Source organism: Diplotaxodon limnothrissa, linkage group LG7 (genome assembly GCF_057381915.1).
Source record: "Diplotaxodon limnothrissa isolate DT_005_m linkage group LG7, D_limnothrissa_male_GT1.1, whole genome shotgun sequence".
NCBI classification, from domain to species: domain Eukaryota; kingdom Metazoa; phylum Chordata; class Actinopteri; order Cichliformes; family Cichlidae; genus Diplotaxodon; species Diplotaxodon limnothrissa.
In genome coordinates this window covers 19,142,952-19,213,687 of record NC_140602.1, presented here as the reverse complement: position 1 = coordinate 19,213,687, position 70,736 = coordinate 19,142,952, and the positions used below count along the sequence as shown (strand labels likewise).

The following is a 70,736-nucleotide window of genomic DNA, read 5'->3' as shown; positions in this document are numbered from 1 at the left end:
CCGTTACTTTCCCCCTTCTCCGCTCTCTCTCTTCACACACACACCAGGCAGTCCCGCTACACACATCCCGAATACATTTCCCATCAGGCTTCATCCTTAAAGGGCCATGCCTGTAACACAGGTCTTGCAAAATCGCTAGCCCGACGTCCCGGGGCTAGCGATTTTTCCAGTCGGGCTACCAAAATCTATCTCTGCCCTGCCCGTCGGGCTATTGTAGGAAGGAAAAATATATGTCAATGCTTTTGCATTCTTTCGGAAATGTAGCTGGGTAATTATGTCACTGGCATCAGTGAGCCACTGTCAATATGTGACATATTAAAATCGCGTTTGAATTTGCGCTTGTTTTTTGCTTTCACTTTGCAAATGTCCAGGTGCCTTCTTTTGGCGCACCGGCCGGTCACGACCGGCGGGGGAAAAGTCACTCGGGTCAGAACATGGGGTGCCACTATCATCCCACTTCTGACACCAATGTGGCGAGCTCAGACAACGAGGAGACGGAGGTGTCGTTTGGTCTTGCTAGCCAGGGAGCACAGCCTTTTATTGACATCTGCAGAAGAACACTGCCGCTAGCTAACTGCTCAGCGCAGCAACCGCACAGCAACAACAACAACACCAACACACAGGGCGCCCTCTGACCCCGGAAGGACACACCGTCGCAGCGAGAGGGCGTCACCCGTCACTATGGCAACATAAACAAAACATAACTGTACAAACAGAACCCCGAACAGCCCTGACCCGCTACAATATGCTGCTGAGAATATAGCCCAGAAGAAGCGTATAGTATAGCTTTTATTTTGGAAAGAGCCATTTCTCTGTAATAAACTCTCTTTTCCAAAGATGAGTGATTCCTCAATCAGATACAGGGCTTGCAAAATCGCTAGCCCGAGGTCCCGGGGCTAGCGATTTTTCCAGTCGGGCTACCAAAATCTATCTCTGCCCTGCCCATCGGGCTATTGTAGGAAGGAAAAATATATGTCAATGCTTTTGCATTCTTTCGGAAATGTAGCTGGGTAATTATGTCATTGGCATCGGTGAGCCACTGTCAATATGTGACATATTGAAATCGCGTTTGAATTTGCGCTTGTTTTTTTGCTTTCACTTTGCAATCGCGCGAACTGTGTATAGAGAGCGACAGCACTGATTGGTGAGTGACAATAATTTGCGCACCAATTCCTCTGACATCATCTTATCAATCGTTAGCTTACTATGCAAACATGACAAGTGAAATCTCCCGCAGCAAGCTTAAACATGTGAGAGGTTGATCACGCAGAGAATTGCTGACCGTTATGTGTGTAAAAGCAGCAGGATATATATTTTAGTTCTGCTGAGCCAAATAAGACAGGTCAGGGTGAAGAAGTGACAGCCAAAGAAAAGCTTACCACAAAACGGAAAAGTTATGACAAATCAGACTATAAGGCAAAAAGAAAGTGCAGCTTTATGGTTTCTTGGACAAAAGAATTTCTGTGGCTGCAATATGACGAGCTATATAACCGGGGCTGCACATAAGTGGTCCGCAGGTGCGCATTCGCTGTCAAAAAAACAAAAAAAACAAACAAAAAAAAAAAAAAACGCGCACAAGATATGAAGTTGCAACGCGTGCTTGCATACATAAGATTTTCTGGAGGAGGACAGACATTTGTTTAAAACTCTTAAAGATGTCGAAGAAGCTCCTTTAAGCAATTACTTTAGTGTTCCTCTACCTCCAAAGAAATGTCAGAAGGAGTCCGAACCACAAAAGAAGCGCGTATTCTCGGAAAAGTGGTTGCAGGAGGTGAGCTGGTTTCAAACAAATGATGAAAGCACAGAGATGTGGTGCGGAATGTGCCGTGAAAATCCCACTCTAGCGGACAAAAACAGTGCTTTTTATATGGACGCAAACGCGCGTTGCAACTTCTTATCTGGTGCGCGTCTTTTATTTTGACAGCGAATGCGCACATGCGGACCACTTATGTGCACCCGTGTAAATAACATAATGTTCTGCCGGGTGTGTTGTTGGTTTTCTCTCGATTTCTGAGTCGACAAGCGCCTTTGTTACTGGGACCAGTCATTTTAAGAAAGGCCCCCATTAGAAATGCAAGAAATGCATTATTGCTCAGTCTGCAATATCTTTCCCAGAACAAACACCAATTGCAAATAACATACTAAAAATAAACCTGAAAAATCTGTTTAGAACAGCGTACTATGTTGCAAAGAGTGAACTACCACTGGCAAAATTTAGCAGTCTTTGCAAACTTCAAAAAGCAAATGGCCTCGATCTTGGTTCCACATGCCTCTTACCCGTGACTTCAGTGGAAATTTCAAATTCAGGATCTGACACAGACTGATTCATGTCCTACACAGTTCTTACAAGTTCATAGAAATTTCTGTTCAATTAGAACCAAGTATTTGAGTTGATGATTGTAATTTTTATACAATGTTGTAATTTGTTTTTCAACAATTTTTTGATTAATGTTTTGTTTCCTTTACAATATTATACTTTAATGTATAATATTGTAAAGGAAACAAAACAGGAAACAAAACATCAATCAAAAAATTGCTCTCTTTTTTATTCGGGCCACTTACATTTATTTTGGGCTACCAAAAACCGAAGAGTCCCTGCCCGAAGGGCTACCAGGGATTTTGAAATTTTGAGAGCCCTGAGATATATTTATTTTTTAAATTACTTTTGTTTCAGCAACATTAAATTTAAAAACTGTACTTTTGAGTTAAAATATATATTTATAATTTTAATAAATGACAAATTAAAAAGGCATGAACATTTTTTTGTATCGAAAAAATATCGAACCGTGACACCAAAGTATCGAACCGAACCGAACCGTGAATTTTGTGTATCGTTGTACCCCTAATAAATTCATTTGTTTTCTTGTAACTCGTACTTGTTATTTCAAAGTTTGTGTTAAGCGCAGGAGCTTCATTGATGATTCTGTTATTTTCAAGTTTTCTTCTTTTTTAAATTTTTCTAATTCTTCTGATAATAATGTTGAGCTCCTTGCTGCCACCATTAATGAACACTACCTTGCCATTCTCAGTCAGGTCACTCCTTACAAAACTGGTAATAACTCTGAACTTGTGGCCTTGGACATTCCTTTTAAAAAGCAGAGTAGCTGTGGAAGTCCATGGGTTGGGTGGTCCATGGTAAATATTTCAGAGAATTTCTTCACTTTTATAATAAGGCAATAAAAAAGCTAGATCCTCTTATTTTAATAATAAACTGTAATAGAATAATCCAAGGGTATTATTTGAAACCGTCAACAGCACCTTTGCATGTTCTGTTACTTTCTGATTGTGATTGTTTTTTCAGTCATTTTGTAAATAAGATGATGGTCCTGAACTTCAAAATCTCCTCGGGTTCCTCCGCCTGTAACAATGGTGCTCGGTGTCCTGAATCATTTACTTCTTGACTACATGACTTGACTGCAGTAAAAGGCAAGATGAAACCCTCATCATGCTCATGGTGACCATACAGTTAGTTCCTCCTTCTGTCCTGTCTGGGACTCTCACAAGCATTGGTCCATCATTGCTTCATTAATAGCTCATTGAGGTAATCCTACTTTAAACATGCTGTTGTAACTTCTTTACAGAATAAGTCCAATTTTGATGCCAGCTCTATTGGTAATTTTGAATGATTAAAATGATTTTAGAAAGCCAGTTCAAATCTTTACTATGCAAATGACAGATTTTTGACCCTTTTCAGTCTGGCTTTCAAAAGCAGCACACCACTGGACCCCTATCTTTATCCATAAAGGTCTTTCAGTGGATTCTGCTGCAGGGATTTGTTCTGTAATCATTTTACTTCATCTGAGAGCAACCTTTGATACCATTGACCATAACATTTTACTTAATAGGTTCTAGGTTTTGGGTTATATTTCTGGTGCTGTGTTGGTTTTCCTCCTTCTTATCAGACAGGATTTTCTCTATTAGGATGAGCAGGTTCATGTGTGGGGTTCCACAGGGTTCAGTCCAGGTCCACAGGGTTCATATTATATTATTTCCTTTCTTTGGCATCGTCCAATCTTTTACTGACATTTCTTATCATGTCTATGCAGATGACAGTCAGCTGTATGTGCTTTTTAGGTCTCATCATTTAGACAGGGTGTCCACCCTACACAACTATTGAACCTGGATTTGCCATTTAAGAGAACAAACTGGAAACACTGGAGAAGTCTGATTTTGTAATCTTTAGACCATCACTGACATAGTTAACAACTAAAACTCTTGTTTTAGTTTAGTAGATAAGGCAACAGTTAAAAAACTGCAGTCAGTTGTTTTTGTTTGTTCACATTCAGGTTCAACTGTTTAATTATTTGTTTGACTAAGCAGCTATGAGTGTAGCGTGATTTCTTCAGACAGTTTCTCTGCTTCTGTCCCTGTAGGGATTTTCTTTTATGAATGTCAATGTCTGGAGTTTAACAGAAACCATGTGATAAACAGTTCTGAGGGAAAATGCAGAGCTGATGAAATGGTCATCATTCATAGCACGCCTCCAACAGGAAGGTCATGACCAAACAACCAGCAGCTCCAACTAAGATGTGAAAGAGTGAAATAACACAATGCAAACTCTGCCCAGATTTTAGGCAAATGAGGAACAACCTGCTGCACAAACACGCAGGACAACTAACAGCAGGAGCACAGAGGCATTTAGCACCAAGAGTGGATGATTTAAGGGAGAAACACTTCCATCTGGTCTCATAAATCCTATTTTATGTCTCATCATGCAGATGGTGGGGCAAGATTTTGTCATAAATGTGGCTCCATCCTGCCAGGTGTCAACAGTTCTGGCCAGCGGCTGTGGGGCAATGATGTGGCCGTTTTCTCTTTTATAGACCATTTGTATGAAGTGAGCACTTTTTAAACACAGCTGTTATTGAAGTACAGTTTGCTTGACTTGACCTAAAGTTCATTCAATGTTTTTCACAGTGCTCAGTCCATTTAACACCTGAGGTAGAAGGATGAGGGAGTGCCTGAAGCATGAATAGACCACCAGAAGAAGTTGTGTGTGACACTATCAAATCACTGACATATACAGTACTTACAGGGAGTGCAGAATTATTAGGCAAATGAGTATTTTGTCCACATCATCCTCTTCATGCATGTTGTCTTACTCCAAGCTGTATAGGCTCGAAAGCCTACTACCAATTAAGCATATTAGGTGATGTGCATCTCTGTAATGAGAAGGGGTGTGGTCTAATGACATCAACACCCTATATCAGGTGTGCATAATTATTAGGCAACGTCCTTTCCTTTGGCAAAATGGGTCAAAAGAAGGACTTGACGGGCTCAGAAAAGTCAAAAATAGTGAGATATCTTGCAGAGGGATGCAGCAGTCACAAAATTGCAAAGCTTCTGAAGCGTGATCATCGAACAATCAAGCGTTTCATTCAAAATAGTCAACAGGGTCGCAAGAAGTGTGTGGAAAAACCAAGGCGCAAAATAACTGCCCATGAACTGAGAAAAGTCAAGCGTGCAGCTGCCAAGATGCCACTTGCCACCAGTTTGGCCATATTTCAGAGCTGCAACATCACTGGAGTGCCCAAAAGCACAAGGTGTGCAATACTCAGAGACATGGCCAAGGTAAGAAAGGCTGAAAGACGACCACCACTGAACAAGACACAAGCTGAAACGTCAAGACTGGGCCAAGAAATATCTCAAGACTGATTTTTCTAAGGTTTTATGGACTGATGTAATGAGAGTGAGTCTTGATGGGCCAGATGGATGGGCCCGTGGCTGGATTGGTAAAGGGTAGAGAGCTCCAGTCCAACTCAGACGCCAGCAAGGTGGAGGTGGAGTACTGGTTTGGGCTGGTATCATCAAAGATGAGCTTGTGGGGCCTTTTCGGGTTGAGGATGGAGTCAAGCTCAACTCCCAGTCCTACTGCCAGTTCCTGGAAGACACCTTCTTCAAGCAGTGGTACAGGAAGAAGTCTGCATCCTTCAAGAAAAACATGATTTTCATGCAGGACAATGCTCCATCACACGCGTCCAAGTACTCCACAGCGTGGCTGGCAAGAAAGGGTATAAAAGAAGAAAAACTAATGACATGGCCACCTTGTTCACCTGATCTGAACCCCATTGAGAACCTGTGGTCCATCATCAAATGTGAGATTTACAAGGAGGGAAAACAGTACACCTCTCTGAACAGTGTCTGGGAGGCTGTGGTTGCTGCTGCACGTAATGTTGATGGTGAACAGATCAAAACACTGACAGAATCCATGGATGGCAGGCTTTTGAGTGTCCTTGCAAAGAAAGGTGGCTATATTGGTCGCTGATTTGTTTTTGTTTTGTTTTTGAATGTCAGAAATGTATATTTGTGAATGTGGAGATGTTATATTGGTTTCACTGGTAAAAATAAATAATTGACATGGGTATATATTTGTTTTTTGTTAAGTTGCCTAATAATTATGCACAGTAATAGTCACCTGCACACACAGATATCCCCCTAAAATAGCTAAAACTAAAAACAAACTAAAAACTACTTCCAAAAACATTCAGCTTTGATATTAATGAGTTTTTTAGGTTCATTGAGAACATGGTTGTTGTTCAATAATAACATTATTCCTCAAAAATACAACTTGCCTAATAATTCTGCACTCCCTGTACAGTGCTTTGATGAACACATGTATCTCAAAGGATGTGTGCAACATTAGGGCAAAAAAAAAGAGAAGACCCTCTCAATCAGCAGCCATGTGCAAGTGCTTGAGTGCCATTCAGTGGTGTAGTAGCAGCAGAAAGCAAATAAGTTCAGTACATTTATTTAAGTGCAGAACTTAAGTAAAATTTCCATGTACTTGTATTTTACTAAAGTGTTTCAATATTCTGCTGTTATACCTCACTATATTTTACATGCAAATATTATAGCTTTAATTTCACTTTAATCTGCGCCTTATGTTCCTATCCAGAAAATAACTTAAATATATTCAAATGATATGCTTAAAAACCAAAACATCATTAAAAGGCTGATTGGCCCACTCTTTATTTAGACTGACCCTGGCTTGAACGGTTATAAAAAGTTTACTGAACAATCAATCTGTAACGTGACTTTTTTACATTGTTGTCTTGCACATTTGTGAAAAGAAAAGGAAAAAAAGTGAATACTTCTACTACTGACATTTCCCTCTGGAAACTGTGACTGTCTCTAAATCAAACTGTGTCTGGAGACTCAGATCAATACAGTTGTAGAATGAGCTAATTAAAACCTGTAGTCAGGTTATCCTGAGCAAAAGGAAAGTATTCCTAACACAGTTAAGTATACAACATTTAAAAAGAGACTTGATAAAACCTGTCCATATGCCATTTGAATGGCCTCCAGGTGGGTTACATTTCCTGTGCATAGTGCACAACTGCATGTGGGCAACTTTACCTTTTGGAGACGGAGTATTTTTCTGGCTCATGAATGCAGGGCTTCCCAGCCACCGTGATGCTTTTAATGTCTCCCTGATCGATGCCGAGGTTGGAACCGCTGATGGTGATGGAGATGCCTCCCAGCACGGGGCCGAAAAGAGGGCTGATCTGGATGTGGAGATGCAATAGGAGGGTGTTTATAGGAAGAAGGGATTGGAAATGGATTTAACCAGATTATTTGTGCAATAAGAACATACAAGAGATTTACACAGTCTGTTTAACCACTATTGAGCTGACTTAAGTATTTAACATTCAAGGCCAAGTGGAGAATTACATCAATACTGTATGAGTCACATCTGTATGCATGTCTGCATGTATTTGAACATGACCCATATTGTATCCACAAACAGAAAGAGAGTGTTTCTTTCCCTGGAACTCAGATGCATGTTGGAGGTGGAGTGGGGCCAGTTTACCTGGTAATGTTTCAGATTTATGCCTTCAAAGCTGATTCGAGTCTTGTAGCCCACAGGGATGAGCACAGGATCTGGATTCTCGAACCGAGGACAGTTTGCGCTCTGAAACAGAATGAAAACAAATTAGATACTTTAATAATTTACATTTTAAACATGCTAACCACTTAATGGACGCCCTCATCTGTGGCGACAGATAACTATATCGCTGAAACATCCGCTGATGTGGAATCTGATATCCTCCACCCTGCAACGTTTGTCATGCAAGATGGTGGCAGCACAGTGGGGAGTAGACTTCATCACAGTAGATGTCTTTCTGAAAGCTGTAACTAAGTTTAAGAATATACAGTGGGGCAAAAAAGTATTTAGTCAGCCACCGATTGTGCAAGTTCCCCCACTTAAAATGATGACAGAGGTCAGTAATTTGCACCAGAGGTACACTTCAACTGTGAGAGACAGAATGTGAAAAAAAAATCCATGAATCCACATGGTAGGATTTGTAAAGAATTTATTCGTAAATCAGGGTGGAAAATAAGTATTTGGTCAATAACAAAAATATAACTCAATACTTTGTAACATAACCTTTGTTGGCAATAACAGAGGTCAAACGTTTACTATAGGTCTTTACCAGGTTTGCACACACAGTAGCTGGTATTTTGGCCCATTCCTCCATGCAGATCTTCTCGAGAGCAGTGATGTTTTGGGGCTGTCGCCGAGCAACACGGACTTTCAACTCCCGCCACAGATTTTCTATGGGGTTGAGGTCTGGAGACTGGCTAGGCCACTCCAGGACTTTCAAATGCTTCTTACGGAGCCACTCCTTTGTTGCCCGGGCGGTGTGTTTTGGATCATTGTCATGTTGGAAGACCCAGCCTCATTTCATCTTCAAAGTTCTCACTGATGGAAGGAGGTTTTGGCTCAAAATCTCACGATACATGGCCCCATTCATTCTGTCCTTAACACGGATCAGTCGTCCTGTCTCCTTGGCAGAAAAACAGCCCCATAGCATGATGTTTCCACCCCCATGCTTCACAGTAGGTATGGTGTTCTTGGGATGCAACTCAGTATTCTTCTTCCTCCAAACACGACGAGTTGAGTTTATACCAAAAAGTTCTACTTTGGTTTCATCTGACCACATGACATTCTCCCAATCCTCTGCTGTATCATCCATGTGCTCTCTGGCAAACTTCAGACGGGCCTGGACATGCACTGGCTTCAGCAGCGGAACACGTCTGGCACTGCGGGATTTGATTCCCTGCCGTTGTAGTGTGTTACTGATGGTGACCTTTGTTACTTTGGTCCCAGCTCTCTGCAGGTCATTCACCAGGTCCCCCCGTGTGGTTCTGGGATCTTTGCTCACCGTTCTCATGATCATTTTGACCCCACGGGATGAGATATTGCGTGGAGCCCCAGATCGAGGGAGATTATCAGTGGTCTTGTATGTCTTCCATTTTCTGATGATTGCTCCCACAGTTGATTTTTTCACACCAAGCTGCTTGCCTATTGTAGATTCACTCTTCCCAGTCTGGTGCAGGTCTACAATACTTTTCCTGGTGTCCTTCGAAAGCTCTTTGGTCTTGGCCATGGCGGAGTTTGGAGTCTGACTGTTTGAGGCTGTGGACAGGTGTCTTTTATACAGATGATGAGTTCAAACAGGTGCCATTCATACAGGTAACGAGTGGGGGACAGAAAAGCTTCTTACAGAAGACGTTACAGGTCTGTGAGAGCCAGAGATTTTCCTTGTTTGAGGTGACCAAATACTTATTTTCCACCCTAATTTACGAATAAATTCTTTACAAATCCTACCATGTGAATTCATGGATTTCTTTTTCACATTCTGTCTCTCACAGTTGAAGTGTACCTCTGGTGCAAATTACTGACCTCTGTCATCATTTTAAGTGGGGGAACTTGCACAATCGGTGGCTGACTAAATACTTTTTTGCCCCACTGTAATTCACCCACTGTTATCATGTTCAAGGCCCTGCACCAACACAGAGCAGAGCAACGCTACTCCAACAGAGGTTGATTATCTTGTTAATAACTTTGCCTCCTCACTACATATGACTCTGGATACTGTAGCTCCTGTAAGGTCTCAAATCAGAAGTACCTGACTCCGTGGTATAATTCCCAAACATGTAGCCTAAAGCAGATGACTCGTAAGCTGGAGAGGAAATGGTGTGTCACATAATTTAGAGGATCATCATTTAGCCTGGAGAAATAATTTGCTGCTTTATAAGAAAGCCCTCCACAAAGCCAGAACATCTTACTATTCATCACTGATTGAAAAAAATAAGAACAACCCCAGGTTTCTCTTCAGCACTGTAGCCAGGCTGACAAAAACTCAGAGCACTGTTGAGCCAACAATTCCTTCAACCCTAACTAGTAATGACTTCATGAACTTCTTTACAATTAAAATTTTAACCATTGGAGAAAAAATTACTCAAAATCATTTCACAGATGTAACATTATTTACAGCTACTTTCAGTACCATTGATATTCATTTAGACTCTTTTTCTCCAATTGATCTTTCTGAGTTAACTTCAGTAATTACTTCCTTCAAACCATCAACTTGTCTTTTAGACCCCATTCCCACAAAACTGCTCTAAGAAGTCCTACAAAGAATTAATGCTTCAATCTTAAATATGATTAACCTATCTCTAATAATTGGCTATGTGCCATAGGCCTTAAAGCTGGCTGTAGTTAAACTGTTACTTAAAAAAAACAAACATCTTTTGCTGTTTTAATTAATTATAGGCCAATCTCCAATCTTCCTTTCATATCAAAAATCCTTGAAAGAGTAGTTGTCACACAGCTAACAGATCATCTGCAGAGGAATGGTTTATTTGAAGAGTTTCAGTCAGGTTTCAGAGCTCATCACAGCACAGAAACAGCTTTAGTGAAGGTTACAAATGATCTTCTTATGGCCTCTGACAGTGGACTCATCTCTGTGCTTGTCCTGCTAGACCTTAGTGCAGCGTTCGATACTGTCGACCATAATATCTGATTAGAGCACGCTGTAGGTATTACAGGTACTGCACTGCAGTGGTTTGAATCATATCTATCCAACAGATTCCACTTTGTTCATGTAAAAGAGTTCCACAGGGTTCAGTGCTAGGACCAATTCTGTTTACATTATACATGCTTCCCTCCATCAGAAGGCATAGCATACATTTTCAGTGCTATGCAGATGAAACCTATCTTTCTATGACGCCAGATCACTTCCACAGCATGTCTTTTTTCTGTCTTCTTCCCTTCACCCCAACTGGTGGTGGCATATGGCTGCCCCTCCCTGAGCCTGGTTCTGTGGGAGGTTTCTTCCTGTTAAAAGGGATGTTTTCCTTCTTACTGTCACCAAAGTGTTTGCTCATAGGGGGTCATATGATTGTTGGGTTCTTCTCTGTATGTGTTATTGTAGGGTTTACCTTACAACATAAAGCACCTTGAAGTGACTCTTGTTGTGATTTGGTGCTGTATAAATAAAATAAAATTGAATTGAATACACAATCATTACAACTGTATTTAGTTAGACTATCTACACTACTTCTTCTTAGTTTCATTCTCCTTTTGGGAATAGCAAAAGTGATTCAATTTGCAGCATAATATTGGGTCCATACGTTTTTAGACAATGCCATGATTTTTGATCATTTTGCCTCTATGCTCCATCACAGTCTATTTTAAATCAATCAATATGTGATTGAAATTCAGACTTTCAACTTCAATCCAAGGGATTTTAGAATAAAACATGTCTGTTTAATTAATTTATTATGGATTACAGTCATTTTTATGTATATAGTTTCATAAATTTTCAGGGTTCAGAATGGATTGGACAAATGTGGACATTACTGTAAAGTAACAGACACAGCTGAACATGACCTTGTTTCTCTCTTTTCACTCCCCCAAAAGTGAAAATAGTGAAGCTTGAGATCACACTGATAGGGTCTCCCTCTTCTGGTCACATCAGCAAGTTATTCTTTGACTCATATGGGCTCTTTATCAATCTGCTGCTGGTCACAGCATCCACAGTTGAGATGACCACCTGCTGTCATATGCCAACTGCCAGGATCTGCCCGAAATATCATTCATTCAGTCTCATTCACTGATATAATTCATGGAGTTAATATCGGCTTGTCTGTTTTATGTTATAATACTGTATCATGTGTGACCTCCTGTGTGAAAAAACGAGTAAAGAGACCAGACGCTGAATAAAATGAATAGACAGTCACAAAAAAATAGAGTAGCAGACAGAAAGAGGATTTTATTTTTATATTCTAATTAAATGGCCATAATGTTGTTTCTTTTGTGTGTAGTTCACATTTAATGGTACAGTTTGAAATCCAAATGTCAGAGCAATTAGCAGCGAGTACTTTTCCCAAAATCTAGAAATGCTCTTCTAAGGCTGTAGAACTAGTGCAAACTGAGGTGCAGAGAACTGCTGTAGTTAAGGTGTACGAGAAAATGTAAAACAGCTGGTCTAATCTCTGTCCTGAACAAAAGGCCTACAGAGGCAGGTGTAGTTTTAATTTATAAGGAGCATGGGTTTGCCAGAGATAATGTGAAGATGAACAAACATTTTGATTGTTTTACACACTAATGGAAATGTAATTAATTTTTTAAGACAAATGTGGTGCACCATTAGGAGGCAGGCAGTTGTCATAGAATATCTGGAAAGAGCTGTCAACATAAGTTACTCTCTTCAGGAAATCCTCCAGCTGCTGCACCGTCATCTCTATAACTTTATTATTTTCTCTGTCGTTGAGCCCACGAGATGCAAACGCAGGGAACTTGGAGCGCTCGGAGTACGGAGCATTGTGGTCATAATCAGGGCAACAGTAGGCTGACCACAGGTAGGTAGGGATGCCCACACGGTTGATGTTGTGACGGCGGATTGTGTGGCCTGACGTGGTGACCCCGGTGACCACATAGGCGGTGCCCCTGCAGTAGTTGTTGAGCCTCCTGCGGATAGTGTTCTCGTGTTGTTTCCATGGACCAATGTTGAACTCACGAGCCTGAGGAACCACATTTGTCAACGTGTAGGTGGCTGCTTTGTCGTCAGGGTCGGCCTGGTGCTCGTCTGGATTGAGCTGACCGCGTTCGTAGATCACAGTGTCGGAGTAGTCCTCAAGCACAGCCTGAGCATCCTCAAAACTCCCATGCACATTTTCTGAAGGCAGCTGCTGCATGTCTCTGGGGCCGGACACTGAGGAGAGCTATTAACATGGTCATGTTAAAATTGTAAAATAAACAGGATATTTAGATTTCTTATATATTTATATTATTTATTACCAGCAACAACACTAAATGTGTCATCTTCATTTTATTTAAAGGGTGTGCATTCTGAAAATGGGCTTCACTGATCATTTACAAAAAGATTATTAAAAGGCTGAGATGCTGCTAGTAAAAAGTGTTAGTTCAACTATGTTTATTTTAATATATTTTAACATACATAACCTATACATTTGCACTGATCACAGTGAATTAGCAAAAACAGAACATTCAGGTTGTAATTTTTTGCAGCAACAGCATTTTACTTGATAAAAAAGAACTTTTGACCTTCTGGTAACCTCACAGCAGTGGTAGTAGTGCATTTATTGATAAAACTGGAGTTTCAATTTTCAAACTTTGTGACAAGCACCTAGTGGCAAAAAGTGAAATGATTAGTTGTATTTAAACTGTGGTGAATTACTATTCGTCCATAAGCTCTCATATATATCTGTATCTCAACATATTTGTCATGAATGATATCACGTCATATTGAGAGAAAAAAATGGCATTGGATTGATTATATTGTACAACGGGCATAAAGAGACTTGCAATACAGGTCATTATTTTATATATAACCCTGTTCTGTTGACTACAGCCTATTTACCAGTGCATGAGAATATCAGCAGATATTAGACACACACACACAGACACACACAGAAACAAAATACAGAAACACCACCATTTTTTGGCAGATGGTCAGAACACATTTGAAGGCTCAGACAGCAAAGCTAGCAACCCTGCCTACCTGCGGCTCATACATCCAAGGCACGTCCACTTTCTTGGAGCCGTCTGAGCGCTTGAAGGTGTAGGCAGAATAAATAGGGATGTGGTTGAAGGTGTCGTAGAGGGTTACAAATCGTGGCTTACCCCCATAGAACTGGCAAATCTTTTTAAACGACTGCTCTTGAAGCCCTCGAAGCAGCGTCCCCATATACAAAAATTGCTTACACTCGGATGAAAGGCTTTCCTGCACCTCGCCTCCTACCATCACGACAATCAGAAGACAGATGAAAGCTTGATCTGTTCTGTAGACAGACATGATGAAACATCTATTTCTCCACAGTGCATTTAATCCCCATGAAAGACTCTACCGCTGTGTGCTTTTTGCCTGTCTTGTGGCTCTTTCCATATCAGGCATATTATGCAAATCCTTATCTTGTTCTCCTTTCAGCAGGCAAACGATCCACTACCATGTTTAAAAAGGTACCAATTAACAGGCACAGCAAAGCCGAAAGAACATTTTTCAAGTGGAAGACTTGTAGGCATCCTAAACATATGGTTAGATTTACAAGGATTCTCTATGAAATAAAAGGAGAAATATAGTTTTAAGAAATTGATGACAGTGGTCTGAAATTCAGGCTCATATGCAGCTCTATGCATGAATTTAGGTGAAATGTGAAAAGTGGCATTGCACTTTATTGCACACTTACACGCCTTTTGTAGACTAATGAGTAACTGTTGTAAAAAAAAAAAAACAGTGAAAAAATGGAAAAACAAGTATTTACACTCTGTATCTGGGTAAAATTCTACTTAATCCTACTAAAGTAAAAAAAAACATTTTTATCATCAATATCTAATAATACTCTTTATGTGGGGTCATAATTGTTATATTATTGATTAATTAGAGTCTTTATTGCTTTAATTTTGCAGCTGAAGATGATTGTGTTTATATACTGCTGGACAGCTTGATGACAATGCAACATATTTCAGTTATTAGTTTTATTTTTTATGCTGTATTGCATTGAGGGGCATGATAAAATACAAGAATTATACTGACATTTTAGCAAAAATACAAGTAGGTAGACTGAATAAAATCTGAAAACAGATGCAAACTGACCTCTGAGATCAGCACACAACAGCCTACAGTTTTCTTTTCTTTTTACTTGTATTTACTCTGCCTTTCCTTTCTTCTCAGCAGTAAAGTTTTGTGTGCATGTGTGTGTGTTTGCTTGTGTCTGTGTGCATGTGTGTGCTTGTGTGTGTGTGTGTTATAAGAGAAAAGACTGACTGGAATGTTTTTTTGGTTTTTTTTTAGAAACATCTGTTCCCATAGCTACAGGTTAGTGGCAGAATGACCTCTGTGGAAACACGCACTTCCTGTTTATTATCCTAACATCTTCACTATTTACACTGTAATTCCACGCTGACCCCATTCGTCATTATCCCTCCCTCCTTACAATATGTAGGTTTAGACAGGACATTTCCAACTACCTCTTAAAGATAGTCTTTTATCATCTTATAAATTGGAATGATTTTATTATTAAGTCCTAATCATTTATTATTGCATTTCGTAAGCATAACAACTAACAGTGTGAGTCATTGTTTACCATATTCATTATTAGGAAGAAAGTCCAAAAGAGAAAATGCACTTTAAGGATGAGCAGAATGAAGATAAATAAGTCCATAAAACGAATACATTTCTTGGACTAAACTGACTTTGTTACTTCGATCAAAGTGTCTTACTCCTTTGAATATAACTGATAATGCTGTTTGTACAGCTGAAATTGAGAAAGGATCTCAGAATCCATGCTGAGCATGATTTTAATGGACTTTTTAGCAGCTTCCATAAGACATGAGACAACACAGCTGTGGGTTTGGATGTACTTTCACATGGAAATTCTTATTTCTGTCCCAGTTTACACTGGGTAGGGATCAATGGCTTGAAGGCCTTTTCATTGTATTCATGAAGGCTGCCTCTATTCTGATATTGTAGTCTGACTATGAATGTGAGGGCTGTTATTTGCTCTCAGTGTGGGTAGCCGCATTTGACCACTGAGAGCAAATGTGAGACCCCCGACAACAAAGAGGGTGCTTGTGTTTGCACGTATTTGTGTACTATAGGTGCATTTGGATCTGTTTGTGTCTTTGCATGGAGAATACGAGCAGTATAGGAGACAGAGGACTCTGTTTGTGTATCTCGAGTTTGTGGGGGGAAGGATGAGTGGAGTTATTGTGTCTCTTGGGAGGTGAGTATGTTTGTGTTGGGGGGGTTGATGCTTGCAGGTCTTGTTACTTTCTGCTGGGGTGGTCTAGTTTGGAGAATGGGAGAAAGGAGGGTTCTGGGTTTTAGTTTACTTGTGTGTGTGTTTAGGCGACACTGGTGTATATTTAGACTTAAGAGAAACACTCACCTTCTTCAGTTGTTACAGAAGCTGAGATAGAGAGAGAGACAGAAGAAAACCCAGACTGGAAGTTCAGCAGGAGAAGATGGGATGATGCTGATTTCTGTATAACAATCAGAATCAGAATCAGAATCAGAATACTTTATTGATCCCTGGGGGAAATTATTTTTTGTTACAGTGCTCCATTTTAAACAACTATCGTACCATGGTTGTAAGCACCTGTGAATTGGTTTTATCCAAGGTAATAAAGCAAGTATAAGGTAAGCGTCTTCATCAAAATCCTCTCTTATTTCACATAGTCAAGATAAAAAATGTATTTATAAAACACGCCAGTTGGAGAGAGCTTTATGCAGATTTTCAGAATTCACTTTCAGAATTGAACGTGAAAGCAGAAAGCTATAAATGTTTACTCAGTTAAATCATGTTTTGTCATCACAGTGAAAGTGCTCATGGTCCTAGAAATTCCTTACTTAAGGTTTTAGTGTGCACTGTTGCAGTCTTGATTCTGTTTGTTGTCTTGTATGAGTTTTAAATTATGTTAAAATTGCCTAAAATTGTTTGTCTAAGTGTTTAAATTGCTGTATAGAAAAAAGTGAGGTCCTCATGATCCTTAATATATTTTCGGGAGAAGCATGAGCATGGAAAAAACATAAATTTACATAATCCCAAAAATGAGTGTAGCTAAAGTTTTTAAAATCTATTTGTATCTTTCACTGAATTTCCAGACCATCAAAATCAACAGATGTGAACTGGAGGCTTATCCACTCCTGGAATTTGGACCTCTTCACCTAAAACCATTCCTCCAGTGCAGGAATCTTGTCTCTTCACATCTAGATATTATGCTGTTTTGGCTACAGTATTTCAAAACTCCAGTGGATTTTAATGCCAAAACCTTTTCGATAAAAAACCAAGTATATACAGAGTGATGTCAGAACCAGCTTATCTCGCCTCCCCTGCTCCTACCAACCCCCCTCTCTGTGACTACAGTGACTGGTCTCCCTCGTTTTTCATCATCCCATCTGTCTACCTGCTAGCATTTCTGGTTGGTTGTCCTGGCAACAGCCTGGTGCTTTGGGCCTACCTGGACCGAGTGAAGGGGAGGAGGAGAAGGGACCGAAAGCCAGCAGAAGATGGCCAGTTCTGCTGCAGCAACATTTTTAGAAGCAGTCAGCAGCACATTAACAACACTGGCAAATTTCAAAGTTCAAACTGTGGATTTTCCTCCAGGCGAAGCTACAGAACATCCTCCCATTCCTCCACCTCATCCTCTTGCTCTCCCTCCATCTCCCGTCCCTCTTGCTCGCTGACTGACTCTCTGATTGCCAGTTTAGCTTTAGCTGACCTTTGTTTCCTTGTGACTCTTCCTCTTTGGGCCGTCTACACAGCGATGGGCTACCACTGGCCTTTTGGGCAACCTCTCTGCCAGATTAGCAGCTTCCTCACAGCTCTGAACATGTATGCCAGCGTGTTCAGCCTGAGCATGCTAAGTGTGGAGCGCTACTGGGTTCTGACTAGGCACCGGCACTCCAGCCACCATGCACCAAGGAGCTGCCCCAGCAAGGCTTTGTGGATACTTGGAGGGATGTGGGTGCTGGCGGGAATACTGGCACTTCCCGGTTTGCTGCTGCGCTCTGTCCGGGAGGTGGAGCTTGACCCTGAATATGAGGACGACTGGCAGCTGGAACCCGCTGATTCCAGGTCTGTCTTCCTTTCTTGCCAGATGGATTACTCCATGCTGACTGGAGCAGAGCTGGAGGAGGAAGAAAAAAACAGGACAGAGATGTGGTGGGCTGCTGCATTAAGTATTAAATCAACTCTTATTGGCTTCCTGCTTCCTTTTGTCATCTTATTGGTCTGCTACTGCTCACTGGTCCAACTACTCAGCAGACATTTCGGACGGGGCCCTCGTCCTGACCGTAGACGGCAGCGCAGACTCCTCAGGGTCATTGTCACGTTAGTGATGGCATTCTTCCTGTGCTGGCTGCCTCTCCATGTCAATAAAACTGTGTCCCTGCTGCTTGAGTTTGGATTTGTCCCATACTCCTGCTCTTTAGATCAGATATTATTGGCTGCTCATCCATATGTCACCTGTTTAGCCTACCTCAACTCCTGCCTGAACCCTCTCCTCTACGCTGCCTGTGACCCATCATTTAGGAAGAGATGCAAAGGAGCTTTCCTCGTGTTGTGCAGGATGAAAAGAAAAGGAGCAAAGGGAAAGGAAGAGCACGAAGCTGAAGGAGTTGAAGAGAAAGGGGAGCAGAGCTCAGCTTTTCCCATGAGGACACAGGAAGAAACAGCAGACAGGACAGAGGAGGAACAGGAGGGGGGAGTTAGGGAGATGGGTGTTGCCACACCTGAAGAACTCAAGAAGTCAAGATATCAGGGTGCAATGTTTTCTGACAATTAAGTAACGCTAACCCTATGTAATGAACAGTGAAAATAAAATGGAATGCATGACATTGTGTACGTATGTCAGTATTTTCAAAATAAATATTATCATCAGAAGAAGGCATGCAATATATATTCTGGTTTCTGATGCTTTGTTTCACACAGGAAAAATTCCACCCATTCCATTAAGATTCCATGCAAAACATCCTCTCCGGTCAAATCAAATCTTCTCATGTAACATGAACTGTTTCCATATTTTGCACTCCTGTATATCTTGAATTATTTGTTGATTTTTGTTAAACTGTTTTTATTATTCATTATTAAAATGATGTCAGGAAGTAATGTAAAGAATTTTTTTTTCATTTGTTGCAAAGTTTCTGTTGTGATATTTTGATACCATGGTAGCATTTACAGGATATTGTTTTATAGTGATATTATACAGGAAAACTGTTACTCAATAAGGCCCATTTACTAGTTGTTTTTCTCTTTCTCTGTGACCCAAGAATTAATGTGTAAGAATCACAGGATGGTACCTCAAGGTCGAAAATACCACAGAGATCACTTCCTTACTCCCATCCTCCCTTCTTTATCTCTTAGAAAAAGGCTTGTTAAAGGCCAGGTGGTTTGTTTCAGAATTCACTAATGAAAGAACTCTATATTCTATGTCTAGGAGTGTATTTCGCTGGGATAATCATAAATTGTAGCTGAACTGATAAACTATACAAAGGATACTTCTTTGCTCAGAGGGCAGGAAGACGCTTCCTTATTTGGTCTGTACCGGTTTGAACTGAGAATCTGCTGACACACGAACCTTTTTCCTCTATATAAACTGTTGTATGATGAATAAACCTTTGAGTTGGTTTGGGAAGGCAACCTGAAGCAGTCTGTGTTTCCTTGTTCTCCCAAGCTACTCCCGACGTCGTAACTAACCTGCTGAACGGCATACCTGAGTGTTACTTTGAATAATTTTGAATCTTATAGGGTAAAGACAAAACTCTGCTTATAGGTGCCCACGCCTCGGAGGAAACCCGATCCACGGATGACCCGGGACGGAGATTTCTTTCAGTTTCCTTTGAAAAAAATAAAAGATTTATAATCCCTTTATGAAGAACACTGACTTTAAATGGGCAAGTACAGCGTCCTACCAGGAGGCACACTTTTCACACAGGTATAATGTTCACTTTTTTATGAAGCTACTTCAAATTTTAGAGCTTACCTCTTCAGTGCTGTTGTTACATTCGCTTCTCTAAAGTGTTTCGAATACTCTGGCCCCTCCATTTGTATCAGTAGCAGTACAATGGGACATCATTTAACACCTCAAACAGCAGTCTCCAAAACAGTCATACAGCTCAAACAAGACATGTCATGAATAACTGATTTAAATACTAAGGAAGCCACAGGAAGTTTGAACCTCCATGTACCTTAAAAAAATCAACACAAAAATATAAAGTGTAAGTGCAGTGAGGTAGATCTTCAATAGTAAAAAGATAATATAGGTCCAAGGATATACAGGATACAGTACTAATAATATTGTTAATTTGTATTTATTTTTTCATATATTGTATGTTTAACAATGAGTTAAAGTTAAGGATAAAGTTCTGCCTTTGTGGTTTGTATCCAAATAAGACTAATCAACCATGCCCAAACTAAGAAATTAAGAATCTGACTTTAGTTCAAATTTAATGAATTTCTTGTAAATGACCCAAGATACCCCAGCACTGATACTATCCGGTGATTCTGTCACTTTGGGTATCAGTGGGACAGATAATGAACGACGAGTATCGAACCCCGCCCAGCAAGTGGCGCTGCTGCGCTAGTGAACTGTGTGAAAACCAACATAAAACTCATAGAAGATCATATGCGTCGATGAATAACTAAACAGTTTTGTACAGTCACTGAATTTTGGTATTATACTGGTATTCGTTTATATATTGCATAAAAATCTGCCAATGTTGGATCAAAATTAATTAGTCGGCGGTTCATTTTAAACTTACTTCGTGTCCTTTTGGAAACTGTCTGCAGAAACGTCGCTACTCTCATAGTGAGGGTCGCAGTTACTTACCAATTCTTACCCGAGGAATAACGAAGATGGGAACAGCGCTGATTTATGATGACGAGATGACCAAGTACAAACTGCTCTGGGTTGAGTGAGTAGTAAATCCATGTTTACGTTTATAAAGCTTACGTGGCTAAAAAGAAAAATCTTCAAATGTCTTTTCTGCAAATGTCTGTAGCTTAACATGCCTAAAGTATATCAAGGAGTAAATATTTCATACTGTAATTTCACTGAACGGGTAACTTCATCAAATAAGTTATTAGTTTTCTCCCATTACTAAACACTGGCTAAAATGTGTGATCTGTCAGAAGTCATGGGAACCTAAGTTGTTCCTTGTTGCTGGCACGGTTAGTTAGAGAAGACACCCGTTTTGGTTATTACGGTTGCACTTTGTTCGGTCACGTTTAGTCAGGTCGGGGATTTTCAGTGTACACCCACCCGGCCCGCTATAGCTGCTACACCACCTGTTTAAAAACGTTGCGAAATAGTTTTTGTTTTCTTTTGGACTAATTGAGGTCTACGTATGGTTTAACTTTCGCAGTTAAAAAATGAGTAAATGCAATTGTGATATTTATTATGTTTGTGACTCTTAGATGCCAAAATGTGCCGAAAATACTCTAAAGTTTAAGACTCATGCTTTTATTTTGGAAAGACAACGAGCTTTGACCGCCAGCTTTTGTCTATTTGCAGTTCTACTGCTGAAATAAATGTCTTTGTCTGAACCGTGCCATGTTGCTGGGTTTATTCTCTTTGTTTTTGGCTGCTCTCTTTAGGGGTCGCCACATCTCCCTCAATTTCACCCTATCCTAGCATCCTCCTCTGATATACCAACCCTTTACATGTCCTCCTTCACTACATCTATGAACATCTGAATTAACAGCTTCAGCTCTGTCATCATCAAAGGCAGGTCTCACTACCATCTTGTAAACCTTCCCTTTCACTCTTGCTGCAATTCTTTTGCCACAAATCACCCCTGACATTCATCTGCACCCTCTCCACCTGTGTGCACTCTCTTATTCACCTCTCTCCTGCACAGTCTGTTGCTTTGGTTATCTCCTTTACAAAGTCATATTTAGCAAAATGCTGTTTTCCATATCTAACTTCTACAGAGTTCATTTGGCATGTCTCACTGTGTCTTTTATATATTTCTTGTTTTTATATAAGAGCTGAAAGAAATAGAATAGTAAAATGGATCAGTGTCATGTTTATTTTCTAATTAACAAATATTCATTAAGTGTGTAATGTTTTCCTGCAGTCCAGTTTGTAAGATTGAGGTGCCTGAGCGTCTGACTGTGAGTCATGAGACTTTGGTCAGGACTGGCCTGGCTGATCGCTGCGTCTCCGTACCTGTCCGTGAGGCCACGGACGCAGAAATTCTTCTGGCTCACAGGTCATCTTATCTAACTCCTGTCATGAAGGTATGATATAGTTTAGATATTTGTTTCAGTTCACTGAGCTGTGTTTACTTTGCTCCTCTCAACAGTGAGGAATACCTGGAGGCGGTGAAGAAGACTCCTTACATGAGTCTGGAGGACCTTATGGAGTTCACTCGTCAGTACGGTGATGTCTACTTCCACCCAGTAAGTCTCCCGCTTAACAGCCGCTTAACAGGAACAGAAAATCTGTATCTGACATCCTCTTCTGTATGTCATTTACCATCCTAGAACATCTACCACTGTGCCAAGCTTGCTGCTGGTGCTGCACTGCAGCTGGTAGACAGTGTTATGACAGGGAAGGTGAGGAATGGCATGGCTTTAGTCAGGTGAGGCTGAGATACAGCAGTTCTGATATGCACTCATGGCTTGTTCAGTATTAGTGCCTTTGTTTTGTCCATTATTGATGAGTTAATAGGAATGTAAATATTAAGTCTTTACATTTACATTCATATTTTTACTAGTTTGTTAGTGATTAACTTTTTAGTAGTTAATGGGCAAAGTGGGCAACAACAAGTGTAAAATCTTATTTTTTTACATAACTGCTTCTTTTTTATTATTAATAGACCACCAGGACACCACAGTATGCGCAGTGCTGCTAATGGATTCTGTGTGTTCAACAATGTGGCTATAGCGGCTCAATATGCTAAGCAGAAATATGGAGTCCAAAGGTAATGTGACTTTTAGTCTTTATGCTTATTCTGGTAATCATTAAGGATTTTAACGATCCACAAATCCACAGCTGTATGTATTCACCTCAGATTTTGTCTTCAGGGTGTTGATAGTTGACTGGGATATACATCACGGTCAGGGGGTGCAGTATTGCTTTGAGGATGATCCCAGGTGAGTCTTTGATAAAGGAGAAGCAGATGTTGTCTGCTTGCGTTTCAAATTCTGCTCACTGTGTTTGTTGTTTTCCTTTTCACAGCGTGCTCTACTTCTCTTGGCACCGCTATGAGCATCAGAAATTCTGGCCTCATCTGAGAGATTCTGACTACGACATTGTTGGCAAAGAGAAAGGGGCAGGATTCAATATAAATGTACCATGGAACAAGGTCAGAAATACTGCACACTTATGGTTTCATTATGGGGGTTTTTTCTATTTGCTTCTTGCTTTATCTTAAGCCTAGTTCACAGTGTCACATAATGCCACCACCAGTGAGGTTATGTTTGTGGTAGTGTGTACATGCATGCTATTTGCTTTCCTGATTGTGTGTGTACAAGCTGTATGTGTGTTTTATTCTTTTACTGAAAAGACCTCATCATGATATTTCAGGTGGGCATGGAAAATGGTGACTATCTGTCAGTCTTCTGTCACGTTCTTCTGCCAGTTGCATATGAGGTGAGCCATTCCAAAAATTACCTTTTTCCTACCTAAAGGCAGGTGATCTATAAAATGTTTGGTTCAAGCATACAACTGTTTTTGATAGTTTTGCCCAGACTTAGTCTTGGTGTGTGCGGGATTTGACTCAGCCATCGGTGACCCAGAGGTATGACATATTTATTAATGTCATTATCTAATTACATGCATGCACTATAAACCTCTGCATCCACTCGCTTACTGTTATACTTACATTTAGGGTGAGATGTGTGCCACTCCAGATGTCTTTGCCCATCTGACTCACCTGCTGATGAACCTAGCAGGAGGAAAACTGTGTGCTGTGCTGGAGGTCAGGCCGCCCAGCCTATACAGCTAAAACATGGAAACAAGAAAACAGCCTGTTAATGTTCTGTTGTCTGGGAACTTGTGTTTTTGTGTTTTCCAGGGGGGATACAACTTGACTTCCCTCGTCCAATCTGTGTGTCAGACAGTCCAGACATTGCTTGGAGATCCTGTGCCGAGACCTGCAAGCCTCAAAAGTCCCTGTATAAGGTGTGCATCACAATCAGTCAAATTTGTGTCTCAAAGTTTGTGTGTTTTATAACTGCAGCAATTTAATTCTTCTTTTTCAGTGCACTTGAATCTCTTCAGTGTGTCCGATCAGCTCATAAGGCCTACTGGTCGTGCCTCAAACACGCAGGTAACCATAACAGAGCCTTTAGCAGAGCCTTTAAGGGACCTGAGGCTGCAGGAGTCTGATAACCTCATTTCTTTCTAACTTGTTTCCATCCTCAGTCAAACTGAGTGATGTAGCATCACTTAGCTGAGGGTTTGCTAGCTGTATTTCACGTTTACGTCCGTTTGAACTTCTCATCACTATAAAAGACATGGTCTCAAAACAGTTACTCCCTTCTTCAGCTGATCTGCCCGCCTCCACCATCAGCACCAGACAGATTAAATTAGGAGAAGGAGAAGAAACGACAGAGAAGGGAGAAGAAGAAGAAAAGGACGCGGAGGAAAAGGTGTGGCCTGAACCTCCAAAACGCGTCACTCCTCCAGTATGTGCTGCTTTAGTGCTCCCTGATGACGTGGCTTGCCCGGAGGGATGCGAATGCTTCAGCTTCTCAGAGGATCTTGACCCACTCTTAGCCAGCAAGTTAAGGTATGGATAAGTGGGTTGTTGTGGCTCATTTCAGTTCATGGTTTTCACCGTAACTGGGTTTGAAATCTTTTTTTTCTCTAAAACAAGGGAGAGTTTCCTCAGAGACGCAGATGACAGTACTGCTTTTATAACCCTCTCCACTCTTATAGCCCTGACAGAGAAAATGGAGAAGAATGAGGTAAAGCCATAATGTTGTTTGTTTCTTTTATGTGAGTGCTATTATGATATCATGTCTTGTAAATACAGTTTGTGCTTTGCTGAGCTGCCTACATGATATAATTTTAATTCCCGGCTCTCAGATCTGCAGTGGCCTTGCACTGGTCCCTGACGTTACCAAGGCGATGACAAGCATTGTCCAGCACGTTACAACTGTTCTCAGCAACCGGTATAACAACCTCGACTTAATCAAATCTTACACCTTCTGCTCTTTTTAAATATCAGCTAGAGATTAAAAATGATTAGAAATATTCTTACAGGAAACACACACATACACAGAATATGCTTGGTCACTTTGCAAAGGAAATGCAGTCTAAACTATTGTAACTCAGATTTGCACCTACAGCAAATTTAGAATCACCACTTAACCTAAATCCATGCATATCTGGGAGTTATTTGGAACTAATATTTTTATGTACTTTTTGGTGAAATAATCTAAATAAAATATCATTATCTTTCTCGTGTTGTGAACAAGTGAAGTCATTTTATTTATACAGACAGATTTTAGGACGTAACTGCAAAATTAGTAAAAAAATATCACTTGGAAGTGAAGATACTTGCAAAGCACAACTATGGCACAACTACAGAGGTGCAAGTTAACATGATAAATATAGCCTACTAAATATACCGCTGGAGTGCGCTTGTATATTGAAGTTTTATTAGCAAGATTGCAATCTGCTTTGTTAAAACTTGTCTTTATATATGCAGCGTTTTGGTCGTCTGTGTGGGTGATGGGAATGTCCCAAGCCATATTACAGAAGACAGGCGAGTATCATTTATGCTCTCTGTTTTAGTCTTAGTAAAACCAAACTCTAAGGCACAATTGATGCAATAAAACACACTATTTGTCCATAACGGCGAGGACAGCATGCTGAAAAAGTCTTTCTGTTTTCAGGGAAACACTTGTGGTGCAGATGGGCAGTGCACAGACTGAGGAACAGAGCTGCAAATATTACATTCGTGTGTGTCTGAAGAAGGTACTGCTCCTTGCTTTGTAATCACATTTAATATTTGCCAGAAATATACACTCACACATCTCGCTAGTCAGCATTAGCCCCCTTTCCTTTAAAACTGCATCATTAAATATTCAGAGTTTCTGAATTATTACACAGTTGCTAAGGATTTCTGGACAGAAACCTTTATGATACAGCTCTTAAAGGCGACTGAGATGTATTTTTCTGCATAGACAATTTGAGTAGGTTTTTTTTTTTTTTTGCTTTTGTTTTTTAAATGTGTTTAAATGCATTTGTTTGTTCACCCACAGGGCTGCAGTGACACGTCAGGGTTCACACAGGCTGTGTTTGGCCTCCTCCTGCCCCTTGGGTATGAATACGACCCCGGTCTTGTTGTGTTGGTTCGAATGCCAGATAGTGGAGTCAGTGACAGTTTGTGGCAACAACTAATTGGCCTACTGCAGAGCTTTGCACTTGGACATACACTGGTGGTACTACAGGTAAGAGTGCTGGGGAAGATTTCATAAAGGCACACTAGATGTCTTCAACAATGTAGAGCTGCCAGGCAGGAGCTCTGGAGATATATGGTTGGATGGATGTAGTGAAGGAGTCTTTGATGAAGGTAGTGGAGGATATACAAAGTGTTGGTGTGACAAAAGAGGATGATAGGGATAGGGTGATATGGAGGCAGACGATCTACTCTGACAACCCCTAAAGGGAGCAGCTGAAAGAAGAAGACAGTAGATGTCCTCTAATTTTGCTATATTGTGAAACCTTAAGAAGCATTTTAAGAGGAGTTGGCAGCATGTTTGCATACTTAGTGTTCAGTATTAATTCATTTACTTCTTAATTTCAGGAGGAGGAGAAGGCGCTTATCGGACTCACAGCATCCTCCCTCCTCGGTAACCCAGCCGCCTCTCTGAAGCAACTTCAAGCCCCGCTAACAGAAGACACGGAGGCCATAGAGAAGCTGAGACACAGGCTGCAGGCAGACTGGAAATTCCTTCAGACCACAGGTGAGTGCAGCAGCATCACATTTGAAATCAACATAAATATCCACAGATCTTAGAATAACTGCTACTGTATTAACGGGACTTTCTGTCTTCTAAAAACAGCACCACAAACTCAAAGAAGTGATGAAGACTGAGGATGGAGGGTGTCATGGACTTTTTGATACTTTATTTTTGGTAAATTATGACAGCAGTTGTCCTGCTGCTTAGAAATTATGCATGTGTTATAATATTCATTCAAGCAATATCACAATCAACGCCAGCTTTTGCCGTCTCATAAAAAAAAATCTATTCAATGACTTAAACAGTGTTTAAGTTATTTGGTAAGCTGGATTAACCTGTACTGTTGTATCAGCGTATGAGCGTTATCAGCCTTGTTGACTAAACAAAGATGATGACGTTTACAGATCTCCAGCTGACATTTATCTCTTTTGTCACAACAGTTTTCTGCTGGTTACATTTGGATTTTTTGAATTTTCATTTCTTTTATCAGGAAGTTCCACTTGGATCAAAATCAGTTTCACAGGAGACCTAGCCAAGTGCAAAGAGCTAATGAATTTTACAGCAATATAAAAATTATTTAAGCAATCACTGATCAAAATAGTTATACTTTCTTTTTTTTGTGCCATTCACATGATTGAATAGTTGACTGATTTTTGCTGTAAATTGAAATGTTGTGTCTTGTATAGCACACGTCATGTAATTTAACATGAAGTTTTCATAAGCAACTTTGATATTCTCTGTAATAAATGTTACATTTGTAAAAGAAAAAAATGGCTGCCAAATAGTTTTTTTGTTTTTTTGCTTTTGTACTTTTTCGCCCCAAGGTATCAGTATTGTGGTCTGAACATCGGCATTGTATTGCTATCTTTCCTCACAGAGGTGTTGTTGACCACCAGGGAAGCTGTTTGAGTAGGCTTGCATGCACACTCTCAACCTTTGAGGGCACATTTAACAGTTTTTAGAGCCTTTCAGTCTTCATTCATTCAAGTAAGGAGACCTCTTTTCTGCTGGTCTATATATGTGTCGGCCCTGCAGTCCACTGGTGACAGGTCCAGGGTGTAGCCCTCTTTTGCTGGGTGACAGCTGGGAAAGACGTCAGCCTCCTCATGATCCAGAGTTAGATACAAACAGATGGGAAAGCTGACAGATAAATCACACTAACTATACAGTTCAAAGGTTTGGCATTGATCATAGAAAGGCAGATCTTATATATTGTATTTTAATGTAATTTTTCACCACATTTTACAAGCATAAATCTAGAATCTAACTTTTTATATTTACTTTAAGGTTATGTGTCTCCCCGTTCCTTTTTTCCTGTTGTAACAGCTGTGAAAGGTGATGTTCTGAAATGATCTCTGCATATCTTTGAATTCAGAGATCACCACAATTCTTTGTAAGCCGTGTTTCTTGTGAGACTCACAACAGAAGACTTTTGAGCCTCTCATCATGTGAGATAGAAATGGGTGAGTCATCTGATCACCTAAACTGGAAGTTAATTCAGTACAGTTTAATTAATGGGTCACATACATCCCAGTTTGATCTCAAGTGTGCCAGACCAGTAATACCATGTATAAAAAAACAAACAAAAGCCTCGTTTAATTTCTTGTTTCCTTTATTTCAATTTGAGCCGTAGCCAAGATTTTAAAACTGAAACCACAAGTGATCCATTTCCAGCTTCCACTGGCTCTGCTGTCATTACATTGTGTCTCACAGTTTAGCTGCAACTAAACAGTGGTACTTATTATTTTCATGAACAGTGATGTGTAAATCTGGAAACAGTTTTAGGTTTCCAATTTTCACTCCTGTGCAATGATACGATCACCACAAAATGAATAATTCGTTATATTGAGATAGGTAAAAAGAGTAATTTATTGGTTAATTCCAACGGCTTGGTACGGACGATTTTTGGGGGGAGGCTATCTGTTGTGCCCCCCTCAAACCCATGGGATGACGCACACGTTGCTTCCCAATCCGACCTGCGGGTGGCGCTGTTGGAGAGCCGGCGAAGCAATGAAGGTTTTACTCACACGTGAATCAGTGGTTTGTGTAGATGCCCACCAACCGCCGCTCCTGCTGTTGTTTGCCTGTCTGTTGTCACTGTGATTGGACCGTTTTTCCTGTGCCTGAACGCAGCACAGGGAGGAGTGAGCCTTATTAACGGAGCACTGTGAGAGGGAGAGAGAGGGAGCTTAGGTACACAGAGACACACAAACATGTCCGGGGCTCCGACCGTGTCTACGAACCCTCAGACCGCAAAAATGAAAAAGGACGAGTCCTTTCTCGGGAAATTAGGAGGAACCCTGGTGCGGAAGAAAAAGTCCAAAGAAGGTGGGCCATTCGAAGTTTTGTTTTTCTTATTTTTGTTTTACATGATGGAAGATCCCCATTTTTCTTTTTCCTGCTCGTGTTTCTGTCCATGGTGCTGCAGTCTGCGCTATGGAAATATTCTCCCGTGGGCATCACTCGCAGCTGATTCACTGACTGTTCGCATGACTTCTAACAAGAGGTGTTCAGTGTTGCTTTATCCCGACTCGTGCTTCTTGTTCCCCTTGTTTATTGTAGCCAGTTGATAAATTCACTGATTTTAAGTTTAAACTGTGTTATTGTAGTTCAGATACAGTTAAAGACGTATACACGAGTCAAGGAAACCCAATTTATTTGTGATGAAGAGTGACACAAAGCTTCGCAGCAAGTCCACGGGCTTGGCACATGAGGCAAGTACATATAAATAGATCGCACACTAGACCGGAATCCAGGTTTATGAAAATAAACATGAGTATCATTGCTATTCTAGCAGGATTAGTCACAATTATCAACTGTTTTGTGATCTCCCACAACAGTCCCTGTGAAATTTAACGCTTGTGTGTGCGCATTACAGTGTTTGTGCTTTCTATGTGTGCTCTCCAGCCATGTGTTTGTAATCTCCACTCAAGGGCGGTCGCCAGAAGGCACACGGAGGCATTTTAATGGGTTAGGAGTCCCATTTTAAAGGGTATTTAAGACCCTCAAACCACTTTAATTTGCTTAAATATGCATAAAATGAAGCACATGGTGTCACTGTAAATACACAGAAAATAGTTCACAAAATAATTCACAGAAAATAGATTACGCGTTAGATCTTCAGTAAATTGTTTTATTTATTACTTGTCAAGACATTTGATTAAGCAAAAATGTCCAAAACCTATGTAGATCTGTTGTCTTCAATCAGATTCATGCGATTTTAGATGGAACACGTTTGCATTTTTGTGTCTGGTTAGACACTTTCTGCATCTTTCTTTATAACTCCCGTCCTAATAGTGGAGTAACTATTAGTTACAGTCTCAATGTACTGTATTTCATTGCTTACTTTTCACAACGAATAAAACGGTAAGTTTTAAGGAGGTTAAAAAAGAAAAAAGAAATGTGCTGATGACTACTGAGGGAGTTAATTAGATGATAACTGAGAGGTGGAGTTCTGTGAATTACAGTAATAGTCCTGCTGTTTGAACTTGAGGTTAAAGCTTCAGCATATTCTGCTTCAGTGAGCTAGATTTGCTGTCCATCAGTATAACTTGCACAACCAAGCAATCATTTCTCACAAGTAATTTATATATTACTTTGTTTTTGGTTTTCAGAGTCATACTGCTCAGATTTCATGGTTGCTGTGCCATTCCTGATTTTTAGCATCCATAGGAGATTGGTAAAGAGTAAAGAGAAAGCTGCAAAGCAATGTGACAGTTAACTTATAAAAGCTCCAGAACCTCACATTAATTTCACCAACACGCAGCTCTCATTGCTACATGTGATGACTCTTTCAGATGTGGACAGCCAATCCAATAAGCCACAGAACCAGTGCCTGCAGTTCTTGCAGCTTGTGAGAGCGCAGTGCCCCTGTGTGGTCAGTGGCTATTAAAGCTCACATAAAACGCAGTTCTGTGCAAGGGAGGCAGTCATAGTGACGTTTGAAGGGAATATCAGTATAACAAAAGAAAGGCATGTGAAGTTTGTGTTGCTAATGGAGCGCAGTGTGTAACTGGGGCTTCTGTTACTTGCGGGTGTGACGCTTTATCTCCCTTAAAGAAAACGCCCAGCAGACTAGTTGTTGCTGGAAAAATGCTTCACTTCTGATGAATAATTAGCAATGGGAGTTTGCACTCCTCAGCACCGCTTCCTCTTACTCAATTAAAAGATGTTGCTTAAGGCGATGTAATGCAACGTGTACTGTAAATAAAAAAAATTGGGGGGAAAAACAGAGAGAGAGAGAGAGAGAGATGGTGCTTCTATAACACAATATAAAGTTGTTGTTGTTGTTGTTGTTTTAAATTTTGATGGGAGTGGTCTGTTCCAGGATCAGATTTAGCTGCATGAAAATGTGTATTTAAATGTGTACCATTGAACTCATTGGCGCACATATAAATACATTTATATTTGTAGCAACATGCTAAATGACTGTGTTTTTAGGGAAGTGCACTACATTTTATTTGCAGTAAGCTCCATGCGTTTTAGTTTTACAGTTCATGGTTTTAAAGATTTCCATTTGAGTTATCCCAATCAGGTAAAAATTGCATTGTAAGCCTCAACCTATCCTTAACCTCAAACAGGTCACTGTGGATGTATTTAAGAGCTAAATACTATGCTTTGCACCACCATCACCAAAGCACCAATTTAGGGAATGTTATTGTGGAATAATGGAAGTCCTTCCCTTCAAAAGAGTTTAGATACTTGAAGAATCAATCCCGGGGTGTTGTATGTGGATAGTTAATATTGGCTCATAGTCCTGCATTTCTGGAGCTGGTCTCACACAGAACAAGTGTGTCTTTATTCCTTGATAAGCTGACAGGAAGTCTGTTTTTCACTGACAAGGCTACTTCCTTTTGTCAGCATAAGGCATGTTGTAACAATGATAGTTAAGTGAATAGGGAATGAGAAGACTGTGTCACATCCTTGTTGTCGTAGGATGGATGCTGACAACAGTAAGTGATTAGTGTTTCTTACCAATGTGTTTCAATTTTCTTTATTTCCTCTTTTTTTTAATTTTTAAAAAGCACATTTTTTATAACGTATATTTATATATTTTTAAAGTGCAGCTTATACAAAACTGCTAAACACAGAATATATTTAGCATAATGTTGATTTGCTTTTAGAAATATCATTATATTTGCTATTTAAAAGTTTAGCTTCCACAAAATGTATTTTATGTTTCAAGCAGTTGTGCAAGTACTTGATCAGGGTGGCTCGTTCCTGTAGATCCTGTTGCATAAAGACTTGAAGGATACAGCAAAAAAAAAAAAAAGTGTATTTATAAGTTTCTTAATAGGAGCTTTTGCAAAATGTCGTTCAACAGTGCACAGTTAGTACCAACATGGGGATTGTTAAAGTAATTCAAGCACTACAGTACTCATTGGAGAGTGCTGAAAATGTCATTTTCTTCTATAAAAGTGGCTCATTAATATTGTCTCATATGCTACATTCACTAAGAGTTGGCAGATGTATGCTTCTGCTAATATGTTGTTCCTGAAAAAATTATCCTGGATTAAATAGCTTTGGACTTCCTTTTACCTTTTGACCTTTTCTTTAATTAGAAAAAGAACACGCTAACATCCTTATAGCAGGAGAGAAAATTAACAGAACAGCTCAGGAGGAGCAAGAAGAGGTATATGCAAGTGTAGACAGAGTAAATACAAGTAAATAAAACGTGTAGTTTATTGAGCTAAATAGTTGAAATTGTCATCTTTAATATCCATAGAAAGAAGCCGCTGAAGCGAGCTCAGTGTGATCTCCTTGCTGCTGTTGCTCACTGGTGCCTGTGCTGTTGTAAATAACCAGAGCTATATTTAAGGCCCAGTCTGTCCTCTCCATACTGCCGCATTATTTATATCTTTCCCCTGTGAGTCAGTAGAACTCCACCCCCCCTCAGGGAGTTGTGGAGCCACACAAGTCGATTTCAGTCTGCTTTACGCTGTTATTTTTGATGGAGGCTGGTTATCCATATGACAGCTTTTTGTTTTCTTTTAATTTAAAGCAAAAGAAATTTCACCATGTGCTTCTGCTGATTTGAGTGATCACTGTTCCCTGTTTGCATGGCGGTTTGCAGTATAGCAGATTTTTTTCTCGAATACGTCCAGTGAAGCTGGCGTAAGATAAACGTTCTTGACTGCAGGCTTTGTTTGTATTGAATTAGTGTACTGTTAACAGACAGTCACTGCCTGATTGATAATCTCCTACATTACAACAGGCTCCGAATGAGCCTGAGAATCGAGCCCTGAAACCAGTGTACTAGTTCTTATGCTGTTGTGAAAAGATTAGACTGTAACTAGTAACCTTTAGTTACTGACCAGTAGACAAAACATTTTAAAAAATGCTCTTTTAAGTGTTTAAACACTATGCTGCAGTTATAATACAGGTTGCACATTACAGTAAATTAGTGATTGTAATACCTCATCGGTCATCCTTTGTCTTTGTCCATGGTTTAATATCCCAGTGGCAGCCAGTGTGTCGGGATGATGTGGTGGGTTTAGGTCCACTGTGGTGTCTTTTTTTCTGTTCCACACACACACACACACACACACACACACACACACACACGGACATTACGTTCAGCCTCTCCTGTAACTGGACCGCATAGGTGGGGTGGAGGGTTGTGACAGAAATACACGTGATGACGCCCCTGACGCTCAGCTGCACCGACTGCAATACACACACACACTCTCACACACAAACACACACTTATATACACAATTGCTGCGCACACATACACTCCTGATTTTTCTACCTTCCCTCACTGCCATTCGGACCAAATCGGTTGATTTCTTGATTTGTTGTGAGGACATGGCGGGCCTCCTGTGTGGGACCAAGAGGAAGCAACAAGGTAATGTGAATTTCATGCTGGAGTTTAGGGAAGCTGGATGTGGGAAAGGGGAACCAGAACCTGTTACCTTAGTGCAGTGTTGGTTTAAATGCAGCAGCGTGCTGTTTCGGTTGTTACAAGTATTTTTACTTTTCTGTATAGATCTGCTGCAGTAATTGAGTTATCTTTAATAATCTGACCATTTTAAACAGAGATTTTCTTTTTTTGGTGTGACTGTAAAGCAACTAAGCTGTACCCAAAAGCAGCAGCAATGGAGCCAGAGGGACACGAAAGGAGGAAGTAGCACAATTATGATAAAATGCAGCAAAGCAGTTCTGTAATTACAAAGCAAACTGCTGATCTGCAGAGAGATTCAGCCTTTTATCCAGTTATCGGCTCTTGTGAGAAGGCTGAATCAGATAATAAAGCTGCAAGGACCCTTCCTCCTGGGCTAATTGTGTTTATCCTCCCTTCACTCATGCTTTGAAGTTATCATTTTGTTCAGATTGTAGCACGCTGCTGCACATTTTGTTTAATTTTATTCTCAATTTGAGAAATTTGTCCAATGCTTCTAATATGAAAACCTTAAAGGGCAGACAGGTTTTTTTTGTTCTCATGTTTTCCTCAGCCATCCTGAGCTGCTTTATAAACAGTGAGTCGGTGAGGTGACAGATTTGAGACCACTGATTGTGGTCCTGCCTTTTGCGTGGTTTAGAAAGTGAAATTGCAGAAAGATAAAAGGCAATGTGGCCATTAGGGCTAAAAAGCCTTTAAATCCCTGGAGAATCACAGTAGCCGGGAGTGAAAGCATCTTAGAAGAAATTGATTTTATTAAAAGCTAGACTCAAAGTGTGTGTTATTTCTAAGTGTTGGAGTCCCTGCTTGTTTTAATTAGCTGGAGTGATCAATTTTCCCCAACCCAATTTAAAAAACAAAAAACGCAACAGCTTACTCTAAAATTAAGATGTAAAGTAGGGGTTCTAGCTTTTTCCTAATGAATAAAAGTACAAAGAGTAAAAATGAGAAAGTTACAGATGTGTGACACCTGTGCCACCAGCTCCAAGTCAAATCAATTTCAATATTTGAAACCAAGAAAACGTCCTGTGCATGCAATTCTTTCAAAGCTTCTTACGAAACGGCGAGGATAAGATTGAAGGAATAGTCTGTCTGTAAATTCATATATTGTTCTTTCATCAAATCTCAAACTGTCAAAAAAAAAATCTAATGTTTAAAAGTGATAAGTCAAAACTGTGTGGAAGTGAAACTATTGCCTAGACGACTGAACAGATCATTAGAGGGGCGGAGCACACCCAGCAAATAGAGACCAAACTGGCACCACGCTTTCCCCATGAATTTTTGTGGTGATCCAGGATTACTGGGTTACTACTTACCAGTAACCCTGACAAGTGTTTGCTTTCTGCTCTCTCATTCGCTCCTCCTTTTCTTTCTCTCCCAGAGTCTTTGCACGTCTCATTGTCTGTCGGTCTACCTTCTGTACTGTCTGTTTGCCAGAACGTTTTACAGGTTTTACAGTTTTTTGTGTGTTGTTCTTTTTCAATAAGTGAGTGATCTCCATGAGGAGGGAAAGAATGCCATCAATGCCCCCTTGCTTCCCTCAGGCACAGACATCCATCCAGAAGATACACTGCTGGGTATGTACATAATAACCACATGCAATCACCGCTAATAATATAATATATGACGTAACCTTTATTTGTGTTCATTTCGGACTTAATCTTACTTCAGTGCAAAAACAAAATGCTGTTTTTGCTGCTGGGTGTCAGAGGTTACTGGGGTTACAAACCATAATATGAATATGTTGACACATGTTGACTAATGGGGAGTTTGACAGTGAAGCAGCAGGAAATGAAAGTGGGTGGAGTGGAAACGCCTTTGTCTTCACTGTGAATCACTGTTGACAGGAGTGTGAGGGTGAACACTGTATATTCAATTTTTGTGGCTTGAAGTTTGTACTTGTGTGAGACATTATTATGCCTACAATTGAAAAGCTGTTAAAACATTTAAAGTTGGAAAGAAGAAAAATTATATATGCTAGTATAAACAATTATTTTGTTTTCCACAGAGGAAAATGCTGAGAGGATCATGTTGGACCCAACATCAAGGGAAAATCCTAAATTTAAAGATCTCTTAAAGGTAGATTTGGTTTAACCTTCTGTGCATAAGCATCTCTGCATTGATTCAGTGCGATCAGAACAATGACAAAATCATGCGAGAAGAACAAGAGTACAGAAACTGTTCAAAGTTCGATTGTATTCTGATGTGCATCCAGGTCCTGATCGACTGGATCAACAGTGAGTTGGAGGAAGAGAGGATCATAGTCAAGGACCTAGAGGAGGACTGTTATGATGGACAAGTACTCCAGAAGTTATTTGGTGAGAGTGATTCCTCTCAAAATCACTGATCATGATTTACAATATTTGCAGTTTTAGAAAATATCAAATAAATGCGCTCTGTCAGCACTGAGTGTATTGAAAATGCAAAGTTTAATCATAAACTTTCATCTAACATCAAACTTACAACAGCACAACATTAATGCTAGAACTAGCTGCACTAACACAAACAAAATATATCACAATTATGGATGGTGTAATTGGCTGGTTGTTGCAATCTGTTGCTTTAGTTAAACTATGCATTTTCAATAAACCAAACATTGGTTATATTCGAGAGTTTCCTATTGCATGATGATTTCTTATTGAAGTAGTACTGCAGTGTTATCTTCTAATGGTGACAGTATAAATTTGGGGCAACTGCTAATGTGATTTAGCGCTATATAAATAAAATTGAATTGAATTAAAAAAAACAGCTGAATTAATACCCACTAAAGTTATATTATCCTGGTTGAGCATTGAGCATGAATGTTGTTCAGTTCAGTTCAATTTAATTTAATTTAATTTAATTTAATTTAATTTAATTTAATTTAATTTAATTTAATTTAATTTATACAGCACCAACTCACAACAACAGTTGCCTTAAGGTGCTTTTTATTGCAATGTAAAGACTCTACAATAATACAGAGAAAAACAAAGAAAACCCCAACAGCTCACTATGAGCAAGCATTTTGGCGACAATGGCAAAGAAAAACTCCCTTTTAAGAGGAAGACAGCTCTCCCAGAAACAGGCTGAGGAGGGGCAGCTGTCTCCTGCCACTGGTTGGAGGTGAGGGGAGGAAGACAGGACAAAGACACACTGTGGAAGACAGATTACTAACAACTGATGATTAAAGTGTAGTAACTAGTGTGTAAAGATATTGTGGGTGAGAGAGGGGGAAAAAGATGAGTGAAGAAGAAACATTCAGTGCATCATGGGAAGTCCCCAGCAACCGTGGCCTAATTCAGTGTAACTAAGGGAGCATTCATCGTCACCTCATTCAGACCTAACTATAAGCTTTATCAAAAAGGAAAGTTTTAAAGCCTAATCTTAAAAGTAGAAAGGATGTCTGTCTCCTGTATCCAAACTAGGAGCTGGTTCCACAAAAGAGGGGCCTGCCGGCTGAAGGCTCTGCCTCCTATTCTACACTTAAATACTCTAGGAACTACAAGTACGCCTGCAGGCTATGAACAAAGTCTCCTATTGGGGTGAAATGATACCCTGTGGTCTTTAAGATAAGATGGGGTCTGATTATTTTTATGTTGTTATTATGTGATGAGAAGTATCATAAATTCAATTCAGGATTCTGCTTGTAGAAACATTTTTGTGAACACTTTATAAACATTAACATCTCTAGAGTTACACTATAGTAAAATACATGTTTAATATACTGTGTTAACAACATAAACATTCCTTTGTTGCCTGAAATGTGTCTTCTTCATTGTGCTGCAGTGTCTAGTAAGGTCTTTGGATCCCCCCTTGTGACTGGATTCTGTCATTACAGTATAAAACTGTTAAACACTAACAAATCAGCATTTCAACTAATTGTATAACAGTTACAATATCTATCTATCTATCTATCTATCTATCTATCTATCTATCTATCTATCTATCTATCTATCTATCTATCTATCTGGGGTGCAATGATACACAAAATTCACGGTTCGGTTTGATACTTTGGTGTCACGGTTCGATATTTTTTTCGATACAAAAAAATGTTCATGCCTTTTTAATTTGTCATTTATTAAAATTATAAATATATATTTTAACTGAAAAGTACAGTTTTTAAATTTAATGTTGCTGAAACAACAAAGTAATAAAAAATAAATCTATCTGATTGAGGAATCACTCATCTTTGGAAAAGAGAGTTTATTACAGAGAAATGTCTCTTTCCAAAATAAAAGCTATACTATCCGCTTCTTCTGGGCTATATTCTCAGCAGCATATTAAACATATCAGGTCCCCATAAGGAGAATCATGTGCTAACGGCTGTCTAAATGACTCGGGTAAAGTTTGTAGCATGCGTGCTTGTTGTTTTTGTCTGCTTCCACTTGTCTTTGCACTAGGATGCTATCGGAGTAAATGTGCAGTCATATTCGTTGTGTTCCCACTAGTGCTGTCAGCGTTAATCTGAAATGACGTTAACGGCACAACACGGAAAATCTCGGTTAACGAGCTATCGCGAATCGCCCGTGCGTGGGGCTGGACGGCCAACACGTTAACGAGCTAACTGTGCTAACGCAGTAGTTCTCACTAATGTAATTGAGCATTGCGTGGCACATCCGACATACTGTTTTACTTTTGTCCATGACGGTTACCTTCAGGGTCATGCTTCACATGAAGACCAAAATAGTTCCAAAGGCCAGATCTGAATGAGGGTGGGGGAGGTTCAATTTGCCACGTTGCCACGAGCTTAACTTCTGTCTCGCTAGCTTGCGCTCAGTGGATCTGCACTCGACAGTGCAGCCTAGGCGGAGTAGTCGAACGCAGATCCACTGAGCGCTCAACACAGACAGCATCGTCAGAAGAAAAGTTGATAAAATAAATTAAAAATTTTGTATTGTTCGATACATATGCGTACCGAACCGAAAGCACTGTATCGAACGGTTCAATATCGATACGAGTATTGTTGCACCCCTACTACCTACTATCTATCTATCTAGATAGAAGCAGTTCATACAAAATGCATACATAATTGCATATGTTCCTGAAGTGTTAAGAACAACAGTTAAAATGCACAGCAAGAAAATATTTTATGTGAATTTTGATGTGTGATTTCTTGCATTTAGTTTTCACGCTCCTTTGTCACTTTGGTTCTTTGTGAAAATTTAGCCTCACAGAGTTAGTCTGCATTTATAGATCCACATTGTTGTCTGCAAAGGATATTTCTGTCTATTTATTTCATTTTTTTTTAACTAGACCTAATCTGTTAGCTTCTAATTTTTCGATGCTTTCTTACTTTTCTCTATGTGGTAAAACACAACTTTTTCCTGTTTTTGCGACAGAAAAGTTGTCAGGCAGAAAGCTGAACGTGGCGGAGGTGACGCAGTCAGAAATTGGCCAGAAACAGAAGCTTCAGACGGTGTTAGAAGCTGTCAACGATGTGCTGAGGCCTCATGGCTGGACCGTTGAGTGGAGTGTAGACTGTGAGTTTTTGTGCTGACTTCAGTGATATGCATGAATTACAGAACTCTTAAGGAACATAGAAAACATCTGAAGCATTAGAGGTTGATATATTTGGAATTTTCATCATCTTTCATCAGATGTTCACTTCCTAACAAAAATCTTTCAACTGCATCCATCCTAAGATATGATAATCACCATGAGTCATCATCATCATTAGGATTTTATTCTCAGACTTTGAAAGGCTTCTGTCAGAGCCACAGAAAAGATTGTAAAATCTGAATAATACTCCCCCTCACAAGAGACAATATGTGAGTCCATCAGCACTTTTAGTTTGTGTTGTTAACAATGACTTTACTACACCAAGTCGTGCTTTATCCTTTGTCAGCTGCAGGTTTTCGGTGTTTCTTTTTGAAAAGTGGTGTTTTTTCAAAAGTTTCAAAAATTGTTTACATTTTTATGTGAACTCGCTCTTTGAAAGAGGGTTTAATCTTCACTTTATTTATTTTTACAGCTATCCACTCAAAGAACCTGGTGGCTATCATCTATCTTTTGGTGGCTCTCGCTATGCACTTCCAGGCCCCAATCAGGCTGCCCGAGCACGTCTCCGTACAGGTGGTGGTGGTCAAGGTAAAGTCTCCCATCAGTTTCCCTACATCTGTGTCCCTCCCTGAGCCTGGTTTCTTCCTGTTAAAAGGGAGTTTTTCCTTCCCTCTGTTGCCAAGTGCTTGCTAATGGGGTTCTTTTTCTCTTTGTATTATTGTAGGGTCTTTATGTTACAGTATAAAGCATCTGGAGGTGGCCATTGTGATTTGGTGCTATATAAATAAAATTGAATTACACTAAATTGAGTTACAACCAAAATAAGAGAAAATGGAAACAAGTAGAGATTTGTTTTAAAAATCACAAATAAATCATTAGAAATTGTTTTGATGGTATCTTACATCAACTAAAGAGCTGTGTAAAAACACAAATAGCCAAGACCAATCCAAAATATGATACAATGAGGCATGTGACAGCTGTTTCTATCTCTCTTCATCTTTCTGTCTTTTTTCTTTTACTGCCCATGTGATTATCATAATGGTGTATCATCAAATGTATTTATTCTCTCATGTAATAATGTAATCAGTAGAATTTATCGCATGTCTGTGCAGAAACGAGAAGGCATCCTACAGACAGCTCTAATGACCAAGGAGCTGACGAGCACCACAGAGTAAGAGCTGATTCTTAGTAGTTATGCTTCTAAGTATTACTAGCATCTGATGCATTGCATCATAACTGGAGGCTAGAAAACGAGGTGCACAGAGAAAAAGAATTGTTGTTGATATTTTCTTCTCATTTTTTGTTTTTCAGAATGATGATGGGAAGATTTGGTGAGCTTCTGAACACATCTCTTTAACACTGTGGAAATACTGAACTTCATTTATTTAGCATTTATTATTTTTGTTAAAACAATCATTATCTTGGGAAAATGTTCAATTATTTTTATAAATGAAATATTAATAGCTCAGTAAAGACTTAGCCTGGCTCCAGCCTTTACCTCAGGGGTGGGGAACTCCAGGTCTCAAGGGCTGGTGTCCTGCAGGTTTTAGATATCACCCTGGGTCAGCACACCTGAATCAAATGACTAGTTCATTACCAGGCCTCTGGAGAACTTCAAGACATGCCGATGAGGTAATTTAGCCATTTAAATCAGCTGTGTTGGATCAAGGACACATCTAAAACCTGCAGGAAACCGTCCCTTTAGGCCTGGAGTTCTCCCACCCCTGCTTTACCTAATGGAAATCATACTATATGAGAGTCATAAACAAGCACGTTTTAGTTTGCTTTCAAGGAGGCAGGCTTATATTTTTTTGAAAGTGGTCTTGAGTAATAGTTCTCCAGGCTTTCTGGATGTCTTTCAAGGTTTTTCTTTGGACACTGGCTGCTGTTTCACTCATTTGTAGTCCAGACGTAACCAGTTTGAGGTCGCTGTAGATCAGCAGGTAGAGCAGGTCCTCTACTAATTAGAAGGTTAGTGGTTTGAGTCTGCATGCCAAATATCCTTAGGCAAAATACTAACCCCAAGTTGCTCTCTGATGCATCCATCAGTGTGTTAGATGAAAAGCACCTAGACATAGAAAAAAGGTCTTGAGTGAATGAGGCATGTTGTATAGAGTTCAGATATAGTAACAAACGCTATATAGGAACCAGTCCTTTTACCAATTTCAGAGGAATGTATTTGTTCTTTTTAGTGAATAAAAAGCAAGTACATTAGTTAATATTAGTTGTTTAAGACAAACAGATGAATCATTCAAGTTTTTTTTAAAAAGGCACCTAACTAAGGGATGAGCTAGTGGTGTGTCTACACATATCAGACAACTCAGCAAAGAAACTATTTTAAATTTTATCTTTAGGGAAATTTTTGCTAGCAGCCTGTTACATAAACACATAATACAAAATAATATTCTTGGACCAACAATGTGTTTCCAAAAGAGCCATTAATTGAAAACATGACATATCTGAAGTTAAAAAAAAAACTGTTCAGAAACTGGAAACGAGGAGGACAAGAGGAGAAATGACAGGCCTAAAAATGATCTACAGGAGATAAACATGACTGAAAGTCATTTCCTTTAGAAATGGCAAAAATCCAGCAAAGACCTTAGCGATGCATCTGGACTTTCAGTTGATCCATCTGCTGTTCACTGAAGCCTTCTAAAATGGTCTGAAACGGAGGGGTGGCTGTCAAGAAGCCATTCTTCAAGAAGCGAAACAGAGATAAAAGGCTGAGGTGTGCCAGATGACACAACTACTGGACTGAAAATCAGAGGATATGGGTCTTATGGAGTGATCATTTCAAATATCTAATTTTTGGTTCAGATTATCATCACTATATGCGGAGGAAGTAAGGAGAGAGGTAAAACAGTGAGTGTCTACAGACATGTGACAGTGGAACATCAGATTTTGATTCACAATGCGGTAGCATTTGTAAAGTTTCTGATTGGCAACAGCTTCATTTTCCAGCATGACAATAATCTCAAACACACTACCAGTGCAGTAAAAGCATAAAAAATAAAATAATAGATCGCTATTACTCATGGATTGGCCTCCTCAGAGCTTGGGCTGCAACACTCAACACAAGAACAGAACAAAAGGCAGCGAGTCAACATCCAAAGAGCTTTGAACGTCTTTCTAGAACCTGCAGAACTATTGCTGAAGAATAGTTAAAGAAATGACAAGAAAGCTGCGTAAGAGAGTTCAGGCAGTGATATCACCCAGTGATATCACAAGCCTGTCCATAGGCTTGGGATTATAGATCTGGGCTTAGAGCTTAGATTATCATTGATGGTGAGTTCGGCCTTATGTTAATCACAGTAGAATAGGTCAAAACATGACAGTAATAAGTTTTAAGTAAAAATTAAACAAAGAAGACTCTTAATAGCAAAAGACAGACAGGCAACAGACCTTTTGACACCATATTCCAATCAGATCTCCTGATCTAAACCAATCAGCTAAGGTCTATACATAGAGGTGGGAGATTATAGCGGTATCTGTCTTCTTTTTGACATGGTTGACAATTCCTAAAATATGAAACCGTTTAAACACTTTTAACCGTGATGTTTTTTTCTCTTCACCACAGAGAGAGATGCATTTGACACTTTGTTGGATCATGCACCTGACAAGCTTAACGTGGTAAAAACGGTAAAAAAAAGGATACCTTTCCTTCCTACAATAATAATGTCTAGGACTTGCATGTGTTGGCAGTCATGTTGTAATACTTAATAATGATCTGAATGTGCTTCCAGTCACTCATCACCTTTGTGAACAAACACCTAAACAAGCTGAATCTGGAAGTTACTGAGCTGGAATCTCAGGTAAAAAGATTTCTGTAGAACCTTTGGCCCTTATTATCAAAGTCAAAGGACAATCTATGAATTTTTCATGCATGTTTTATCCTTGGTTCAGATTGTGATTTTCATATAATATAATATTTATTTGAGCAGAGTGTGCTTGTTTTTTATTTTAAAGAATGTGCAATATTCGTGTGTGTGTGTGTGTGTTTCCAGTTTGCTGATGGAGTTTACCTGATTTTACTGATGGGGCTGCTGGAAGACTATTTTGTCCCACTGTATAACTTCTTCCTCACGCCTGAGAGTTTTGAGCAGAAGGTGATTTCAGATTAAAAAGTCAAAATAGGATTTTTAGCAGGTGATGAAAGTCGCTTTTAACTGCCATTTTTATTTCCCCTCTAAGGTCCACAATGTGGCATTTGCCTTTGAGCTGATGCAGGAAGGAGGCCTAAAGAAACCCAAAGCCAGACCAGAAGGTATTTGTTGTTGTATTACATAATCGCATAATTTACAGGGTTAGTATTGTTGATCTGCTACAGCAGCAGTAATTTTAAAAGTTGTCCAGTAGGTGGAAACCTTGTCTTACACTCTAAAACTGGATAGCTGCTGCTGAGTTAGTTCAGCTCGAAGTTGCATTTTGTAGTCATATCCATATCTTTTATTAGAGATTAAAGGAAATTAAAATGAATTGAATAAGACTTTATTGCTTTATGACCAAAATATGACAAATGATTTCCTTAATTTGTCATATTTTAGTCTTTTGAAATCATTAAGGTCTGAATTTGGTTAAAAAAACGTATTCATTATGTTATCTGATACAGCGGATTGATCACTTGAACAAAATTTAAGGTGAAGTCTTCCACTGAGCATTGCAACGGTTCCTTCTTTCCATTGTGTTGCCATGCAGAATTCCTCTTTGTGTTGAATTTAAATTTGACCAATAGTATTTTTTTTCTTGTTAATTTAGTTGCACAGCTTTTGCAGTCTTTGCAGCTGTAGCTGAAGAATTTCCCTTCAGTGACTAGTCAAGGTTTTTTTTAACTCCTGTTGTAAAGAAAAAAATCAATGAACAAATTCATGAATTAATGAAATGAATGAATAGCTATAGCAAGCCTGCATAGGCTTGTCGGATACTGCAAATTCACAAATACTGCATATACACCATACTCCACTTCATTAGATACACCTGTTCTGCTGCTTGTTAACTCAAATTGCCAATGACATGGCAACAACTGAGTGCATTTAGAAATGTAGACAACCAAGACAACCTGCTGAAGTTCAGTGGGGGGAAAGGGTGATTTAAGTGACTTTGAACGTAGCATGGTTGTTGGTGCCAGACAGGCTCATCTGAGTATTTCAGAAACTCCTGATCCCCTGTAATTTTCCCACACAAACATCTCTAGGGTTTATGCAGAATGATCTGAAAAAAAAAGAAAGAAAGTACATTGCTGATGCCAGAGGTCAGAGGAAAATCTCCAGACTGCCTCGAGGTGATAGGAAGGCAACAAATTTGGGATAAACAGCATTAAAGCATAAATGCCACAGCTTCCCTGAGTGTTGTTGTTGAGCATGTCTATCACGTTATAACCAGTGTCTACCCTTCTTCTCACGAGTGCCTCTAGCAGGATAACGCACCATGTCACAAAGTTCAGATCATCTCAAAGTGACAATGAGTTCAGTGAACTCAAATGACCTCCACAGTCTCGATCTGTGCACCTTTGCAATGTGGTGGAACAGGTGACTGACATCATGGATGTGTAGCTGGCAAAACCTGAAGCAGCTGTGTGATGCTATCATGTCAATATGGACCAATCTCTGATCTCTGATGAATGTTCTGGCACTGCGTTGGATCTATGGCATTAATAATTAAGGCAGTTCTAAAGGCAAACGGGGTTCAACACAGTGCTAGCAAGGTGTACCTAATGAAGTGACAGGTTAATGTAGATATTGAAAGACACAGTTGAGCAAAAAAACCTTGATATCTGTGTTTAGAGGCATACCTTATTCAAGCATTTACTGCACTGCGCACAGCATGCAGTATAAATGCTCTGATCAGTGTAAAGGTTGTCGTTTCCACATCTGTGGGTTCATTGTAAACAAGAGAGGAGGCCCCAAACAGGGAAAGCTGAATGTTCAGTTTCTGTTAAGGCAGGCTAGTTTGGTAAATTCTAATAATCAAATAAGCTCTTATGTAGAACACGTGATGCTTGCAGAGAGAACAGAAAGTCCTTTTGTGCCTTTGAATCTCTTTGTAAGAAGTAATACATCATCTAAGGATAATTTGCAAAGTTTTGGGAGATATTTTAAGCACCATTTAGTTTCCAAAATTACAAATAACCTTTTGAGGGAAACAGTCTAACAGCAATGATAGAACTGGCTCCTTTTCATTTTAAATCTGATTTTATGGTAGCATAGCTATTTATTTTGTTCTTCAGTATTCCAGCCATCCAATTTTTCTTATTAAGATAATTATCAAACATGCCAAGACAAGGAAATCGTTTTCTTCCCCAAACCAGTTCGGGGACACCAGACTTCAATAATCTTTGCTTTTTCTTTTCTAGATGTCGTCAACCTGAACCTGAAGTCCACCCTCAGAGTCCTTTACAATCTATTCACCAACTACAAAACCTCTGCATGAGCTTTTCCTGTCTTTAACGCCTGGCATTACCCTGAACACTGCCCTGTACCTGCACTGATATTATACATTACAGTCTGGACACTGTAGGAGACCAACTGGGACTGAAAGTCATCATTATGTGGGACTTAAAAAGCCCCAGGGGGTCTAGCCAGAAAAAAGGCTCTGAACGCTAGTATTTAATCTTCCCCAAATGTCAGTATTTATTTTTCCCTCCTCGAATGTTAACTGCAACCCAGGAAACTCTGCAACCTTTAGCCCTGCATTTGAATACATAGCAATCACGGGGAAATGTTAAAACTGGAAAACGTTTGTGTGTCATACTGAACTCATTACGCTGTAATATATTATCAAGTGTCTCAGAATGCTTTTCATAAATATGAATGTAATCATTAGCTATTTTCTTTGAAAAGAATTTGATGAGTATATCGGAAATTTTCGTGTCCATAAAATCCAGAAAAATTACACATTTTCTGTTTAACCTTCACAAAAAAAGTTTTATGTAGAAAGTTTGGTCTGTGAGGTTTAGGAGAAAGGTTTCAAGTTGACAACATATTGTCATTTAAGGCTAAATATAGAACACCCTATAATAAAATACACCGAAACTGAGAAAATTACCTAAAAATGAAGAAAATACATCCATGGTGCCTTTGAATAACCTTTATTTAATCCATTATTTGTTCTTGTATAAAGTACAAATAAAAATTTGTCATTAAACAATACAGCATACTGTAATTATATATAAATTATATTTTGTTTTGAATATTTGCAGTCTGTAGATGATAAAACTTTACAATTAAATAGCTCAAATTGTTAGAATCCAACTGGACCTTTCTTTGTGTGTCCGCCTGGTACTCCAGCTTCCTCCCACACTCCAAAGACATGCATGGGGTTATCTTAATTGGTGATTCTAAATTGGGCATAGGTGTGAATGTGAGTGTGAACAGTTGTCTGTCTTTATGTGTTAGCCCTGGAACAGATTGGCAACCCATCCAGGGTTGTTGGAGAGGCTCCTGCCCCTTGCAACTCTGAATTGAATATGGAATTAAGAAAATGGATTAATGAACAAATACATTTAAAAGCCACAAAAGGATGGCAGGAGGTGAAAGCAGCTATCTTGGTGTCAGCAGCTGGTTTGTGGCCTGTCGTTTTAAAGCCTTGAGTTTGGTGTTCCAGCTGTTGCCATCTTGGCACCAGATGTGATGAGGGAGCCATGGATGTGCCTGAGAGCCAGGAGACACTGAAACCTTATCAGTTACAAGTAAGTGAGACCCTAACAAAGTTTTAACTAAGTACTGAATAATTTTGCCTTTGCTTTTGGATGATGTGTGTACTGTGTTATGCTGCTTCCAGTGTTTAAGTAATTTGAAAACCTATTAAACCTTTTAAAATTCTAAGAATTCAGTAAGAAGATCTTTGCAACTCTTCTTTATGCATGCAGTCAATTAGCTTAGCTTCACTCAGACTGAAACAAGGAAACAGTTGAGAGAAGCATGTTGAATATCCTGAGGCAAGATGCTGAATCCCAAGTTGCCCCCAACCAATTCACTGGAATGAGAGAGTGTTAAGTTAAAGGTTCTTTGCTTCACATAGAAAAAACCTTGTCTTAATGTGTGTGTGTCTGTCTGTCTGTCAATGAGCCTCTTAGTAAGAGACTGCTTCGAGTGCTCAAATAGAATAGAAAAGCACTATATAAGTATAAGTCCATTTACTAGTATTTGTTTAACAAAGCTAGGCCTAAATCCAGAAACAGTGTGTGAAAAAGTAAGAACTAATCTTATGTCATTTTGGAGGAATTTTATCCCACTCTTCTACTTCTGCAAACTCTAAAATGCTGCTTCAGTTCATTGAGGTTTGCAGGCATTGCAGTTCTTTTAAGGTTTGATTTTTTTTTCTTTTTTCAGCCATTCTGTTGTAGATTTGCTGCTCTTTTTGGTATCATTGTCCTGTTGCATCAACCACTTTAGGTCAAGCTTTGACTATCAGACAGATGGCCTTACCATTTGACTCTAGAATACTACCCTCTACCACTGTGCTTAATAGTTGGTATGAAGTCTTTATACTGATATGCTTTTATTTCATCTCCACTTTGGTCTTATCTGTCCAAAAGACATTGTACCAGATGGCTTGTGGTTTGTTTGAATGCAACTTTGCAAAGCTCTAGCATTTTATTTCTCTTTTGCAATTTCCCCGAGCCCTGTAGATTGGTAAGTGCTGTGAATGTTTTCTACTTGTGAAGATTTTTTCTTATTATACAATGATTGACTACAAATTGTTTGGAAATTGGCAAGAGTTGCTTCTTTACGATCACTGCTGATGTCTTTCCCCCTGTGGCATTGTAATAACACATACCTGAATACTCCAAATCTACAAACTGCCAAAACCTCTTCTTTTGTGCTCACAGTTTTTCTTGTGCATTGATCGGCAGCACCTGGCTGCCTACCTACCTTCTTAATTGCTTTTGAAACAGTAAGGGTGTACTTTTTCACACACTGCTTTTGTGTTTTGGCTTGTTTTTTTTGCTACATAAATAACGATAAGGTAAGGTGTGTCATGTTGCTGTTAATCCAAGGCTGTAATTAAACAATTTTAAGACCTGATTTAGAACAAATTATTAACAAAAAGTCCTGATACATAAAATCTTAAAGTTGAAGAATGGTTTACTTTCTTTTTACCTCTTTTTACTGTACATTATTAATATGTTCCATGTTATTCCTATACTATACTCTTTAATAGCATGTTTTCTCTGAACTATGCATAGTACGCATATTTTAAATCATATTTAAAAGTTCATGCTGTTGCTTCCTGCCTTGACTGCAGTGTGTTCTTGCCGTCCCAGGAGAGTCAGAGTCAGAGTATCTTTATATTGACCAGCCTTTCAGACAGCTCTCCAAGGAGACCCGGACCTATTACTACTCTCCTGAAGCAGAGCTGGCCCTGTGGTGCCACCTCAAGACCTGCTAAGATGTACAGTGCACGACTGCTCATGCATTTTCGAGCCGGTCTGAATTATTGAGAGAATGGATGAGTCAATTCAGACAGAGTTAACACTGGCTGGTTCACCAGTGTGTGTCTGAATTTTTTTTCTTTTTCTGTTTAATCTAGGCTATCAGAAAAATAAATGTGTGGAATCAAGCAGAATGGGAATTTTATTTTATCTCTTGCTTGTGAGATTGGTTAAATTTGCTTTGGCTTTCTGAGCGAGATTGGCTTTTGAACAGACAGTTCCTTCAATTTGGGTTTAGCTAAAGGAATTATAGGTTTATTTTAGGCCTTTATTTTCTTGTCTCTTTCCTTTGTTGCTATGGTAACCTTCCACATCCCCTAAATTGCCCCTCGTCTGACTGATGGGTGGTCCTTTTTCTTTTCTTCAACAAGGCCAGTGCACAGACAGAGGTCGTTGTTTTGTTGTCTATCTTTGCTTTTCTTTTTCTTTTCCTTTTAATGTGTTTGTGTAACCGAGAAGGCCAGATGACGGCAAATTGATCCGGGTGGTCACAGATGGAGATGTGTGAGTCGAGTGGTTCAGGCCTCTGAGTGTCACGCTTCTCACGGCCCTCCTGAAGTGTAGTTTTCAAAACAATACAAGAGTCTTCCCTGTTCTTGTTCGCTCAATGACTACTTATTATTAAAGTCTTATCCAGGGTTCGTGTCACAGAGCATAAACGCTCCTATCAGAAAACGCTCGGCGTCGAAGCCAATATCAAAAAGAGGAAGTGCTATCTTCTTCTCTGCCACATCCTCTCATGCGCTTATCTTCCTTTTCAACCCTGTGACATGTTATTTTCTTTCAAGCCAACAGTTTTCAAATTGAGTACAGCCAGACCTTTGCATTGATAGAAATAACAAGAGTCTATTCAGATTGAGTACAGCCCTCCACTTCTGATATATCGCTGTTTTGACACTTTGTGGAGTTGACATCAGCTAAGGAACTCAATTCTGCCGAGTCGCTCCCAGAGTGCTGAAGGTAAGCTTATTCAAAAAGACTTTTTGTTTATGACCTTGTTTGAAAGTTACTGTCAACCTCAGGAAAAGGAAGCCACACACAATCTAAACACCCAGAGAAAGAGAAGTTGCTCACCGAGGCGTTTCTGTTCCACAGATCCAGGAAACAACCGTTTGACAAGCTCCAGGTCACGTCTGTTTTGTCAGAGTGTGTTGCTTTATGTGTTTGCTGTGCTTTGTCTCAGGCCATATGATTCAAAATGTTCACAGAAACAAGACCAGCCCCTGTAACTCTGCAGGGACCTGAAGTTCTTGATCTAATGAGTTTGCCGTTGAGAAAAAAAAGAAAAGGGAAAAAAAAGAAGTGAGGAAGTTAAGTGGCTTCCTGTTTTGGTATAACGTGTTTTTGGAACAGATCGATTCCAAACCCAATCAGTTTCCGTTTCTCTGTGTTTTTAGAAACGTGTAACACCTTCAGTCAGAGTAATATACCTGCATTAGAAGTTCTGTGTGGCTGAGCTGAGCACAAGGCTGTTTTTGTCTTTGTACTTTAAAAGCAACAATTCTGAGATACAAGATTTCCTCTCAAAGGTAAGCTGTCTGCCATCACAGCCGGCATTTTTCACTGCTGGTCAGTCCTCAAAACCAGCTGAAAACTGAGCAGTATGGCTCCGGACTTACTGAGGCACCACTGAGAGTATTTTCTGCCAAACATATTCATAGAGAAAGTGTTTCTTCATTCTTCTGTGCTTTACAACCCACTTTCCCCCCTGAGAAAGTTGGAACAAATTGTGTACAAATTGTGTATTGTGATGAAAGCAGAATTCAGTGATTTGCACATCCTTTAAACCTTGCCTTTGGGGTGCAAAGACAAATAGTAAAACTGCGAAGTGTTTAAAAAAAGAGATGCACATTTTGAATTTGAAGCCAGCAACATGCTTTGGAAGAGGTTATATTAGGGCTATGTTTCCTGCTGGGTGTCTTTTAATAACAGTCCAAGCATGTGGTAAGTCTTAAGACCAACTGATTGAAAGTAAAATGTTTTTCTGTTCTTGCTTGAAATAGAATTATTATCTTCCTCTTTGTATTTTACATCAAAGTAGGAAATTGAACGGTCCCAATATTTTCAATAGTTGACTATTCTGACTAGAGGAAGGTGATTTTACCATCTGGACTATTTTAATAAGGAGTCATGCTGTTGTGCAGAGTGTGGTTTGACTTTGTTTAGCCAAAATAAGCAGGGTCTTCTTGAAAAGGACATCTGGACAACAATGCAAACAATGAAACTCTGTACCTTTTAGCATTAATAAACCCTTCTCAAAGTTTGCAAGTTTGCTGTTTGCTGTTTATATGAACGGTTCATGTTCCCTTTAATCCAGATGTTGTATTCATGTCTAAAAAAATGTACAGTTTTAATTAGTAGACCACAAGACATCACCTCTGTTCAAATGAGTCCAAACTCATTTATTTTGCATGGAAATCTTTTCAAAATTTGGTTTGTAGATGGAACAATGGAGCTTACACTGTTTTTGTAGATGTTCTTCTGGGCCCATGCAGAAAAATGTCTGGTTGACGCGCCCCCCCCCCAACAAAATCAGCTGGTGTCAAGAAGTTCTACCTCACCAATACTTAACAAATATCTAAAAACAATAGTTTCTAATGTAAGTCATCCTCTGAGCTGGAAGAAGAGAAGAGGGGTACACCGCTATTCGATCTTTAAAACTTTGAGAACCCTGCTTGATCTTGTATTGATATCATACACTGTGTATTAGAAATTCCTGTAGTTTGTTGTAATTTTATGTAAATGTGTTGACAGGTCAGCAGAGGTGAAGATATCACTTTGCAGAGGAATGATGGAGGAGAACATCTTTAATTATCAGAAAGAAGAAGAGCCTGTGGAACTTGAGTCTTTTCAGGGTATGTTTGCATTTACTCAAAAGGTCAATCTTAGTCATCAGTGATTCATGCGGCACATGTAAAAGATCATCCCAGTGACCTCATATTGAAAATCGTGTCTGCCTCGTGCATTTCTATTAGACTTTCGCCAATATTATATAATGAGGATAATGAATATAGACGTGTCCAGTCTATCTGTAATCATTTAAACCTGCAGGACATGACCTTCGGATCATTTGGGGGCACTGATGTTGTGAACTTGAAAGGTGACAGTTGCTCATTTACACATTTAGCAGACATGGAGGAAATGAGTTTAGGTCCTGTATTCTCTTTCATGTGAAATCTGGTGTGCTCTGGTCTCTGCCACCTCCTGGGGTGAATATCTGGTTTTTAATTTGCTGAATCCTCCACTATGTTCCCCGGCTAGTATCAAAGTTTTTGTGTACCGAATGATGGGTTTATAAAACACCGACTTCATCGAGAAAGCAGTTCTGTTGGGAGCTGAAATTGGCCACAATTCAAAAGCATTGCATAAAGATGCAAGACGCTCCATACAGCAGAGTTGGAGTGGGCTTGTCTTTCTAAGTAAAGCAATAGATTTCGAATAATTCTTTGATCCATACTCCACATAAAATTATGATTCTCGCAGCTTAATTATATTGCCAAGTTAGAAGTTCTGCCGAGATAGATTAGACTAACCGAAACAGCTTTGCGGGCTCTGCTGATTTCTATGTTGCTCGGGAGGGCTGGATGTATGAAGGGAATGCATTTGAAAATGGCCAACCTCAAAGTATATGTGAATAAGCAGCAAACATAGTGGTACTGCCAAAACATGTAAAACCTATCACTGAAATATTCAAAGCAGAAATTCTAAAGAGAGCTATCAGATGCACTTTGGGTGACGTAAGAGACTAGCGCAGTTTTGTTTTCATGTCCATTACAGGGGAGAAGAGGAAACTCATACAACCAACATCTTTAAAAGACCCCAAACTTGAAAAGCTGAAGGAGGTAAGAAATGAATCCCTGCCTTGCACATGTCGGATTCGCTTTCTTCTATTTCACATTTACTGTAACATCAAACGCCCGTCCTGGACAGCCGCAGATCTGAGATTACCTTTGTGTCTTTAGTGGGCTGCATACAGGAATAAGGTGTGAGGATGGGTGAAATTTTAATGAGCATAATTATAAGAGAAGATGGGAGACAGATGTCACGGCGAGGAGCCAGCAGACTCTGCTGGATCAGAATTTTAAACATATTGTTGTAAAGAGGGCAGCGCTAATGTTTCACACAAATGGAAAAATTGAAATAATTCTGACGTCTTATATGTAAACTTGAGAGGAAAACAAGTGAAATATAAGCTTTCTTTTAGATGAGCACTTGTATCTTGCATTATTATTATTATTATCTGTTTCGGGATCCAAAAGCACAATCTTTAAAAACAGGGTCTCTTGCTGTTTTTTTTCTTCATCTGCAACACTGATAAAGGAAAAATGTATGCAAGAAGATGAAAGCGGATAATTTCTCTGACCGTGTGATGAATTATATCTCGGTAGGCACTGGTTGATTGGATCAATAAGACTTTGAAACCCGAGCACATCGTTGTTCAGAGTCTGGAGGAGGATGTGTATGATGGACTGGTACTTCATCACCTGCTGTGTGAGATAATGAATATTTGATATTTCATTTATCATACTTACTTGCGTTTGATAGTGATTTGACTGAGAGGATGAAAAACAAACAGATATTATGTTAAAAAGCTGGAGGTTGTTGTCAGTCAGACCCTATAATGATACTCGGTTGTTTCTTGATTTCTTCAGCCAGGTTGGCCGACGTGCATTTGAATGTGGAAGAGATAGCGCTGACCAGCACAGCTCAGATCCGCAAGCTGGAAATAATCATGGAGGAGCTGGGCAAGAGACTGGGCACGCAGGACAGCAGTCAGATCAAATGGAACGTCAAACGTGAGTCATGCTGCCGACTGGGCTTCGCAAACAAACAAGTCAACAAATGTTCTCTTCTGGCAACCCTCTCATTTCAACAGGATTTGGTGCTATCACAAGGGTACCATGTAAGCTTACACCAACTGCGCAGGATTTTGGTGGAGATAAAATTTCCTGACATTATAGGGTTTCATTTTAATCACATGTCAGTGCTGGTTGCTTGGTTATGCAGAGAAATAACTTATAGACTGCTGAACACTTTACCTAAAATGTTCTTTCTTGGGCTGACACAACATAACCTGGCAGGGCAGCTGTCAGATTCTTGACTACAATTATTTCACTTTCTTTCATTGCCTTCCTTTGCGTTTTGTTCAGGGTGAATCCAAATAGAAGACAGGGAAACGTATCAAAAAAGACTAATCTGTGCGAATGCTAATTAAAAGTTAACATGATTTGGTGATAATCATGTTTGCTGCTGTTCTGTAGTACAACCCCAATTCAAACAAAGTTAGTGTACAGTGTAAAATGTAAATAAAAATCAAATCCAATGATTTGATGAACTGAGAAAATGTTAAGAAAAAATAAGGTCATTTTGACTTTGATGGCAGCAGCTGAGCTAACAGTTTTCATAAAAGAGTAAATTGTCTCATGTTAAACATTCTGAATTTTGATTGATTGAATTGATTTAGTCTGAATAAAATCTCAGTTTATGGGATTTGCTTGTTGCTTTTATTAAAAAAACAAAAACCTAAAAATAGGGCTGTACATGCATCACCATTTAAATTCTTTTAATGTTAGGCAACAGGAGTAATAATAAGGATAATATATTACCAAGAAGGTCAATATAATATGGTAATATTGTCTAACAGGGTCATCATGGAGTTGTTCTTAATGGGAGTGCTCCGATCATTAGCTGTGGAGAAAGTTTTACTTACAGAGTGAAGACATAAATAGATAAAAATAAATGCTATTGTTTAGATTTGCTGAAAACTGGATTGATATTGAAAATAGCTGCTGGTATGTACTAATGGTAAGTAGGTTATGGGGCCAAGTGTCAGTTTCTTATTTATCAAAGACACTCGTGCCCTGCTTGAGAGTTTGATCACATCGGCCGATTTTTCTTTTGTGTGTGTCTGGTCCTCTGCTGTTTACCTGTCAGTCATCCACAACAAGGACCTTCTGGCCACCCTTCATCTGCTTGTTGCCATGGTGAGATGTTTCCAGCCTGAATTGGATTTGCCCTCTGATGTGAAGATTGAAGTTGTAGTCGTAGAAGTAAGTTGTTCTTGTCAAACTTTGGCACTTTTTCTTTTGCTCCAGGATGGTTTCAGACACACTTTGTGTAATTGTTGCTCATTGTGGTGTGCTGTACACCCAGGTCAGCAAAAGTGGAATCAAATCAGATGTGCAAGTGGAAATCTTAACAGAGGGAAGGTGAGGTGCTTACTGCCTCGTGTGATCCTGTAAATGTGAAGAAAAACTCACCTCATATATATATATATATATATATATATATATATAAATCCTTTTTGCCTTTTCAGCAGCGACACAGACTCCCTCAGCAATACTGAAAGTGAGTGAGAGTGGTCAGAGGTTGAGCTGATGTGACATCTTGAATGTCATCCAAAAAGCATTACAGCCTACTAACACATTTTTTTGGCTGTCTGGTCACCCAGGGGAAGATCCCATCGAGCAACTGCTGAAGCTTGAGGCTCACAAGGTCAACACAGTGAAAAAGGTATAACAAGGACACCAGAAAAAGTAAAGAAGTGCCGAGATTTTTTAAAGGTGTTGACTTTCTCATCTCTAGAGAGAGAGGAACTCCAGTGGTGTTAACACAAATGATAAATGTCACGCTGTGTGTTTGTTGCCTGATCTGAACCTTCAATACATGGCAGATGAACAGAGCTGGCTGGTGAAGGACGGGACTCTTAATCCAATGTGCTTGTAAGGCTTTTTGGCCTTCTTGCAAAAGATGATTTTCAAATACTGTTGAGCATGATCTTTTTTTTTCTTTCTTTCTTTCTTTTTTTTTTTTTAAAAAATCAAATAATTTTCACAGACTGCATGTAAAAAAATGGAAGTAGCCACCATGACAACACTCATGGGTTAGTGAAATCCTGTTTTGAAGACTCAATTTTAGGATTTTGGAGCCAGAAGTTCCAATATTTGACTAAGATAACTAAATGCCTGAACACAAGAGTTGTGAGAACACTTGAAATACAGGACAACAAAGTCTGAAATGAGCTATAGGCTGACACAAAGCAGCTCACAGAGAGAAAGAGACAAAAAAATCTCATATTTTAAAAGTGCAGTCGTTTTTTGCTGGCTGACTAATACTTTCCTTGATTTCGAGTGAGCTACACGAGGTGCAGAATGAACAAGTTTAGATGTCTTACTTTAAGAGTCTGATATATTAACCATTCCAACTAATGCTTTGGGTTTTGATGAAGATACCCTAAATTGTCAAGTTGCATTTCAAACTGCACAGTTTTATAATTTCTCTGTTGTAGGCCCTGGTACACTTTGTCAACCAGCATATATCATCTCTGGGTCTGCAGGTGATAGATATGGACAAACAGGTATACACCAACAGCTGGAAACCTTCTACTGCTTACAGGCTTTCTTTTGATAAAAATAGACTCAGTGATTACTTCCCTTATCACTTTCAATGTTCCAATGCTCTGTGGGTTTGCTGTCCAGTTTGCTGATGGTGTGATTCTGCTGCTGCTGATCGGACAGTTGGAGGGTTTTTTCATCCCGCTCTTTGACTTCAACCTGACCCCTGTCAGTGACTCTGAGATGGTAAAGTATAGATTCACATATATGGATTCATGCCACATTCAAAGCTTTATTTTCTCAAAATATAACTCAAAATTTTGTTCAAACGTATTTTATTTTTGGTGCAGTGTACGCATTTACACAAATTCCTTTATTCAGTTCACAAGTGTTAGGAATGAAGTACACTTTTTCATCTGATCATCTATCAATCTAATTCCCGGCCGATCACTTGGATACAGTACTAAAACATGACCCAGAGCAGTGCCCATTAAAAGATATGATATGATCAAATGAATATTATACGGTCCCCATAATAAAAGTTGTTGTTGTTGTTGTTGTTAAAAACATAAATGTCAGGTTATTTGGTGATTCTGAATTAGCTGTAGTTGGTGTGAATGATTGTCTGTTTCTCTGTGCTGGTCCTGTGATGGACCACTAACATTTCCAGGGTTGTATAATACTCCAGGGCATACTGTGTGTTTGCCAGATGTTAGCTGGGACAGGCTCCAGCCCTCCCATGCCCCTAGTTGGGAAAGCATTTAAGAAAATAGATGTATGATTTTAAAAGTAATTAGTACCTATAGCTATTACTATGCGATAAAAGCACCAGAGTACAAAAGGCTTGTAGTATATTATCATAGTGGAATAAAATATACAAGTATTATAAAATGGAAATCTTCAAATTTAAAGTTAAAGCACTTCATAATTGTAAGTTCAGCACTAAAGTACAGTTTATTCAATAAATATCTCTACTGTTGTTACAGAGTCAACTTTTTTACCAAAAGTGGGGTAGAATATAGCTTTTGTTGTATGTGATATAGTCTTACAATAAGTGTGGTTCATTGCAGAATTATCTCATTTGAAATTTTTTTGTTGTTTTTTCAAAAAATTCTAGCTTCATAATGTCACCTTGGCCTTGGACCTCTTGAAGGATACAGGCTTTCAGCTCTCCAATGTTGACCCACAAGGTGAGACAAATCCACTTTGTTCACACATAACACACTCAGAACTTGTTCATGACTGTTTTACTGAGATTGAAATGCCAGGCACAGATGATGAAGAAGAAAAAAGGCCTGCAGATAAAATGATCGTTACCATGAAAAAATGAAATCCTACAGCGCTCCAAGACACCAATGTCAAACTAATTCAGTGATGATGCCCTTTATCAGGAGAATTTATCTGGATGACGGAAAAAATGCTAAAATGTGTTTGTATGTCATGCAAGGAAGGGGATTGCTGAATTAATGTGCTCTACACCGTGGAGTGAGAGTTTGAGAGTGTTTTGGAGAGGGAGATGGAATAGCGTGCTGAATATGAATGAGCGCCACTCGTGCCATGATGAGTATCACTATAGATGATTAGACACAGAGATTGATCCTTACTGTTACTGTTACTAGGCTATATCAATGTGTGGGTGTTTATCTGAATGAATTTGTGTTATCTGTCTTACTGAAGACTGCTGCTAATATTTCACATGGAAAAGAGACAGTTGAAGTGGTTTGGGTATCCGAAGGGCCAACTAATCAAGGTGGTTCAGGCATATCCTATCAGGAGAAGGCCTCAGAGCGAAGCTAGGGCAAACCGAAGACATTACATCTCTTAGGTAGCATGGGAACACCTTGGTGTCCCCCCATCTGGATGAGTTGGAGGAGGAGGTTGGGGGAGACGGGAGCTCTGGGCTTCTCTGCTTAAACTGCAACCCAGACCCAGATAAGCAGCAGAAAATGGATGGATTAATGGCAGCTTTAGTGAATTTTACAGTGTGTAATCAACTGTATTCAATATTTACAAACATAATTTTTGTCAATATTAGATGAAGAACCAGATCAAGGTTTTGTATGTTTAGGTTAGTTTTTTATTATAACAAAATATCATGTTTGTGTGTTTGGGGGCTGTTTTTAATGGTGTAGGCTTGCTGTTGTAAGCCCCATCCACATAAAAAGAATTTGCCAAACGCCAATTGCACTTACAGCCAATCACTTTTTGCTTGTGACTTTGTTGTAGGTAGCCCTCATGGATGTTATGTTATTTAGCATGCAAGATGCCGACTTTCTTTGACATATACTCATGATCTCTAATGGCCACATGTACACATGAAAAGGTTCAAATTCTAGGAAGTCATAAAGCTACAGCATTCGTTTTTGTTTATTTTCAAGTTTAAAGCATACATCTGTGGTGGGTTCATGCGGTATGACTACATCGTATGCCACCAGCAACGCTCATGTGTGTGTTTGGGTAATTTCCTTCGGTCACATAGACTACATCATTCCATAAGGCGGAGAGTGAAATCAAGCAGGTGACCGGGTGAGTTACTGACTCCTCTAAGTGTGGGAATCAATCAGTGGCAAGCAGATTCACTCCACTTCCCTGCAGATGCGCTATTGACAGGAGGAACTTCCCTCTAAACTTGAATCTTCCTCTCTTTAGATCGCTAAAGCTGTCCCACCATATTGCCTCCCAGCCACAGAGCCTGTAATTGTAAAATAAATCCTCGACACGATAACTGTTAATGTAAGGACTAGCACAATTAATCTGTGCCAGGAGCGATTGGGTAATTTAATTCATTTTTGGTGTCTTTTTAATTAACGGCATAATTGCAGCCACTGAATGAGGAATCCCAGCTCTCAGGGCCTAAAATGAGAGCATGCTGCGTGAATTAATTAGGTTAGCCAATGGTGAAGTCGATCTTTCTGTCACATTCATTCAGTCAGAGCATCTCACAACAGAGAGCAATTTTGTAGGGATCTTATCTCACCAAGGACATATTGATTAAGTTTCCATCTAATGTTTTTTTTGTCCTCCTGATCTATGACCTCTTAGGATGGATTGTGAGAGTAGCTATTAGCTAATGCTGGTAAAAAGTGTCCGCATATTCTTACCGCCTCAGTGGCTTAAGGATGCTGCATGTGGATTATGTCTCCTCTGAATATTGTGACAGATATTGTCTCTCTGGACACCACTGCAACCTTGAAAGTCCTCTACGCTCTTTTCAACAAGCACAAAGGGAAATGAGAGAGGACATCGTGTGAAGAGGAGCGGCGCAGCGGGAAATACAGAAACGACCAAGTAGTGCGTTTAGCCAATTACTAAAAGGTGATTCTGCAGTTTTGAGAAGTTTGGCCGACGCTGTTTCCAGGCTGAATTAAAGGATTAAAGTTATGTTCTGTAAAGTGAAGTGAAATGATGGTTGGAGGATCTTTAGTTTGTGTATTATGATGTAGACTATGTGGCTTAAATATGTGGATCGCGACAGCCGAAAGAGGGTTTGAATAAAAATCATTCAGAATTATGCTTGAATGACTCAAAGTCGAAAGCTCCACAATCATTATAATTTTACTTGTTGCAAGTTAAATAACTTGTTGAAGCAGGATTACAGCCTTACAAATGTATTTTTAATGTCACTGTGTCTTTAAGAAAAATATGTATGTGAACATTTTTATCTCCATAAAGCTTAAAGAGCGCTACCAAAAACTGGAGGATTAGAGCTTCAGATGCGAGTACTAATACAGCAAATTGCTTAAGCAAATGAAAATGAGAAATATTACGATGTTGATGTTTATGCCTAAGCTGATGCAAGTCATTTGATGCAAACAAAATGTCAGTGACTGTCTTTTTAAAATAAGATCCAAAATTGTAACGGTACCAATAAAAGTCAAACAAGCCATCGACAGTCAAACAGGCTTTTAATAAACCTCAGGTTCTCTTTTCCTGTGCCAACGTGTAAAAAATACGTATAAAAGTGTGCCAACTCAATATGTCTTGACTGCACTATTGATTTCTTTACAACTTGTTTCATCATCTGTGTGTGTTTTTTGGTTGTTTTTAACTCTCATGTTTTAGAAAATATAAGCTATAAACATATTGTTGGTTACAATGTATTTATAGCCTTCACTGTTATATATTGCGTGCTGTAGCTGAAGCTGTAAGACCCAGTTTATGATAATGTATAATAATTACCATTTCAACAAAGGAAGCTAAACCTCACACTTCTGTGATTGCGTATGAGCACAGCACATTTAAATATAGCACCGTTAAATCTGTCACCTGTTTACATCATACTGACAGTACAAGGATCAATAAATATTCATTGACAGCATAAATCTACTGCATAGAAGTTTTGTTTTGGCTCACTGGTCACATTTGGTGTACTCTTGCCTAGCCCTTGTTTACCTCTTCTCTTCTTTTTTCAGTACATTTCCGCTTCAGACTAACAGTGTTGGAAAATGAGACTTTTCATTCTTTGTACACCACACCCCTGGCTTTGGCTGTCATTTCTCAATAAACAATGTGGATTTCTCTCTGCTTCTTTATGTGCTGCTCCTGACAGTCTGTGACCTCTTCCCCCCCCCATCCTTTTATCCACTGAATTGTTCACAATTCAATGTCGTGCAAATGTGAAGAGGGTGCAGCATGCAGTGACAGATAAAAGACGTGGTTATTACAAAAACGCATTTTTGTAAATTATGCGTCGAATTAGAGCGAGCTGGAACTGCGAAAATGCACTCAATGATCTCCTATTTACAAAGAAGTATCATTTTTAATTTCAGTTAAATCAAATATATTCAAACCATTGGTGTTTTTCTCATAGAGAAGTTTGTATCTAACTGGTTCTATGTTTAAATAACACCTGCCGTTTCGTTACGAGTTGTGGTTTTAGTTTGTCTAACGTGTCTGTAGTATACATAGTAGTATACGTGTCTTTGTTTGTGTTTTGAGGTTAAAGTATGAAATAGCTGTGACACTGAGCAGTAACAACAATCACGTTCACACAGCTCATTCTCTCTGATGTACTTGCAGATCTCGTTGTTGACATTTGGGATGCCAGTTTGTTTTCAACATAGTGATGGAAAATACTCCTAATTCACGTTTTATTTCCACTGACATTTCGAAAAGCTCGCATAAAATTTGCTTGGCAGTCACACGCAAATATACGAGCTGCTGTATAGCTACAGGCACCGGAGGCAGTGATAGAAAGAGACACTGAGGAGTGAGTCGGTGTTGTTCATCATTTATAGTGGACAGTTTATGTATTGTATATCTATGAATCCAAATTGCTTATCTTTATAAATCAGTACAAACAGCCTCCTAATTCTGAGTCACTGTAAATTGAATTTGTTTGTTAAAAAACAGACTGCGTATTCATTTACGAGAGGAATAAACTTAGGGTTCATTCAATTTGTATTGTTTTTTCTAAGTTTGTTCATTTTAATGATTCCCAAGGCAAATTTATACAAACTGGGAAAGCTTTGCAAATATCTAAGTCCTGACTTGTCCACTATTGTCGACTCACATATCGTAGATATCTGCATCCTGCTGTGAAGTGGCATTCAATATGACTTACAGCAAAGATAAAAGAAACTCTTCGTCCTTGATGCTTCATTACTGTCTGCTTGGCAATTTTAACCTGCAACACTTTCACATCATCCTCTGGGTGTAATTTGTAACAAATTAGTATCTGGACTTTTATTAAAATATATGTTCAAGTTCACTAAATGTTGGAATCTAAATAAATGGAGGAATCTGAAGCTCAGGGATTTTTTAATCAAGCGTAGTTATAGTAAGTTGGAGCATTGCATCAGTAAAAACTACAAAACCAACACGTCTGTTATTGTTTTGATAAATGGCTCCAACCTTGAATCGAATTTCCTGACTGAAAGGTGGTGAATGGACTGTTTTTGCTTATGTAAATGTTCCCAATATGAGGCTTTAAATGATGTACAATGAACCATGGAAATATACACAAACTAAGAGCTTATTGCTTAGTGATTTAATCAGTATAAAGTATAGAGTGTATCCTAAGTAGCAATATAACAGATATGGCTCAGATATCATTGTCAGCATGCTCTCCTTATGTGAAGATAGACCCCCTGGTTTATTCTGATATTATAAGTATATATAATATGAACTATAAACACTATTTTTAAGTATTCCATTTAGTGTCTTATATGAGGTTTTAGTTGCATAAATGCAACACAGTATTAGGTAAGAAGGTAACAATAAAGTACTTACAGTTCCTAGAATATTACATGCACTGTACTATTATCAGTAGGAATTTTAGTTGGATGCATCCAACTTGTCATCCTGCCATCCACATATGTTGGCTTGCTGATAGGATTGGGGTTGGTGGGCTTCCCCTGTTAGCAAAATAACGAATCAGCTCCTGGATATATGGGGAAGAACATTAACATCACAATTAGGATGCTGTCCTAAACTGTGGCAGTTTCCTGCTGTGTCAAGCTTAAAACCTTACAGCTCTCATGGCTGCAAATGGGGTGGCGGTGGTGGGTGGGGGGATTAATCATTTGATTTCATTGTATTGCACTATAAAGAACAGCGCCCACTGGCATAACATTGTTATTTCAGTACATTGCTGCACTGCATAAATGATTGACAAGTTTCTCATTATTTGAAGGTGCGTACCCATTCTGAGTAGCACAAATTAAATAGATGCATCCTGGTATTGATGAGTATCATTTTATTTTTAGTTTTCAGTAACCCCTCTCCCCCAAAAATGTTTGTTACATTCATGTACTGCTTCAGAGTAGTTAGCATTTTCTAACTGTGAATCATAGTGTTACATACAGTATTTACTTTAGCATTTTCCTCCTCCCTGAATCATTTCTTCTCTCTTTCTTAGATAAGCAGCGTGACATAATATATATTATGTTATAATATATATCATGAGACACTCTCTTTCTCATGGACTGAGTAGTTTTCCAGTCCCCGGCTTCTTTGTGAGGATTTATTTATTTATTTTCCTTTTTGGTCTGTTTTTTTCACTCCTTTGTTTGTTGGTTTAATTTTCTTGCCTCATTAGTTCAGGGAAGTTCTGATTCCTACGGGATATTGCCTGACTGGCCCAGACTTTCTTTCTTTCTTTCTTTCTTTCTTTCTTTCTTTCTTTTTGTTTCTTTTTTGTCAGATTTCCAGCTTTTTATATTTATTTAATTTTCTGTGTCAATGAAACAACTCTTGCTGGTAAACTGAAACTGTGATGCTGTGTCCTCTTTCTGCGATGCCGTCACCGATTCAAGTGGATCTTTTGTTTTTCTTGGTTGTGAACAGAACACGAAAATAGTGAAAATAAGTTTTGTCTGAACTATAGTATTGTTTCCAGGTACTGACACGGTAAGTAGTAGAGTAAGTAGAGTAGTTATTACAAAACTACTCAGTTCTCTTTTACTCTAAACGGTTCTAACTTTTCTTGTTCCCCATTCTTTTTTTACCCGTAGGAACTGGCGAGCCTTTAATTCTTACATGAGTCATACAACAGCTGCATATTAAACAGGTCTGCAGTGCATTGCATTACCTTTCAGTCCACAGTGGCAGATGCTTTTAGAAGAAACATTGCCATCTAATGAGATTTGCATGCATGTAAGTAACTAATTAATACAGCAGTTCTTTTACAAAGAACACCCAATCAGCTTGAAGAGAGAGGGCTTGCTTCAGACAGAGGCTAAACTGAACAGCCGAACAAAAGTATAAGATTATTTTAAAGTTTGAATCATGCAAAAATACTCATGTAGAGTCCGAGAATACAAGTATGGATTTGGAAATACTAGGTCTGTTTTAAAAAGTCCCTTTTTGAGCTTGTTTGCCCTTTTTGGTTTCTTTACCAGGCTATTGTGATGATTGTTGTGACACAAACAACCTGAGTGAAAGTCGGAGAGGATTAATATGTTTTAGCCACTGTATGCATATCGGCGAAAGGCCACAGCTTAGTCTGACACCAGTTTCTAATACATCCGAACAAACAAGGATAAATTCTAGGATAAACGTCAAGGGGATTAAACCTGTTCTGATCCAACAACAGGGCCTTTTTCTTCCATTAGGACAGCGCATCAATGGCATTGCCTCCATAAAAAGAAAGGTTCTGGGAAATAGAAATACGTAATTTATACCCCCTGAGTTAGGTAAGGGGTAAGAATATTGTAGAAATCATTTAATGCTGTTTTTTAAACTGCTGAGACATATTACTGCCTGGAGTCACCACAGCGGAAGATTTCTAATAAACTGATCGTGAAGAAAACAAATGCCATCTCCATGCCTAGAAACCCTGGAGACGAATAGTTGTCGCGGTCCATCCAAAATGTTGACAGGAAACATGAGTAATATCTGCCTCCCTTGTCACATTGAACAGATGCATCTCTCCCTGCATGAATAGGGGAACAGAGCCAACAAAGCAGAATCAGTTTTTTCAGAAAAAAAAATATGACGGTTGTTATTGTCCTGTTGTTACATATATTTATGTATGTTTATGTTGGCTAAGGAAGAGGCGACAGCTTTCTGGAGAGGTGTGTATGGCTCAAAAATAAAGACATTTGAGACTCCCAAGCTTGCAACCTTGTTAATGTGGCCATATGGTATTTCTTTAATAGGCTAAAACACATGATGATAGACATAAACAGTCAAACAATGCCTGAGCATTTTCTTCTTAACACAAGGAGTTTGTTATGAACTCAAAATATATATTCTGATATTCTGAGAGTCAGAGTGTCATATGTTATATAAAAGGAAAGGAGACAACTTGTCAGAGCTGACAATAAGAAAAAAGGTATGTCAGCATCGCATATTTTAATACTGTTTAGAGTAGAGTGTGTATGCATATACAGTATTTATATATCTTTGTTGTACTTTTGTATACATACACAAAGGTGACAAAAATAAACTAGCAAACTCAGAACACCAAACCCCCCCCCCCCCCCCCCCCCCCCCCCCCCCAAAAAAAAATGCAGAGATACAAGCAAAGAAACACGGAGTGAATACACAAGGGGGCGTGTGATAATAAAGAACAACTAAACTTTAGGGCAGGCCATCACTGTGATATCAATTATATAATAATAAAGGGAAAAGTACAAGATAAACCTCTGCTCATCCATCCATCCCTACATCCTTTTCCTATTTCAGTGGCTGGAGCCCATCCCACCGATGGGTTAGAGGCCTGTACACCATGAACAGGTCCCACAGCGCTAACACACATAGAGAGAAAAACACACTCACATGCACACGTATGGACCATTTATAATCACAGATTACCCTGCATGCCTTTAGGCCTCAAATTATGACAATGGGTTAAAAGAGACCTTTTCATAATGTTGGCCAAAAAGGCTTTTTAGAAATGTGTCCCCACCAGGGCATAAATAGCATTGTTGGCTACTGACACCTGTGTGCTAAGAGCATCAATCTTAACAAAGAGAGAAAGATACCTTTTTTATGTTAATTTAACCTCTTTATAGTGCTGAAAATATTTAATTTAATACTGATATTTTACAGTACAAACAAACTTTTACCCAGGCAGGGTAGTCAATGCAATAATAGTTATAATAAAAAAATCTGTTGTCCTATTTCTCGCAGCAGGTTAGACAAAAACAGGCTTTTCATTTGTGGCAGACGACTGTCAGAAATAAAAGCCAGGTCGCATTTAAAGGTTTTGTTAAACTGAAAGATGATAGCAAGACTGTTATCAAAGATCTACTTTACAACTGAACTCAAGCAGCCAAACTGTCCGACGTGAATCAAGGTTGAGTGTCAGCGAGAGGCGAGCAGAGGAACAAAAGGACCCTTTAGCTGTCAGCCTTTGTTTCCAGAGTAATTTCAAGTGATGTAGAGCTGGAGCAGCTTAAATTGGAGAGAGGTCTAAGGCCAGCTCTTATGTTGTTTTGGTTGAACTGCTGAGAGCCCAACTTCACACTAAGTCACAGGACTCTTCTGAGTGCCAGTTAAAACGTCTTCTACGTCCCGCGATTTCAGTTTCTCCACACATACACAGTCTTCAACGCTGTTATAAGATAACAAGCACTACATGTGTGCCACTACAGTCAAGAATCTTTTAAGGAGGAATACATTTTAAAAACAATCATTGTAGAGCTGGAGGCAGCTGAAGAGGTGTGCGTGAAAATTACAGGAGGAAATTACTGTTCGGTAGTTTCAATAAAAACAAGATCCCCTGTGGTTTTCTAAGTGCATGTCTTTTTAAAATGAGTAATGCAATCATCCACTTACTAAAAAAAAAGGTGTTAGTTTATGATCAGGTTTTATGCATTTTATAACATGTTTTTTAAAAGTTATTGCAAAAGCAAAGTGTTGTCCCTGTTTCTCATCTTCAAATATTTCATAAAATTCAGGTCATTTCATACACGATCCTCACAGCGGGCTGCTCTATTAAAATCGGTGGCAACTTGAATTTCCCCCCAAAAAAGCAGATCACATTATTTTCTCCCAAGAGTGATCTTCTTGTTTTGCTGAAAGTAAATTGGACTGAATATCTACACTTCCTATTTGGTGCCTGTGACTGTATAATGAAAACTGATTTAAATAAAGTTTTGTTTACCCTCATTTTTTATGCTCCAAAACCACTGATTCTCTTGGGGGTAAACTTGTCCTCTGAATCTGACCTGTCCTCATTATTTATAGTGAGCCGGGGCTTTAGCAGCTAATACCAAACACGGATATCTTTTCAAGTGGGAGGTCACTGAGGGACAGAGAGACACGCAAGACATCACAGAAAATCTACAGGGAAAAGAACTAGTACTGAAAATCAAATCCCTACAACTTTTCATTTCTTCTTTTTTCATATCAAATAATTTGCATAATTAAAGCAAACTTTACCAAGAGTAATGCAGAATTTCTAGACTATATAGCAAGTATGCTTATTTTGAACCTGTAAGATAAAATGTGACTTCTTTACAGGTTTGTCCTCATCTCAACCATCAGTCGCTAGTCAGCAGGCTCTGTATGCTATAGTGCAGAAGTCTGGGTGAGATTAAGACTCAGCTACCTTCAAGCAAGAGTATCGAGCATCTGTTGCAACTCAATAGTAGGAGAGCTGTACTGGAAACAGTCATCGATCCGCACAATGTACTGATGCAACACGCAAGCTGCTGCAGTATCATCTGCCGTGATATTTTTTAGAAGTATAAGTCACAGTTTAAGTTGTTTCTGAAGACAATTTTACTTCCTACAGACACTTAATAATGAAAATCAGCATTTATTATCAAATAAACGTTCAAATTAATTATTTTAAAAAGATATGTGAAATAACCTCAACACAATGAGGCACTCCACTATATTTCAAATGCATTATTATGGATTTTTTCTTTTCCTCCAGGTATCTGTCACATTATGTCTTTCCTGCAGTTTTCATTCTATTGTGTTATAATTGGCTGTTTTGGTGCAGAGAGCCATACAAAACTACCTCTTAGAGCCTTCGTTTAGTGTTATTTATTTCATGTTCTGTTTTTTTTTTTTTACACAACTCTTTTAGTGTCATCTAGAAAGGACGACCAAAAAAGAACAGACTATTGTGAGGTGGAAAGATTTCTAGATGTTTAGAAAATCCAAAATGCATTGGAAATTAATGTTTAGGTATTCATGATATAGCTTAGAGTTAATCAAATAAAATTCCCTGCAAATCCATTCACTTAGTGGGTACCAGATTGGGCCGCTGCCATCTGACTTCACAACTGACTAAAATGAAACTCCTGTTAAGTGTCCTCTGTTAGGTTGAGATATTGTGACTGTGGAGGCCATTTACAGTGAAATCACTGTCATGCTCAAGAAAGCAGTTTGAGATCATCACCTTTGTGACTTTTAAAGCTGGGTACACTCTGGTCATAAAGGGATGGACATGGTCAGCAACAAAACCTGGGTACATTATGGTGTTTAAATGATGGTCAGTTGGTAATAAGAAGAAAATGTGTGCCAAGAAAATATCCCCACACCATTAGACCATCACCAGCCTGAACTCCTGACACAAAGAAACAATGGAAACATGATTTTATGCTGTCCATACCGACTTCAAATGTCACAGGACAAATTGGGACGCATCAGACAAGACACCATTTTTCCAATTCTGGTGAGCCTGTGCAAACTGCAACCCATTTCCTGTTCTTGTCTGATGGGAGTGGACTCGGCACGGTCTTCTTCTGCTGTAGCCCATCTGCTTCAAGGTTTGAGACGCTGTGTTTTCCGAGCACTTCTGCATACTTTGCATTGTTTTGAGTAGTTATTTTTGTTACTGTGGTACTGATTTTTCCCTGTTATCTCAAAGCAGTCTGGACATTCTCCTCTGAACTCCGGCATCGGCAAGGTATTTTTGTCCGTGGTACTGCCCCTCATTAGATAATTTACATTTCCTGACCATTCTCCTCAGCAGATCAGCATTTTCTAAATGCCCAGACCATCTCATTTATCACCAACAACAATAACCTATTAAATCCCCTCTCTGCCCTATTCTGTTCACCATGGCTACACTGAGTTTCAAAGCTGCAGTTGGCTGATTACACATTTATGTTAATAACCTCAAAGCTGCTCAAAGCTGCTCGCCAATACTTATTCCTTCGAATGTCATTGTCCTTTTTTATTATGTTATTTCTTTTAAATAGCTGTTTTTGTTGCTTTATTCACAAAGGCAAGATGTCACTTGTGTGCGTAGATAAACTATGTGTTGGCACTGTTTAGTTTCTGTGCTTGTATGAATGGCTGGATACAGGTTATTTGCACAATTGTATGAGTGTAAAATTGGATTCACGGAGATCTGGGTAAGGTTTTTGTCACAGATTGTCACATTTTTATTTCATATTTCCTTTATAGCAACATATCAGTACATCTTTACAGCGGAGCACCAATTTCACAGTATCATCGCTCATACTATCAATGTGTACTGCTATTGACATCATCAAGTGTCTTACATTGCTGCTGCAGATCTTGTTGGTACTGGTGTTTAGGTTTAGCCATGTCAGTTTTGGGTGGATTCACTTAATTACTGTCACTTCTGATTTCATAGCTATGTTAACATTGCTGTATGCCTTCCAAGAGTGGTGAGGTAATCCAAATAGATGTGTATTTGTAAACATAATGAACATGTTCTGTGCAGGGTCACTGGGTGAGATCTCATTTAGTGACATCATTTAAAACATAGCAAAATAACATAAAAAACCACCGGTTGTCAAAATAATAATAAAAAAAAACCCTTTAAAATCAAATAAAAATCTGAACTTGACTGCTACTAATGCAGAAGACTGAGTTCGTGCTAGTCAAAAGGGATTAGCCTCATTACTCCATAGTTACAATTTAGTCTCAATTTAGTCTAGGATATCTCGATTAAATGGCTCTCTCTCTCTATACGTCATGGCTATCGGTCAGCATCTATCTCTGAGGAAACATTATACACTAGATTCACCAAAAATCTGGAAAAAATGAGCTTTTAGAGATGGATGGATGTACACCAGTGCATGTCTGTGACATTTCATTTTCCAGCTAGGGGTTGGCTTGTCCTTTGCAGACCTTCAAATCACAGCGGTAGCATTTCAAAGATGTAACATTTAGCCTGCACTGGGTCTCTTATTTTGAAATGTGACCAGATTCTGTATGCCTGTGCGCGCTGCCTTACTTCTAAACATAACATAGTTTTTCTGCTCAGTAAACCAGGTGAACATTCCCAAGCATCACTTCTACAAAAAGCACGATCATTTCAACATCACATTCTGTGAAAAAAAGAAGTTAATATCACCTCATAACAATATGAATAGTTTTATTTGTATCTTATTTGACTAAACAATGATATTCAATAAAGGGAGAAAATGTAATTGGTTTTCATTTATTGCTTTAATTTAAAACAATTACAGAATCGTACTATACACAAATAAATCCAACTCATACTTCATTCTGTTGCTGTAAGGTCCTCTGTTACAGTAGTTTGGTGCCGTTTCTAGTATAACATGAGTGCTCATGAAAGCTAGGATACCATTAATAGTCACATTAATATCTGCTACAGATGGATCCTAATATGGGGCAGCATTACAGAAGATCCGGTGTGAGCAGATAGGGCATTGGAGAGTGCAGATCTAATGGAGTTTTAATAGATAAATGTTGGCAGGATGTATCTCGGGCTCCTCAATAACAGCAGGATGTGGAAATCCAGACAATGGCTTTTAAATGGTGATGGATGCTAGCAATTGGTTTAATATGTGCAGATGGGAAGATTGTTGGTTACTGGCATACAGGAAGGCAGAGGACATAGATGGATCGAGTGAAGAAAAGGTGACAGTATGAAATGGTCTCAAGAGCTGAATGTTGCAGGATGACTGGCAGAGGTGCATGAGAGTTGGTACAGAAGTACAAGTCAGACCTTATTAGGAGAGCTCAAAGGGACCTTGACAATGTGATAACAAACTTCCTGGTTCCTGGGGTCATTGTTAAAGGCAAGGAGCAGCAGGTGTCTGATTTGAAGTGGGGTGCTGAGCCCTGACATTGTCTGTCTCTGCCTGTCTTTGCCTTAGTTTTTCACCATCAGCTCATTCCTTTAATGATGTTTCCCCGTCGACCAGGTGTGGGTGTGACTCCAGCAGCTTGAAAAGGTCACTGCCTTAAGGCTGAATGCATCATGTCATAGTTTATTGACTGGCTGTTAAAAAAAAAGTTCATCCTAAGATTATGAAACCCAAAAGTTGAAAAAGATGGTAAAAGGTTATCAGTGAAAAAAAACAAAACCCTCCAATCACCTTTTTTAAGAGACAGAAGTTTTTTTTGTTTGTTCCCCAGACTTTGTCTAGTCACAACATTTTCCAATCCATTAGCTTATGTAAATCTAAATTATTAGCTAATGCATATATAAAACCTCTCCTCTTTTTTTCTATTC

The 70,736-nt window shown here is 39.1% G+C and overlaps 5 protein-coding genes across 6 annotated transcripts; 4 read left to right on the top strand and 1 right to left on the bottom strand.

Moving 5' to 3' along the window:
- Positions 1-12,417: 12,417 nt before the first annotated feature.
- LOC146628177 (endonuclease domain-containing 1 protein-like) lies at positions 12,418-14,108 on the bottom strand. Its single transcript, XM_085357632.1, has 2 exons — positions 13,815-14,108; positions 12,418-13,014 (listed from the first exon to the last, which is right to left on the bottom strand). Exons 1-2 carry the CDS (start codon positions 14,106-14,108, stop codon positions 12,418-12,420), a joined length of 891 nt encoding a protein of 296 aa, XP_085213758.1.
- Positions 14,109-17,116: 3,008 nt separating this feature from the next.
- aplnr2 (apelin receptor 2) lies at positions 17,117-18,598 on the top strand. Its single transcript, XM_085357631.1, has one exon. The coding sequence runs from the start codon at positions 17,117-17,119 to the stop codon at positions 18,596-18,598; it is 1,482 nt and encodes a 493-aa protein (XP_085213757.1).
- A 1,969-nt stretch (positions 18,599-20,567) lies between these two features.
- hdac10 (histone deacetylase 10) lies at positions 20,568-26,933 on the top strand. The gene is made up of 20 exons (XM_085357630.1): positions 20,568-20,726; positions 21,891-22,025; positions 22,119-22,215; positions 22,300-22,397; positions 22,635-22,739; positions 22,843-22,911; positions 22,997-23,123; positions 23,345-23,410; positions 23,499-23,558; positions 23,649-23,738; positions 23,835-23,941; positions 24,022-24,089; positions 24,308-24,551; positions 24,639-24,729; positions 24,851-24,936; positions 25,476-25,532; positions 25,663-25,744; positions 26,032-26,220; positions 26,577-26,736; positions 26,836-26,933. Exons 1-20 carry the CDS (start codon positions 20,668-20,670, stop codon positions 26,865-26,867), a joined length of 2,022 nt encoding a protein of 673 aa, XP_085213756.1. The 5' UTR covers positions 20,568-20,667; the 3' UTR covers positions 26,868-26,933.
- Positions 26,934-28,937: 2,004 nt separating this feature from the next.
- Positions 28,938-45,868, top strand: parvb (parvin, beta). Of its 2 annotated transcripts, none has more exons than XM_085357627.1 (13): positions 28,938-29,061; positions 35,122-35,211; positions 35,643-35,713; positions 35,850-35,952; positions 38,953-39,093; positions 39,585-39,700; positions 40,225-40,283; positions 40,424-40,443; positions 42,690-42,751; positions 42,856-42,924; positions 43,117-43,218; positions 43,304-43,376; positions 45,462-45,868. In XM_085357627.1, the coding sequence occupies exons 1-13, from the start codon at positions 28,947-28,949 to the stop codon at positions 45,536-45,538; spliced, it is 1,098 nt and encodes a 365-aa protein (XP_085213753.1). In that variant the 5' UTR covers positions 28,938-28,946; the 3' UTR covers positions 45,539-45,868. The 2 variants fall into 2 exon arrangements, with proteins under 2 accessions (XP_085213753.1, XP_085213754.1); XM_085357628.1 differs by lacking the exon at positions 28,938-29,061 and adding an exon at positions 33,406-33,580.
- A 3,138-nt stretch (positions 45,869-49,006) lies between these two features.
- parvg (parvin, gamma) lies at positions 49,007-59,861 on the top strand. Its single transcript, XM_085357626.1, has 13 exons — positions 49,007-49,668; positions 51,297-51,397; positions 52,320-52,384; positions 52,931-53,033; positions 53,195-53,338; positions 54,477-54,592; positions 54,696-54,751; positions 54,859-54,890; positions 54,994-55,055; positions 55,831-55,899; positions 56,021-56,122; positions 56,994-57,066; positions 59,037-59,861. Exons 1-13 carry the CDS (start codon positions 49,532-49,534, stop codon positions 59,108-59,110), a joined length of 1,134 nt encoding a protein of 377 aa, XP_085213752.1. The 5' UTR covers positions 49,007-49,531; the 3' UTR covers positions 59,111-59,861.
- Positions 59,862-70,736: the final 10,875 nt, after the last annotated feature.

Coding starts and splice junctions, on each gene's coding strand:
- parvb (XM_085357627.1), top strand. CDS start 28,947: ATGTCCGGGGCTCCGACCGTGTCTACGAACCCTCAGACCGCAAAAATG. Junction 40,284..40,423: donor GAGCTGACGAGCACCACAGA/GTAAGAGCTGAT, acceptor TTTGTTTTTCAG/AATGATGATGGGAAGATTTG. Junction 42,925..43,116: donor TTACTGAGCTGGAATCTCAG/GTAAAAAGATTT, acceptor GTGTGTTTCCAG/TTTGCTGATGGAGTTTACCT.
- hdac10 (XM_085357630.1), top strand. CDS start 20,668: ATGGGAACAGCGCTGATTTATGATGACGAGATGACCAAGTACAAACTG. Junction 23,942..24,021: donor CTCAAAAGTCCCTGTATAAG/GTGTGCATCACA, acceptor CTTCTTTTTCAG/TGCACTTGAATCTCTTCAGT. Junction 24,937..25,475: donor ACAACTGTTCTCAGCAACCG/GTATAACAACCT, acceptor TTATATATGCAG/CGTTTTGGTCGTCTGTGTGG.
- aplnr2 (XM_085357631.1), top strand. CDS start 17,117: ATGTCAGAACCAGCTTATCTCGCCTCCCCTGCTCCTACCAACCCCCCT.
- parvg (XM_085357626.1), top strand. CDS start 49,532: ATGACCTTGTTTGAAAGTTACTGTCAACCTCAGGAAAAGGAAGCCACA. Junction 54,752..54,858: donor GAAATCTTAACAGAGGGAAG/GTGAGGTGCTTA, acceptor TTGCCTTTTCAG/CAGCGACACAGACTCCCTCA. Junction 55,900..56,020: donor TGATAGATATGGACAAACAG/GTATACACCAAC, acceptor TTTGCTGTCCAG/TTTGCTGATGGTGTGATTCT.
- LOC146628177 (XM_085357632.1), bottom strand. CDS start 14,108: ATGTCTGTCTACAGAACAGATCAAGCTTTCATCTGTCTTCTGATTGTC. Junction 13,015..13,814: donor CTTGGATGTATGAGCCGCAG/GTAGGCAGGGTT, acceptor CCATGTTAATAG/CTCTCCTCAGTGTCCGGCCC.